This window comes from Sprattus sprattus (assembly GCF_963457725.1).
Source record: "Sprattus sprattus genome assembly, chromosome: 4".
Taxonomy (NCBI): domain Eukaryota; kingdom Metazoa; phylum Chordata; class Actinopteri; order Clupeiformes; family Clupeidae; genus Sprattus; species Sprattus sprattus.
Window position 1 is genome coordinate 19,060,918 of NC_137923.1, and position 61,682 is coordinate 19,122,599.

The window sequence follows — 61,682 nt, forward strand, 5'->3', positions numbered from 1 at the left end:
AGGACTACAGGCTCCATGCACACAGGTGCTTAGCTGTGTTTTTTTTTGCATGGGGTATGTATGGTGTGTACGTGTCCCTCATTCATGTGCATAGTCATGCGGTACGCCCAGGGTTTACTATAGGTGAGCATGTGTCACTCGTACGTGTGTATAGTCATGCAGTATGCCCAGGGTTCACTATTGGCCAGTGAGCCACAGTAACTCTCAGAAAGACCCACCCGAAACTGTCTCTCTGTGGAATCCTGCCATTCAGGCTGTTCACCTTCCCCTCGCTGGCACTGGGGTCAGCATGTTCGGTAACATTTTGTTGTGCTTGAATGTTTGTGAGGTTTTTTTAGTTGGTGTGTGTGTGTGTGTGAGTGTGTTTGTGTGTGTGTGTGTGTGTGTGTGTGTGTGTGTGTGTGTGTGTGTGTGTGTGTGTGTGTGTTTGTGTCATCCGGTGAGGGACTTTTGATGAGACCACGATAAGGACCTTCACCACTAAGGGGACAGGAATTCCTGCAAGATCATGGGACTTCTTCTACTGTGAAAAAAATGTTGTCATCAATTATACAATAGGACAGCTGCAATTTCCCTTGATCTGTCTGTTGTCAGTTCAGTGCATTTATTTTAAGGTTCAGTGAGTATTTGTGTCACAGAATTGTCACAAAGCCCATGTCTGGTGAATCAGTCTTGATTAGGCTCCTGTAAACCAAAAGTGAATGTGTTGAGGGTGGCCTATCTCTGTCCTACAACAGCAACAATCGTATAGCAACACACATGGTGACAGACATGTAGACATCCTTTATAGAAGCAGAACATACAGTGACTGCTGCCTCACAGTGATCTTTCCAGTTCAGGGTCTGGATAAACCTGTCGCTTGTTAAGAAAAAAGGGACACAGGGTTCTTTGTGTTTTGAATGAAAAAAAAAACGATCCGGTATTTTTCTTCTTTTCATGTCTCAGTGATTTCAAGGAGGATGAGAGTTCTGAGTTCTGAGAAAGTTGCATGCAGTGGCGTAACAGTGGGGAGGGGGGGCCGCATCACTTGGCAGGGGCCCTGGGACATACCAGACAGTACAGGGTTGAGGGTTTTTGAGATGTAGGCAATCAAGGTTTTTCAACAGGACCATATTTCCAAGCTACGCCCATGCAGGCTGCATGGTTTGTGAAGCAGATGGTGCAGACAGTTTTGAAGGGGGAGGTGACCTCTCTCTCCCGGCTCCATTGGTTGAGTGTGAAAGGTGTAAAATGTGAAAACACAAGCAAGAGGAGTAGGATTGGGCGAGAAGGAAGGTTGACATATCCCCAATATGCAGCACATTCGTGATGGTCTTAAACACATCAGTCCAAGCTTGACTGAGTGCCATTGCCATTTGGTGTGTGTGTATGTGTGGGAAGAGAGATCCTTCAAGTCATCCTTGATACTGTATGTGTTTTGATATTCTTTTTTATTTTGATTGTTTGTTTAGTTCTTTTAGATCAGTATGGATTGACCAGTAACCTCTGACAAGGGTCATGTGATTCGGGAGGCAAAGCAGGCCATCGCTTTGGGCCTGAGCTGGAAGGGGCTCTTGAGGAGCCTCCCAGCAGCTTGAGTTCCTAAAAAACCCTGACAATAGTTCAGCTGAAGAAAACACACACAGATAGTATTATACTTGTATTACGTTCTCTGTGAAACTTGTGATGGAGTGATCTGGTGATGCCAGCTACCTAGAGCTCCAGCCTTAAGGGGTTCTGTTGTTACAATCATCCCCATTACATCTCAGCAGTGTTACAATGTCATACACTTGGAGAGTGTGCCTCTGGCTCTATGTGCATTGTGTGCCTGTATGCTGTGTGACAGCACCAAACACAACACATGGTGTGTGAGCTTGATATTTATACAGGAGGCCAGTGTCTTAAAATACACCCGTTAAGGTCACTCCCTGCTTACCTGTTGTCATCAGATTTATGAGTCTGTGTTCTCAAACACTGAACGAAGCATGCTTGCTTTGAATTAAAGTAGGAATAAGCAAGGATTTAAGCAATAATACTTTAGCTAGATATCTTTTACTCGAGTTTTTTTTATTATTGTTTCAAACCACAATGACCACTTTTCTTTAGTGTCATCTACTAGTCTATATTTGGGTCAGAACATCACGCGTTTGCGTCCTGCTGAAGTCGAATTAGCTATGGCAAGTCCTTGAAGTTGTGGTTCACATTCACGCGTGAGGGAACAACGCACGATTGTTGAGGCAGGACAATAAGTGACGCCCTGTTTCACGTTCTGCCAATAGAAAACGGGTATAGAGTGTAGTTCTTAGTTATAAACCCAGACCAACTCCAAAGAGGGGTAGGCTAGTTTGTTTATAACTGACAGAGGGTAAAACACCTGTTATCGCGGAATAATCTAACGGTTACATTCCGTTTCTCATTTCTGATACAAAGTAAACGTTTACGTCTGAATCTACTGTAATATGGGAAAAGAAAATCTGTGGCTTTTTGTGATTGGGATTTCTGTGATAAAGAGCTGCGAATCTTTAAATACGACAACCGAGTCAGTTTTCTCCAGTAAGTGATACACATTTTCCTATTTTGGAGCAATTCATTGGCAACATCCTAAATTGATAACATCCTAACTGAAATAATCGAACATTGTTGAAATTATTAATTAAAATGTAGTATATATAAAAATGCAATATGCATATTAAATTACGTGCTAGATTGGAGTTATTTTGACTGTTGTGCAAGACAGACAAATGAAAAGCTACACACTCTCACCCTATAGGCACTGAAACAGGTGCAAGTAGTTTAAGTTCACTTGTTTTGCCTTCTGCACGTACAGGCAACACCACTCTTTACACTGAAGAGTACAGTGATATCGAGACCAAGTTTTCACTGCGGACATCCGAATATCCAGACGAGGACCTCTGCTACATTATCCTCGGGCAGCAGGACACAATCTCCGAATGCGGATTCAACAGCAGCTCGCGAACCTTTGTGATCATCCACGGCTGGTCGGTGCGTATTGGTTTGACTTACCCCCCTCGCAGAGACCAGTCTCTTGAAGTAGGCTAGGCTACCTTGTGTAGGTTGAGCTCCCTGTACTCACTCCTATGCGTAATTGGTGCAGAAATAAATCGTAATGTATAATACATACTCATTTCCACTGACATGCCCGTATCTTCTGATAGGTGGCAGGGCTGTTTGAGAGCTGGGTCTACAAGTTGGTGACGGCACTTTTTGAGCGAGAGCCCGGTGCCAATATCATTGTGGTGGACTGGCTAGATCGGGCTAGCCAACACTACCCCATCTCTGCGGAAAACACAAGACTGGTGGGCAAGGATGTGGCCAAATTTATCAACTGGCTGGAGGTGAGAAAGGGGCCGAATTAAAATGTTGTAATACTGTAACATAATATATTTAGGAATTGTATGATAGTTAAAAGATATGGTAAGATTTTTGTTGTCAAAAAAATAAATTATTGTTCCTCAATAGTATTGTGCATTGTATTGCCCTGTTTTTTTCACATCGTATCTTTTATTGTTTGTTTACCTTTTCTGACCCTGTAAAGTGTAAACAAACCCAACGAATATTCGGACTGACCTTAATACAAATAGGGCTATCTAAACTGACTGACTTTAATACGAACAGGGCTATCTAAACTGATGCTCATGCTCTTCAGCCTTGACTCACATCACACTAAACAGTGATGTAAACCTGTGTCGATTTGTTCTTGTGAGTTCTTGTCTTTTGGATCAATGTGGCCTTTTTTTGTGAAGGACCTGGAGTATCCCCTGGACAAACTTCACCTGCTTGGCTATAGCTTGGGAGCACATGTGGCAGGAGTAGCTGGAAACCTCATCAACCACAATGTCAACCGAATTACAGGTCTGTGCATTCTCTCTTTAGCCGTCTCCTCACTCGCCTGCCCGTCTCCTCGCTCGCCTGCACCATTCTTTGATATGCACTGGAAGACATTCTTTTCTGTTTAGTCTCTGTCGTTGACGCTCATTTCAGACTGAGAATTCAGAGTTATGGTGCCTTTTTATAGCACTTTTCTTTGTCTCTAGTCTTGACCTTAGTGTGGTTCAGTCCTTGTGTGCCATTATTTTTCAGTCCAGTTTAATCTGTATCCATGCCTTTCAGTTAGCTGCTCCTTATGGACAAGTGGCTGTGTAAACTTTAGTTTATTTTTCATTCCATGATTGTGTAGAGTGCTCTGTCTTTTTTTCTTTCTTTCTCTTCTCTTTCTCACTTTCATTACAGGAAAGGAGAAAAGAATGAAAAAAGTATACACCATGACCATAATGATTCATGCATGCTGTGTGTGTTCATGATTGAGTTTGTGTCTGTCTTTAAGTAAGTGACTGAGTGAGTGGGTTTGTTTGTGTGCATTTTTTGTGCATAGACACACAGGGTCACCCATTGTCAATCACTGGCTGACAGGAAGAAACACACACGACAACACGCTTGCTCCTAAACAGCACGACTTGTATTGTCTTATCAAATGAGGCAACTTATCTCTATCTTTCTCTGTTGTTATCTTTAGGCCTTGACCCAGCGGGTCCCCGCTTTGAGCATGCAGAGGAAATTAAGCGTCTGTCTTCAGACGATGCCAACTTTGTGGATGTCTTGCACACCAATACCAGAGGCACGCCGGACCTGAGCATTGGGATCCAGAAGCCTGTGGGACATGTTGACATCTACCCCAATGGCGGCACCTTTCAGCCTGGCTGCAGTCTGAAGAATACTATGAAGATGATTGCCACCTATGGCATAAACAGTACGTTGAAAGATGTATTTTATATATTTAACATCTATATAATATATATATATTTATAATATAATTATTATTAATGCATAAACATCTTCCTTTTTACACTTATTCATTTGTAATCTGGTCAGATTATTCCTACTTTTAAGATGCTCACAGGACAGGTGTATATCTTTAATAGATGTACGTATGTCCTATACATGTTAATTCATATATATTTTTTTTAACCATACTTTACCATACTCTACTTTCTGTTCTTCCAGAAGTAAAAGCTAATCACCTGTTCATAGCTAAGACTTGGCTCTGTCTTTCCCCATTCCTCCTCATAGATATGGACCAGCTTGTGAAGTGCTCTCATGAGAGATCCATTCATCTGTTCATCGACTCCCTGGTGAACCTGCAGCACCAAAGCTTGGCGTACCGCTGCAGCTCCAAGGAGGCTTTCTACAAGGGCCTGTGCCTGAGCTGCCGCAAGAACCGCTGCAACAAGCTGGGTTACGGCATCAACAAGATACGCACCACCAGAAGTGTCAAGATGTACCTCAAGACCAGAGAGATGATGCCTTACAAAGGTATGTATGCACTTGAACTGCAGTGGGCTTAATAGTTTAGCCCAAAAAAGAAAATGTCATTAATATCTAGTCATCTTAATGTTGTACAATGGAATGTAATGTACAATCCTTAAGGGGTTGGTCAGATGAATGTCTAAATAAAGATAATGTATGGAATGATCTATCCCTTTATTCTCTTTGATTCAAGTGAGTGAAATAATTTCTTTCTGACAGTTTTCCACTACCAGGTGAAAGTCCATGTGTTCGGTCAGAAAAACTTCAGTGTTGTGGAGCAGCCAATGCTCGTGTCCCTATACGGAACCCACGAGGAAAAGGAGGAAATCCCCGTCACTGTGTATGTATAGTTGTGTAGCATTCACAGTTTTAGCTGAGGAAAACAATGTAACCACACAGTACTTCTCTGTACTTGGCATAATTGCTGTTATTGTGATAATACTATAGTTTCAATGTTCAACCCCTGCGGACGTAGCGGCAAATATGTCTATCCTGTGTGGATATGCTTCATTGTGGGTCTGATTATCCTCACTCTTTTCCAAGGCAAAACATGTCCACCAACACCACAATCTCTTTCCTCGTGGTCTCTGATGTGGACATCGGCGAGCTGCTGATGGTGAAACTGAAGTGGGAGAAAGACTCATACCTGTCTGGCTTCTTCAGCTCAAATGAGTTCAGGATTCGCAGACTGCGCATCAAATCTGGGGAAACTCAGTCCAAGTAAGCACCACTGAATGGTAGCCAGTTCTTTTTATTCAGTGACGGCTTTTTGCGATGCAACTTTCATTATGTAATGAAGAACTCCTCAAGTGCGATTGATATAGATGGGGATCTTTTAGATTTATTGTGTGTCATTTATAACTTTAATCCAGCCATTCTTTTCCAGGCTGATTTTCATCTCAAAAGAGGGGGAGCTTGCATTACTGACTCAGGGTGGAGAAGACGCCATCTTTGTGAAGTCTAAGGAGGACCAAGAGAGCCGGAGAGGGGCAAGGTGAGGGATGGAACCTTAGCAAACAAGAAAAGAAAAGAAAGAAGGACAAATATCGATTTGAAATAATACAATATCAAATCCAATGAAATCAATTGACAACAAAATAAAATCATTTCCATGTGGGAACTAAGTTTAGTGGTTCAACAGTGAAACACATTTCCTTCCATTTCCAGGCTCCACAGGCTAAAGATGCATGGCAGTTTCTTCAACCAGGCCACAGAGTGAACCAACAGCATGTGTGTGAAGATGAGCTGCACAAGGGTCGATAAAGCTTCCAGAAAACGTGCAGATTTTGCACCAAAATCAAAGTCTGGCTATTAACCAGACGTGGTTTTCGATGACAATGCTAAGTTGTGTTGATGAACAATATGCTTCTATGTATTTGCAGTGCACTGAGCACTTATCTAGCATGTCAGTATTTAATGTACTACAATGGAATGAAGTGATATGATTCGAAAAAAGAATGCATAGGTTGTTGAATGTATCCGTGATGAAGTATTGTTACATTGTTGTTTGATTTCAACTTTATGATGAGACTATAGATCAGGAGGTCAATAAAGTAACAGTGATGTGATATCACCTGTGAACTACCTCTGCATGTTTTTACCTGTTACAGTAGAAAACATTCCAGTTAGAAATACCAAATTCTTATTCTTTGTTCCCTCTTGGTATGAACAACCAAGTCTAAACTGGTCCTTACCCCATCTCTCTGGAGATGTAAATACACACCCCTTTCAGGGCAATCCCCTTTTTTTAACATATGTTGTTTCCTTGCACATGGTAGGTTTGTAATATAATTATATGACATATTTTTTTTTTCTTGGTGTACATTTTGATTCGTTAGATACTGCATGGGATTATTTTTGGAGCCATAAAGTTATTTTATATTGCACTGATCTTTCAAACTATCATCTTCAGGTGCCTATACCCTAGGCTTGGTAATGATTTTGTATATAGATCATGTCAAAATCCACAATTAAATCTATTAAATGAAAAAGCGATGAAATGGTTCTGATAATTCTTTATAATCTTCAGCCATTACACCATCACCAAGGTCAGCACTGGCATGTTAGAGTTTGATGCATCAAATAAGTACAGTAGAGACCACATTATTATTTGCTAAACAATATTTGTAATGATTTATATAGTTTTAATAAAGTTTCAGTGTTAGTTTTAGTTTTGAGGTATTATGTGGAAAGCATTGATTTATAGAATCTGAAAAAGGTTGAATGGAAGAATGCCTGACATAAAATATGATTGGATCATTTTTTAGTAGGCCAGTGTCACTCAAGTCAAACAGAACGGGGACAAAATGGCAACATGGTATAGCGACCACAGTGCAAATTGAGGGGGGAAACCGGGTTTTTGTTTTGCATTGTTCATTATTATTTTACGATATAAAAGGCATCTTTTTTGTTAACTATTGTTTCTAATTTTTTTGTCTCAGTTACTATAATAACCCTGATTTCAATGCAAAGGTCAGTGTTAGAGTTGGAAGAAAAGACTACATCCTCATTTGCTAAATTATTTTGCTGTATAGGTGACTAACACTGATAAAACAAAATGTGCTTTTAGTGACAAATGTAGAACACACTCAAGTGCAAGCAAAGTCCTCCAAGTCATTTTGATAGCTGTCATATCTTTTAACCTGTTGACCATTGATTTGTTTATGATCTGGCGTGATTAGTGTAACTCCATGACCAAAGAATGATGTTTATAACTGTACGTTTAAACACAGTGGACTGTAACTGTATTTGATATCATGTTAACATGATAAAAGTGGCATTGAATGGCATTATTTTGCGTCATGCTTAGCTGAGTTAAGCAGAAATGACACTGGCTGCTATAACACAGATAGGTTTTTAGGTGATTTCACCTGAGTTGAAGAGGTGTTTGCATAAAGCCAGAACTCTGTGTCAAAGCAAATGAATCAGTAGATGCTTTCACTGGTGAGCTTTCCAGTACAGCCTGGATGATTAAAATGGCATCTGTCCATCTTAAGGTATACAGATGTGGACGTTTACACTGTGTGTGTGTGTGTGTGTGTGTGTGTGTGTGTGTGTGTGTGTGTGTGTGTGTGTGTGTGTGTGTGTGTGTGTGTGTGTGTGTGTGTGCATGCCATAGCACCTCTATTTGAGGCCGATTCCATTACTGACACATCCCATGATTGTCTACACAGCTGGATAACATCACCTGAAGTTCCATGTGAGCTTCTTGGCTATTCTCCAGAAGATGTGCTTTAGAATATGTTTGCGATTGAGGGGCCATTCGTTTCAAATTTGCTGTCCGTACACACAGTTACCTGTACATTCCGATATACAGATCACTGACGTAGTTGGGCATCACTCATGCATTCCATTAATGCTAAACAAATGTTAAAAGAACACATACTGTCACCAGATTTCGGAGTTGCAGAGGACGTGCTGGAAATGCTCAATTTGATATGCTCCCAGGAAAAAAACAAAAACATAAAAACAGACAGAACAAAATCGAAATGTTTCGCATAGTGCGTAATATGACCACCACATAAAGTGAGAGAATGAACACAAATTAAGGAAACTAGAAAATAATCAAAAATATATAAAAGAAAGACAGAATAATATATATTTATGTATACAGTACATGTAATTTAACCCTATTAAGACTGACATCCAATGTTCGCCCAGAAATTCTATTTTTTAAGGTTGAGGTGTCTTGATGCCTTTATGGCTCCACAAAAATAAATGTTCTAGGAACAAAAATAAATACTGTTTGTTGCATTTGGAACGTGTTGGAATATTGTATAAAATAATATAATATTGTAAAAAAAAAAAAATAAGAGCTAACCTACATTAAATATTCAAACAGCTAACCAACATTAAATATTCAAACATGTTCCAAATAACCTAAATATTCAAACATGTTCCAAATGCAACAAACAGTATTTATTTTTGTTCCTTTAGCAGGTTCTGCTAACAATTTGTAATTGTGTAACAATTGCTGGAAAGTTGCTCTCTGATGCAGGCAAAGTGTTTCTGCAAGTAATTTCTATAATGTCAGTGATTGATTTGTCACAATGGCAGAAGATCCTTTTACTGAAAAGACAGATTGAGAGCCTTGCTAAGCCATATACTAAGAACAATTGAACAGAAGCCTGAGCAGTTATTACAGATTAACAAAAATAACTTTAGTGTACTGAGCAAGAGCAGAACACTTATGCAATATGGAATGCAATTTAGTAAGGACACTCTAAGCACGTACTAAATGAGTGGCACACATTCAGTGAAGGCACGATAAGTGAATTTGGAAAATTGTTAAATGACCAACTTCTCAGGTATTTCTCAACTCAACTTCTCATTAACTGACAGTTTCAGACAGCTAGTCAAATGGCAAACGCTGCTTTTGTTCAAAAGGACATTTAAGGATGTTTCTGGGTGCATATTAATGACCCTACAACTGTATGAAGTTTCATGATGTAGGTCTGTTTTGACAAGCTTAATATCCAGGGACGGTTGATTGCAGGTAAAGATTAGATCAGTGTTTTTAAATTCGTGACCTTGGTTATCTCACCACCTAAGTACCATCTGATGTTCAGCAAGTTTAACCACCTCTTCTATTTACTATTTTGAGACCTTGTGAAAGGCAAAATAGAAAAGTGGGCAAATCACTACCACTACAAAAACAATTGTTATAACAATAACAGACGCTTTCCATGCATCCATGACAGGACTGCTGTGTCAAGTGTAAACAAGGGAGTCGTTTGTGCCACTCACCTGTGACGTGCCAGTGGGCAGACACACAGTCAGACTACTGCAGTGGTGCAGGCAGAGGCTGCGGCTGCTCTTCAGGGTAAACACGGCAAAATGGGTCAAAGGGCTCAGACGCCTCTGCAGCCTCGTAAATCACCCATGCCTCTGCTTCCCATCTGTCCCATACACACACATGCACACGCACACACACCGGCACACACACACACACACACACACACACACACACACACACACATACATACAGTATATACACACACACGGCATGTGTGCATTCACAAGCACACACAGACACAGTGATTTGCCCGGGCATCTGTGCAGTTCTCTGGTGGCCGCAAAGCTTGGAACACGCAGAACAAATGGGGCTTTTGTGGAAGGGCCCCTACAAATATTCTGATCTGAGTGAGCTGACTTTGAAGTCTCTCATGTGATGAACGGAGTCTTTCACAGCCATGTGCACACAGGCAATAGTAAAAGTGACCTCTCAGCAACAGTTATTTCACCCCTTTATGTAATGCATAGTTGTGAATAGCTGAGTATGTGTGTGTCTCTGTGTGTGTGGTTGTGTTTGTGGAGAAGAGGTCATAGATTGAACTGGTAAACATTGGCAAAGCTAGACAATGAACCTATTTGCACATTATGGACCATCACTATAAACTTAATTTATAAATCATATTGAAAAAAAAATAACTCTCTATACCACTAATTATTTAGAATTTTTAATGTAAGAATATTGTGCAAAACACTACTGTTAATCAAAGGGGAGAGGACACTCTACATGCAAAAAAAACGTCCTTGCAGATGCAGTAGTATTTTCAAGACATCACCTTGATCAGGGGAAACGTGTCTAGTCCTTCAATGTCAAGTGTGCACATGCCTGGCCAGGGGCCACCGAGGCTTGTCGCTGTCCGCATTACCAAAACAGGTTATGCATGAGCAGGTGCCCCTCTCAGGCCCACGTGGCCATGGTGCTGAGAACCTGATACAGAGCTGCTGAGGAACCTGCTAGAATATAGCAACAAGCCTGCTAGGGGAACGCATGAGGATACATGTGGGAAGATGCACTTGATAAACTGATAATGATTAACGGGGACTTCAGTTAGGCAATCGTTGAAAAGTCAGGAACAAGGTTTTATTCTTTACAATAATGCAGATCAAGTTAGAGAGAAAGGTTTATCATGCGCATCCACCAGCTTCTCTGATTAGAATTGTTAGGGAGCAACAAGATACATGGAATGTTACGTAATTAAATGCCCCCCAAGAAAATGTATTGTAATCCGTAAAAATATGGGGGAAAAAATGTAAATTACAATTACTATTTAAAATGTTGGTGATTACAAAGCAGTTAAAAAAGGTTAGTGTAAGAAGGTCTCACTGTGACGCACAAGATGAGTTTGACCCTGCCTTGTTTTGTGCCTTGTAATTGTTTTTGGTTCTATATACGTACTTAGTGTCGTGATTAGCCTTTGGGCCTAGTTTGGGGCCTGGCTTGTGCCCCGGGTGTGCCGGGATTGGGCCTTTGTTCATTGTGTGGACGCATGTGTTGGGGTTGATAGAGGCCACCTGTACATAAATAAATATATATTTTTATATACAAAAGCCACCATCACCTGTGCCGTGTTTTCCCCCACATCTTCACCAAGTCCAGTCGCCACCTCCCGGAATAACTTGGGGTGACCACCTCGGTCCCTCACTGTTGGATTGGTAAAAAGCTTTAAAGCTTGAATGTATAACATAACATTGATTCTGTTGCTTTGCATCTTTTTGCTGTACAGATAGGCACCATTCATTTGCGCTCAAATTTAAAACATTGTTTTTGATTGGTTGTCTTGTTTGAATTTGCACCACCTCTCATCTGCCTGTCAAAAGTATCAAATGGAATACATTTTTAAATGGGTAACTAGTAATCTGTAACCTGTTACATTTCAAAAGTAACCTTACCAACCCTGCTGATCAGACCAGAGAAAGTCTGGGTTTAAGCATCCTATTTGACAGGAGGAGGGTCTGTATCACTGGGCCCAACTTCTGTGGACCACACTGAGTCAGAACGATCAGGCTACCGTAATCAATGCTATCCTGGCTAGCTTCATTAATGCTATCTTAGTGAGTAAGAACAGCTTAACACTAATTGTCACTCTAAGAAATATCAGAACTACTATAAGTATAAAATCTCACTGCATGTATGTGTGGATCAGTTTTAGATACAAAAACGACCTTAACTGTCTCCTGTCTGTCCTGTCCTCCGCCAGTGCTTTGGTCCCGTCTTGGCACATCTGTCGCCAGGTGTTACGGTTAGCAGCCAAGTCCTCCAGGCCCCCAGGTCTGATTTTGCACTTCTTTAGCGCTGTTTTTAGTTTGTCTTTGTAGTGCTTCTTCTGCCCTCCAGCAGAGCGTTGGCCTTGGAGCTGGCCATACAGCACTCTGTGAGGCAGCCGATTGAGGGGCATTCTTATAACATGCCCCAGCCATCGTAGCTGACAGTGGGTGATGGTGGTCTCAATGCTCTTACAGCCTGCTCTCCTGAGGATCTCAGTGTGTGGCATTCGGCCATGCCAAGTGATTCCTAGGATGCGCTGGAGACAGTGGATGTGAAAGTGCTCCAGAGACTTTACATGTAAGTGACCCCGGCTTCACAACTGTAGAGGAGGGTGGTGTTGAACACAGCTTGATAGACAGAGAATTTTGTGAGGAGATATAAGTTCTTGTTTTGAGTCTCCCAAAGGCAGCTGATGCTTGTTGGATTCTGTTCTGGACCTTCTGTTCTGGACTGGCGATGTTGTTGTCCTCAGAGAGGTTACACCCTAGGTATTTAAATGATGGTATTACAGAGAGATGCTTATAAGCGATGGTGAAGATGGGTCGTGTGGATGGGATGTTGGTGCTCAACTGGCAGACTACCTCTGTTTTGGTGGTGTTGATGGTCAGCACCATCCTGCTGTAAGCCTTCACAGTTGCATCAAAGAAAGCCTGGAGGTCTTGTAGGGTGTGAGCCACAAGAGCGCAGTCATCTGCATACTGCAGCTCCAACATCCTCACTCAGTGCAGCTTGGAAGTTGCTTGCAGCCTCCTGATGTTGAAGAGGTTGCCATCTAGCCTATAGACTACTGCCACCCCGCTGTTGTCCTCAATTTCCTTGTGGAGAAGCTGGGTGACGCATAGGAGGAAGATGTTAAAGAGCACTGGTGCTAGTACACACCCCTACCTGACCCCTGTGCACACAGGGAAGAAGGCAGACTCTTGTCCCCATATTGTCACCCTAGTATTCATACTGACATGAAACTGTCGGAGGATGTTGACAAACTTGGTAGGCATCCAAACCTGAGCAGGGTGTCCCACAGCAGGTCTCTCTGCACAGTGTGGAAGGCTTTGGAGAGGTCAACAAAAGCCATAAACATAAACCTGCACTTTTCTGGAGTTGCTGTGAAGACCATGTGAACTGAGCTCCTGTTCTTTCTAAAGCCACACTGTGATTCTGGGAGCAATAACTCTGTGATGTTGTTGATAAGCCTCTGCAGCATCACCTTGGCCAGGACCTTACCAGCAACAGCAAGGAGTGATATTCCCCTGTGGTTGCCACAGATGGTCTTGTCACCTTTGTTCTTGTATATGGTGACAATATTGGCATCTCTCCTTTGCTGTGGGATGTTCTCATCAGCCCAGACCTTATTTATGTATTGATGTCGTGCTCTTGTACAGAGGTAACCATCCTGTTCAAACAGTTCTGCAGGGATATTGTCAATGCCAGGAGACGTGTTGTTCTTTAGGAAGCGGACGGCTGACAGAACCTCCAGGAAGGTCGGGGGTTGGTTGACACACACACACACACACGCACACACACACACACTCACACACACACACACACACACACACACACACACACACACACACACACACACACACACACACACACACACACACACACACACACACACACACACACACACACACACACACACACACACACACACACACACACACACACACACACATACACGCACACTGCCAGCTTCGGATGACCTGAAAATCTTTTACCCAAACACCTCCAAATAAGCAAACTTTAATGTGTAAGGATCTGAATTTAATTAAGGAGACTATACCAGATAAAAGCACTGAACAGGGGAAATAATTTATTTACTAAAATCACTCTGTCCAAGACTTGGAGATTTGGACAAGATTTGGACTAGGACACTCTGTGGGTGATATGTTGTGCTTGATACTGGTTGTGTTACACAAGGCAAGCCTATTGTAGTGTGGGACCTCATGTCACTTGCTGTTGAAGGACACTGTACTACCCATGTGAGGACACGGTTCATTTGGAAATTCCACCCACCATTTGTCCCCAGTCCTTACATCACAGACAGATCGGGTGTCACAAGCCCATGACTGCTTTACACCCCTAACTAGTTCTTCCTTCATGACTCCAGTGGCATGGCAACACGTCACATATGGTTTCCCCTCATTAATCTGAACACAGTCCAGTCTCTGGAGTCTGATCCGAGAAAGATAACTGACACCTTGCTACATGGATTTATACAAGTAAAGTGCAACAAGGTTGAAGGTTAGTGGCCTTTGTCAACCCATAACACTGGGAAAAGAAAAAGCATTCTCGATCATCAGGGACGTGGAATTTTATTTATACTCAAAGGAACAGTTTACATACAGGGCATGGCAATTTCGCCTAAAATGTACAAAGAATTTAAGTGAAGAGCACTGTTCATCCACTCACAACAGCACACATCAAAGGCACATGTCAAAAATGTTGCTCAGTAATATGACATTAATATACATGGAATAAACACCTCTGTGCCTTTCAGTTATGCAAAGAATAACCCACAGCTGAGCTGAGTCCTTGCGCTGTCTTCCATTCTTGTTTATACTACACATTATGTTACATGCTGTAAAGCTAATTTTATTGTATCAAAGACGGAGATGGTAGGCATCTAATGATCTAATATATCTAAAGGTCTCTTCAGGTTAAGTAAAGAAAACTGTGAGTAAAGTTAGTGTTCCAGCAGGTGTTCTCTTTGATCGCCCACATTTCTATTGATTTCTCTCCCTTCTGCTGACCCCCCCTCAGTTTCTCTGCGAAGGAAGTGAAGAGCTGAAGGCACATTGCCAGGCACAGGCAGGGAGCATTTACTCAGTCACGCAATGTTCTAGTAAACAGGCCATGTCCCAAGAACTGGACCAGAGTGGAGATTCCAAAGAAGATGTGACAGATTTGGCAGATGCCAGTGTTACAGTGAGCAGAGGGCAGCTCCATGCAGTGCAGAGCTGGGCATGGGAGAGGGGGGCATTCATTACTGCCCCCAGTCTGCAGAGCAGATATTGCCCCATTGTGCTCCTGTACCTCAATAGGGGTCGTTCTACCAATGTGGGACACTGTAGGGAAGGGGTGTCAAACTCAAATACATAGAGGGCCAAAATGTAAAACTGGGTTCAAGTCGAGGGCTGGACAAGTTTCACATAGGCCTATTAAATATGGGTCAAGCAGCCTAAAGCTTAGGCCTATAAACACAAAGATCAAATTTCAAAATAAATAAACATCTGCCTTTGATAAGGGCACGCGATGTCGCAAACCTTTATCATGCAGTTCTTGACAAATTCTCCCTCGGTAAAGGATAGGGCTGCTTAAGCGATCTCCACTACTACAATAAAGTTGGTCTTTACAGTATTAAATTATATTCTTTCATTATAGCCACATTGGCTCCGCATACAAGACAAACAGGTATGCCCTTTACATAGGTTAACATTTATTCTGCCTCACCACCTCTCTTAAAAACCCCTGTTTTCAAAGTCCACTTCTCGTTTGGCCATTTTTTGGAGGAAGAGAGACAGGCTGCAAGCTAAACTTTGACTTCAGATGATGAGGCTGCAGACAGTGGGGAAAGGGCTTGTGCTTGCGGGCCTAAATGGAGGTAGGCTACCAACGCGATGGCAGTGCATTGTGCGACTTTAAGTATTTGCGGTGCGTGGCCGCGGCAGGCCAGCTCTGATAGACATTAGATATTATCTGGCGGGGCAAATACAATTACACCGCAACTGACCCACGGGCCTTGAGTTTGACACATGTGCTGTAGGGTAATGGTCTCCATTGTTGTTGCCATTGCTCTTAGAGTTGATTTTAAGGGAAACATTAACATTACTAAAGTTATGATAGTGAACTTGTTCACGCCTCCCACCTCGCGTCTGAGAAGTTACACAAGCATGAAGGAGATGTCTGCTGATGGATACTTGTCTGTGGGATGTTTTCACCACTGTGCCTATGTGTGTTTACACATTTCTGCTCAGTCAACTGAGATAAATGACCCATTTGCTTGGCATGTGAGGCGCTGGCAGGCATAGAGATTAAGCATTGATAGCCTTTTTGTTTAAGTTGAGGAACTTCAAAAATGTCATCCACCACTGATTCAACCGATATTCTTTTCTTCGCCAGCTGCTTGAATACTAGGCTAGCATGTTGAAAGAACCTGTTTTGCATGTGATTTATTCATTGTGACTTCACTGCCATCTGAATGAAGCCATACAAGTTATGAAAAACAATTAGTGAGGGTCGTTTGCAGTGTCATTGTCAAAATTATATTGCATGCATTTAAATCCCATTTAAACAAAGCTGTTGTCTCTACTGCAAAATCCAACCTGAGAGCAAGGGCTGTCTCCTCTTTCCTTTGTCTAATTGTCTAGGGCTGTAAGCCCACATCCCACATGGTACTGTGTATTTACACACTGTCTGTGGGAATGTACTGTTATTGCACATATCATAGATACGTATCACATAGTCCATGGTTTGATATCGTCTTCAGTCTTTCAGTTTAAAGGCGTGCGTGTTCTTTACAGTTATAGATGAGAGGTGTCAGCATTATACTGACTATAATGTGTAAACACAATATTGATCAACTTAATTGTTTACACATTGAAGTAGAATTGATCCTATAGATTTCTCTGTAGAAACCCTGTGATCTTTAAATATTAATTTACCTTCTTAAATTGGTACATTTGTGTACATGATGAACGTAAAGGAAAGAACAAACATGTATAAGAGAAAGAAACAAAGAAAAATGTATAAGAATGACTGCAAAACTTTATAAGCAGGATAATTTTGTCTCCCATACTAGTAATACCAAGTTTAATTTCACAACCAAGTGCCAGTACAGCTAATCTTTTTTTTTTTCCCCAAGTAACTGTCTGGCCAACTGTCTTGCAAATTCAAGGTCTAGACAGCTCAGAGGATGTAGAAATTATATGTTGTCAGTAATGTGTCCTCATATGATCCGTTGTTCACAAATTCAGCTTTATAAAATACATTTTGAGTCATTCTACCCCACACAACCAAATTGAACTGTACTACAGTAATGAGAAAACGACTTTCACTAAGATTCAGCTGATATTTTTGTAGTATTTCCTGTACTTCTGCATTCATTTTTTACCATAATATTTAAAATATAGTATATACATATTTGTTTAGTTGTTTAATTGTTTCACAACAGGTTCATACATGTTTTATCTGCCGATAAATAGAAACTGTACACAAAATCCCACCACCATGTTTGATTAATCTCTTCTTCTCTTTATTAATTTTGTTCTATTGATTCAACTTCAATCTGGCAAATGTTTACATAAATAAGATAGAGAAAGAGTCCCCCCTCCCAAAAAAAAGCAAAATAAAACAAAAACAAAACACAAAATGAATCTGAGAACTAAAAACAAATCCAGACACTGTGGATAATATGGCCTATGGTCTTTATCATGTATTTATGATTTCCTTGTCATATGGGTTGAGTTTGTTTTCTGTTTTGGAAAAAGTTGCCCTGCTATTGTCAGTAAAATATATTGGTCCTCAAAATGAACCCTTAAGAGGTAAGGCAGATAGCTTATGGTGGTATCTCAAGCACAGGACGTAGCCTAGATCCTCTATCAGCAAACGACATGCAGGGACAGGGCTATGGAGGTAAAATGACAAATCAGAAGTTTTGTGTTCTGATGTCACATGTCAAACATCTGCTTTTTAGCTGTCATGACCATACAGGGTGTCCACATGCACTTGATCTGACATTGATTTCCCATACCAATAGACACACCACTAAAGCGCATAGAGACAATTGTATTGTTATGGCGCTTTATAAATAAAGTTGAATTAAAATTGAATTAAATGGCAATCATAGACGTTTAAGTAACGTGTCAAATTGACTTGTGCGCCTGACAGGTAGGCTACCTTATAATAACCACAATGAAATATGCAACAAGAGATTTCTTATGGCCTACTGTGAAGTGCATGTTTGCAAGGCAGAAGTGTTTGAGGACATCTTGTGGTTGGAGCAAAAACTACACCTTGTAGCCAAGAGTTTCCTCTGTTGCTGTCTTCATACTAGAGTTAAACTGCACCATTTGTCAAATTCCCACATCAGTATCTAGAGCTCGAGATGTCAACTTAAATGCTGTACTCCTCAGGCCCTATTAAATGTCCTTACGGTGAAACGATTGACTGCAGGATGCAGGTACAGTCTAATGGTAGATCTAGACCAGTCAGGTCATCATAATCAGCCAGTTTAGTCTATACTCGACTATAAACATGACGCAGAAGTGGCTCACTCTGTTGCCCTCTGTAGAAGGCCAGACAACTCATCAATGGGCTGATACCAATTCAAAACTTTTTGTCGTATACATGCACTTTTTACTCCAAAACGATGGAAGGCAGTATTGAGGCATTTGGTTGATAATACCTGCGAATGTCAGCCGAAGAAAACCGGTTACATTGAATCTCTTTCCTCATTGAGGGAAAACGAGATTTTCGGGGTTAAAATATTTGAGAAACACTTCGATGTTCCCATTTAGCGATATATTTGGTATATAAAGCAGGATATTATTAAACAAGGCTATTATAATCGCTTCGTCAAGAAGCGATCGAAGAACCCCAAGATGTCGGCAAGTGCCGTATACGTGTTAGATCTTAAAGGCAAGGTAAGATAACGGAACGTTGTCAAGAAGCTACTGGTACATATCGCTAGCTAACTAGCTAACACAAACAAGTGGAATGGATAGATATAGCTAGGTAGCTATCCGTGTTTTCTTCGTTTATGTTCTGGGCAGTCAGTAACAACACTGATGTGTATGACTTGCATAGTGTACTATTTTCTAGACTATTACAATGTTGCCTTTATCGGGTTAGACATGCAGGTGTTGCTATTCTGATTGCACTTACCTGTCATTTATACACCAGAGCTATTTTGATGCTGTGTTAGTTAACTTAAAGATACGCCCATCTACGTGCATTACAAATGCTATAATAGCACATATGGGATAGCTGACGTTGACGTAAACTAGCATGCTAGGTAGGTATCGGTTTAGGGTTGTGTTGACACTGCCAACGTAGCTATTCCGCTTACGGTACTGTGTAATTACTGACTATCACCTCCACTGCTTATATCCAGGCAGGTGGTATTCACCTAGGTCAAGTTAACTGGGCAGCAATATGTCTTTGTATTTATCAATAATTAATAAATATAATGGAAGTGAGTGGATTTTGTTATGTGTCAATATCACTAGAACGGCATGTAACGTCAGTTACTCAGCTACTAGCCAGATAGCTAGTTAGTTAGATAGCTAGCTAGATCATGCTGAATTAATTGGTGCACACCCGACAGAAAGACCAGGCATTTGCCGTAACCGTTACAAAAATACAAGTTCGACTTTTTTGATTATATTTAGGGCGTTGAGTCTTTTTCAGAGGAGATCATTCTTATAACAGGTAATCAGGGATGCGTTTCTCAAAAGCATCGTCAAACAACTATCGATATCGTAGTTAAGTAATAGAGAGACCTTAATGGTTACAACAGTCAGTGCGGACACATGTGTCCAGTTTCCGATTTCAGTCCGATTTAAATCGAAGATCCGATTCATGTGTCTCCCCAAATCTAGATTTCCTGTGTCCGACTTGAGTCCGACTGGACTCCGATGTAAACCCCTGGATACACGATCTGATTGGCTAGGAATCGAACTAGGCACGCATGTGTCTTTAGAATCTAGATTCCAATTGGACAACAACAACTTTTGCACGTGCTTGAGATCCTGCCCACAGACATATACATGCATCATATATGTCTACGATATGATAATCGCTGCTAGATGCTCAGTTCTTGTGCTCCCTCTCATTCACGTTGAAATACTGAAACTTTGAAACTGGAACGCAACTGTTTTGGACAGAAAGCGCTAATTCAGTGAACAGATATTTTCATATCACTTTTCCACCAGTCGTTAGTCATGTAATCCATTCATATCGATGTGAATCAATCAACACTAATACTACTTTAACTGTGGTGTGTTTTTGTTTAATTTCACAACGTATTTACTGTATAATCAACGGTAGCAGATGTAAACATTCCGCATTTGATTTGAACTGACGCGGCCAAGATCTGGATTTGTCGCTGCCATGTGCTTTAAGATAACGCAGTTAACCCCCCATGGAGACCCCATGGAGAGAATCGGATCTGATCGGAGTACTGCCATCATGTGCACGCACTGAATGGTAGCTCAACGACATTTGTGGGAAACGCAGTATTGGCCTGTTTTGGCACACCTAATGCTCAGATGCTGCATGGGCATTTGTTATTCCTTGTGTGTGTGGTAAGAAAGCAGGTCAGGATGCAATGTTGTTGTTGTTTTTTGTGGTTGAGTGTAAATGCAATGTACTCTAGGCGTGAGATACATTCATCTGTATATGGGGCCAAAAGTACTGGCCAAACGACAGATTGTAGCTTTCAGCAAGTATAAGAGTTACTAACATGGCATGTAAATTCGGTTCCACAACTGGAACAGTGCACATACATAATGCAGTATTCTAAGATCCATAAGGTAGTTATCATCATTGACTCCTTAGGCTTAGGGGACAAATAGTAGCCTACTTCAACTTTCATAACCCATGTGCATTTCTCTCATATTAATTGTCAAGCAGTGCACTGGTAACTGGCATAAGTATTTTTGGAGTGAACAAAGATTGTATAGGTGGCCTGAAGAACCAGATGCATTTATATATTGTCAGTATTGGGTACATTGCCACTGTGGCCAGACAACGCCATGCCTTTTGGTTACTTTTACACAAACTGATAGCAAGTGTAAATGGGGTCACTGGGTTTAATTAGGGGGGAGGGAGACGCTAAATCATCTCTGCATGGCATGCAGAATCAGAAGAGTTCACCAACAATCTGGTTTTAGGGTATGATGGGAAATGCTGTTTAGACACATTTCTTTACTGTCAGTTCAGTCTTTTACCATAGTATCAGGTTTATCCCGAGAGCAATACATGTCTTTCACAGTACCATAAAACAGTGCCTTAAAGCGCCTGCTTTAGTGAGACTGTCATCACTATGCTTCATAAAAAAATAGAAAGAGGAGTAATCTGGTTTTGTCACATGGTAGTGGTATTGCATATGTTCCTAATGATGCATGGTTTTGACGCTGTTCAACAGGGGGGGATTGGGGGTTGTGTTTTGGGGAAGTTTGTTTCAAGCTGAGTTTGTTTCAGCCTTGGTCAACTATCCTTAGTTTGGAATTTCACCAATGTCCACAGTTACAGGATTTGCAGGATTTTTTGCATTTTTCTTTTTAAAGATTCTTGCTGTCTTGACGAGGAAAAATGGGTCAAGGTTAGGGCCTTGTTGTGACGGGACATTGTGTAGGTGTCCAATATTAAGGTTCAGTTTAAATCAGAAATACAGCGCATAATCCTCTATCTCTATGATGTTCTCTACAGCTTCTGCCTGTCTATCTCTACAGCTTCTATCTGTCCTTGTATGCCTACTACTACTATAAACATGCCGAATACAGCACTCATCCGTTATTTTGATGTCTTAAGAACATGAACTTCCCTATCATCATTCCAAGCCATCTCACAACTTTTTTGAGCACAAACATGGCTGTTTTTCCTCTAACTAATGCCAGTTTAGTGTCTTCGAGGTCGAAAAAGAGACACAAAAGCAGATATAGGCTATTTCTTAGCCCGTTTTTTAATAGGCAAGTCAGACATCTTCAGTAAATAAACTGACTGATATTTAATGGCCTGACAAATTAGCAGCAGTAGTTGCAGCTACATACCAAGTGTCAATTGCCAGCCCCCATAGCCACTCCAATAATAATCATATGGTATTCTTTCCTCTATATGAAGTAAAACCAAGTAATTTCATGTGGCCAGTACATGTCATAGTTCTACACTTGTTTGAGAAACTATCTTTTAACATTGTGCTTAACTACTGTACAGGAGTGAAGTTAATGTATGAAAAAAATTCTGAGGCTGGAGGCTACATAGGTTTGTGTGGAGACTAAGCTGTTAAGCTGTACATTCTTGGTTTGGGATTTTGGTTCCTATGACTGCAGGCACAGAGCTGTGACAGAGGTATAACCTTTGGTTTCATGTGTGGGAAACTCTTATGGAAGATTTAGATTAGTACTCCGTTGTTCTTAAACATATTAATTGAAAAGATGTTGAAACGAGCCTACATCTGATTTTTTTCTGTTACTTTTGTGACTGCATGACCTTTGAGTGGCTGTTTTGCACTTTTGTGTAGCAAGAATGTGATAAAGGGCCACTATGAAACTCTTTTCTTGGCTGGGAAATACATTTTTGTCAAAGTAAGCTTCCATATGACTTTAGGGGGGAAATATGTCTTCACATTGTCATATTTGACTTTGTTGAGGGTCTAAAGTCGGGGAGTGGGGAATAAAGAGTGTTAAAAAGGCTAGCAGTTACTATAGAACAGATGCCTGCTTTCACCTTTTTTGATTTTTAATAAGGTCTGTGCTTCCCAGCTGCATGGTCAAGATTTTGATGATGAAAAATGTATTCCACCTAGAATAAACCATTCTCTTTATCATTAGGCCTTGAGGGTTTACTCTTCTGCCTTTTATCCACATGTTTATGTGACAAAAAGTCAGTAGGTGCTACAAGTTAGCTTTTTTGTGTCATATGAGTGAAGTACTGAAGATCTAGGCTTTTGTCTGTAGATAGTAGGTTAAGAGTTGAGAGGAAGGTAGAAGAAGTGTTTTGTGTCTCACAGCGCTAAAGCAACAGCCTTGTTCCTGTGTGTAGGTGCTGATCTGCCGTAACTACCGCGGTGATGTGGACATGTCTGAGATCGAGCACTTCATGACCCTGCTGATGGATAAGGAGGAGGAGGGCACGCTGTCACCCATCCTGGCCCACGGAGCAGTGCGCTTCATGTGGATCAAGCACAACAATCTCTACCGTATCCTTCCCATACGGCTGGTGCTCTACTACTACTACACACACACACACACACACACACACACACACACACACACACACACACACACACATTAAAGCCATTACTTCAATGTTTTATTCAACCTCATAATACATTATGTTTCTCTAATCCTCATTCACACACAAACACACAAACAAACACACAAACACACAAACACAACACACACACACACACACACACACACACACACACACACACACACACACACACAGACACACAATATAGATGTACATATACATACGTACATACATGCAGATACACACATACAGAATAACCTACGCACGCACACACACACACACACACACACACACACACACACACACACACACACACACACACACACACACACACACACACACACACACACACACACACACACACACTCACTGAGGACACTGATGTATGGCCCTGTACCCTGTGATTCAATGGTCATGTGTTTTTTCCCTCCTTGTTTTCCTTTGAGAAGCTTCCATACCACCGAACCCCCCTCACACATCCACTCAATAACCGGGTTCAAATTAACTGTGTGACTGTGCAGGTCCTGATTAATTGAAAGACTATCTTTGTCCAGAGTTATAGTTTCCTTGTTCCTAAAGACTTTTTTCCTTGACCAATATATCACCAGTTGTTGCTACATCAAAGAAAAATGCGTGTGTTTCGCTGGTCTTCTCCTTCCTCTACAAGATTGTGCAGGTATGCAAATCATCTAAAGGTTTTCTCATACCAGCTAAATCATCAGTTAATGTTTTGGTGACAGTTGTTCGAACAATGTATTGTTGGACTATGCATAACCCAGTGATTCACAAAGTGCGGTGCAACTACAGGTCAAATTGTGAATAGCAGAACTCTTGCAGCATAGTAGCCTATAACTAAACTATTTGGTGATGAGTTTATAGCCTAATTTATACTGATAACATATGATATTTTTTTTGTTAAAACTTAAATTGGAGGTAATATGTGAATGACTCAATCTTTGGGGACCACAGGCATAACACATCCTGTCTCATTAATAACTTTGGCTCAGTCTCGTTCTGCCTATACCACCAGGAATACCTCTCCTTGTCCTGTGCTTTCAGACATTTGGCCTCATCATTAGAAGTATGTGGAATGTTTTTGTGTTCTCACTACTTCTGCTATTGTGTCATGTTCAGGTGTTCTCGGAGTACTTTAAGGAGCTGGAGGAGGAGAGCATCAGGGACAACTTTGTCATCATCTACGAGCTGCTGGACGAGCTAATGGACTTTGGCTACCCACAGACCACAGACAGCAAGATCCTGCAGGAGTAAGTGGCAGTGACCATGGCACATTCAGACTTCATACCACTGAGATATTTATAATGAGCTCTGCTACTGTAGCTACATAGCAGGAGCAACAGAGTCGGTTCAGTCTTGTGCACCAATGGCCAGAGCAGAAAGAGGAAATAAATGAGAACGAGACTCAGCGCTGTAAGAATAAGTGAATACTGATTGGCGAAAGATTAAAAAAAATGTAATCCAACAGATAAGAGCAAATAGCCATTATAGTCTAGGATAAGGATACATATACAGTGCCACTTGAAAGTATGTGAACCCCTTGAGCACTTAAGAGTTTTCTGTTGTTTTACCATGATTTTTCATTTTTTTCCATCACCAATTTCCCATAGATGAAATGTCAGGTTTATGTTTATCATTTGCATGTACTTGTTTAGAGGGAATTGTTTGAGTAGCCAAAAAACTACATGAAACATGGAATTAGTGTATTTTCAAAAGTAAGTGAACCCCCAGCTGCATGGGTAAAGTCAAGCAGGTAACAAATTCGGTGAAACATATTTGGGTGCTTAATTAGTCAATTAAGCAAACCAATCAACTGAGACATCCTTATGAAAAGGGTTGGCAACACAGATTAAAAGAGAGAGGAAACCAACCAAACTACTGTAGTGCCAAGGTGTACCCACACAGACCAACAATGCCAAGAGGAAACGAGGTATCTGAGAACATCAGGAAGAAGGTACTGACACCCCCTCAGTCTGGGGAAAGCTATAAGACCCTCTCCAAAAGATTCTAGCTCCATCCATCCACTGTAAGAGAAATAATTTACATGCGTCTACAATCAGACGAAAATGGAATAGACATAACATTCATGATAGGGGTTGCTAGAAGGAAGCCTCTGCTCTCAAGAAAGAACAAAACTGCCCGTTTCAACTTTGCCAGAGAGTACTTGGATAAACCAAAGGCCTTCTGGAAGTCCCTTCTTTTGACAGATGAGTCCGGGATAAAATTATTTGATCACGATCAAAACCAACAATTTTCGTCTGATTGTAGACCCATGTACATTTACACCTAGATGCTGCCAGAGAGATCCGAAACTCTGTAGAGGTGGTGTGTGGGTTGACTTTTACCTGATTTATTCTTCTTCTGGTGCTTCTTGGTGATGGTCTTGATGGGCGTCCACCTCTAGGCAGAGATGCGGTCATGTTGAATGCCCTCCATTTGTAAATGATTTGTCGTGGATGGATGGATGGAGGTGGAATCTTTTGGAGATGGTCTTATAGCTTTCCCAAGACTGATGGGCTGTCAGTACCTTCTTCCTGATGTTCTCGGATATCTCGTTTCCTCTCGGCATTGTTGATCTATGTGGGTACACCTTGGCACTACAGTAGTTTGGTTGGTTCCTCTCTCTATTCATTTTAAGTTGCCCTACCTGTCTCAGTTGATTGGTTGGCTTAATTGACTAATTAAGCACCCAAATATGTTTCACCGAATCTGTTACCTGCTTGACTCAAGTGCTCAAGGCGTTCACATACTTTCAAGTGGCACTGTATAGGGGGGAAATATAAAATATTCTTTAAAGCAGGTACATGCTCAGAGATTAACTACATGTTGTTGTGTTGCACATGAGCCAACAGGGAACATTGACTCACAGCGGTATTTTATGTTTGAAGCTGTTTGTGTACTGCCCTATTGTAGCTTCAGTGGTGTGAGGCATCCTGGCTTACTTCCTCTTGCTCCAAACATTGCCCTTCCAGTGAAGAGAAGTCAGTTGCAAGGGTAGTTTCTCTGATTGCCAACTTTCTACAGTTAGTCATGGTGTCAGCTGGAGGCCTGTCATTGTCAATGTGTCTGGTCAGCAGTCTCAACTTCTTTTGGTCACGACTCTTTTTTTGGTTTCTCACTGTCTGTGGGTATATGTGTGTGTCTGTGTTCATCGGTCTAACTGTTTGTGTGAATCTGTGTGTGTGTGTGTGTGTGTGTGTGTGTGTGTGTGTGTGTGTGTGTGTATTTATGTGTATTTGTGTGTGTATATGTGTTCAGATACATTACTCAGGAGGGGCACAAGCTGGACACGGGGGCTCCCCGCCCCCCGGCGACCGTTACCAACGCTGTCTCCTGGAGGTCAGAGGGCATCAAGTACAGGAAGAACGAGGTGTTCCTGGACGTCATCGAGTCGGTGAACCTACTGGTAGGAAGGCTGTTTTTAGAAAGCCTGCTTTTCTTGGATGGCATCTTTCCTGTTTCTCAGACTGGTTCTGTGTGTGTTTGAGTCTCTCTAAGTGTATGTGTGTGTCTGCGTGTGCTTGTGAGTGAGTGGAAACAACAATCATTTTGGGAGTAAATTCCATGGACTTTGCTGACTGCTGTTAATATTAGCCGTTTCTATGTATAGCTCAGTGGCTGTTTGTCTTAACAATGGCTTGATTCATAAGAGACTCTAACAAGTGGGTGTTCAGATGTAAATATTGAATGTGATGCAACTCTGCAGTATGCCCTGCTCTTATTTTAAGCAACTTAAGTGCTACTTAAAGGTCATTGGAGATTGGAATTATTTGAGGCTGTTTTTCCTGGACCAGGACATGAGTTATTTTTGTGCTCCTTGAAGCTCCCTTTCAAAGTCAGAAACCGTGTGTCTGTAAACAGCATTCATGAATCAGTATGCTCAGGCATCGACTGTGCCACAATTGAACAGTTCTGTGACAGTGTTTTATATGGCGGTAAAGACCGTAACCATAAGGCTAAAGTAGCGGGCAGTGAGCTGGCTGTTTTCTTTCCACAGGTGAGCGCCAATGGCAACGTGCTACGCAGCGAGATCGTGGGCTCCATCAAAATGCGCGTGTTCCTGTCCGGCATGCCTGAGCTGCGTCTGGGGCTGAATGACAAGGTTCTCTTTGAGAACACTGGCCGTGAGTTCTCCCCTATTCACCTCCACATTAGCAGAGATGATCGAGATAGCGGAAGGCATACGGCCTCACGTTCAGGGCAATTGCACAAGCCATTTAGATAAGTGGAATGAAATGTGGACATTAATCATCTTGTGCATATAAAAATGACTGGGGTGTTCCTTTACTGCTGTGTAGACATTATGATGTTATAAAGAGTTCTTTTGCAGCACATAACTGTATAGTGTTATGCCATGGCTTCACCTTAAGACTGACCTCAGCCACTGCCTGAAGGGAGCACACGTGGCATAACTAAAATGTCTAACTCAAGGACGGTTTATCACTTCAGTGTCTCTTTCTTGGCAGTGTTTTAATGCAGCGATACTGAAGGTTGAGGTCTGTCTGTCTTTCTGTTGGAAAGACCTCTTTTTTTAAGGAGAATGTACCAACTGAAACACTTGAACAAACGTGTGGCTTCACAAAAAAGTCACTGTGACGATGCTTGGCAAAGTAGTAATTCAGAAGTATTGGTGGTTGAATCAGAATCAGAACCAACTTTATTGGCCAAATATGTCAACTAATACAAGAAATGTAACTCCTGTTGTTTGTGGCTCTCAAGCAAGGACAATATACAGATAAAAACGAAGGTTTGGGCTATGTGTCTGATTCAGTGGCATATAGGAGTGATCTGGTACTGCTGGTTGTGAGGTCGGTGTGTATGTCTGTGTGGCCCAGGTGGTAAGAGTAAATCTGTGGAGCTGGAGGATGTGAAGTTTCACCAGTGTGTCCGTCTGTCTCGCTTTGAGAACGACCGAACCATCTCCTTCATCCCTCCTGACGGCGAGTTCGAGCTCATGTCGTACCGGCTCAACACGCACGTGAGTGTTGATATCTGTCTTCAGTGCCTTCGTTCTATGTTGTGTGTGCATGTATGTGCATTACGTGGTAGTGTTGTATCAGTTGGAGTTGAAATTGTGTTCTCACCATCATTAAGTTAACAGTGGAATGGACACCTGTAATGAGAGACAATCACCAACAGGTGGCGATCGAGCTATAGGCCCCTCAGATCTGTGTTGCAGTTCACCACGTATGATGATGGTACAAGTGTTGGTCTTTTTTTGTTGGTAAAGCAGGTAAAGCCCCTGATCTGGATCGAGTCCGTGATTGAAAAACACTCTCACAGCAGAATCGAGTACATGATCAAGGTACAACCTCAGCAGTTCATCCTAGCTCAGCTGACACTCTGCCGTGTTCATTTTTGTGTCTTCAATAACATGCCCACAGCTATTCATAAAGCTTCCATTGTGGTCCTTTTATCATTGCTATCTTAAATTGCATGTCCACAACTGTTTCTTGTTATTAAATGCCAAGCTCACACCCATTCAGAACAGTGGATTTCTTAAATAAGTTCTTCAAGGATGTTGTGTTTTTAACATGATCTCAAGCTTTATTTTTCTCTGTCTTCTCCCAGGCTAAAAGCCAGTTTAAGAGGCGCTCGACCGCCAACAACGTTGAGATCCACATTCCTGTGCCCACTGATGCCGACTCGCCCAAGTTCAAGACCACCGTGGGCAGTGTGAAGTGGGTGCCCGAGGCAAGCGAGATTGTCTGGTCCATCAAGTCCTTCCCTGTGAGTAGAGTGCAGCTAAGACTTAATTGTTGTGTCTTTCTCTGGACATGAGGGTAGGCCCTTAACATGGATCAGAGTCATTAGTCAGAACTTATGTGTTCATTATGTGTGTGTGTGTGTGTGTGTGTGTCAGGGAGGGAAGGAGTACCTGATGCGGGCTCACTTTGGCCTGCCCAGCGTGGAGGCTGAGGATAAGGAGGGGAAGCCGCCCATCAGTGTGAAGTTTGAGATCCCCTACTTCACCACCTCTGGCATCCAGGTCAGTCACTCACTGCACCCCTTCACCTCTCAACCACACTTTGAGATGCAGTAGGACCTACGTCCAGACCTTAACCAACTCTGAAATATTCTGTAAAAGGGCAGTTTTCTCAGGATGAAACTTGTCCATTCTGTGGTAAATAAATAATTAAATAAAGTAGGTTTTAAACCCCTAACTTTGACCGTGCCAAACCACAGTGCTCGTCAGTTAATCTACTGAGGCTTACTTTTTGACTCCTATTGTATAACACGACGGACTTTCAGTCATTGTTTCCCGTCTAAAACAGTAGGTGGCGCCATTGCTTCTGCCAGAGTGATTGATCTGCTCATGTTGTCAGGTGCTCTGCAGAGCGAAACCTTTACACAGCTGTAGAATCTGTGGGGATAGTACTTCAATGTATCCTGAGTTTCAAATTACACTGAGTGTGCAGTTTTCAACAGTGTGTCCTTAAGATGTTGAAGTCCACTCAAAAATCCAAGGGTACAGAGTTTAAATTGACATGGTTTTTTGACCAAAGCGGATGTTTTCCGTTCTACTTGTCAAGATTTCTCAAGCTGAGGACGTTGGGCTTAAGGCTATATGTTGAGAGCTCCCTGAAGATATAATTCAGCCACATGTGGGGTCTTCCAGTGTGCGGTCCTGCTTGGTGCCTGTGTGATGGATCAACTGTAAAGGCATGTATGCAATTCAGTTTTGTGTCCCCCGGCACCTCGTATTAGGGGCCAGATATAATGTGTAAATATGTGTAAATAGATATGTGTGTTTTGGATATAACTGGGAATGTGTAAAGACCCCCTTGACCCACATCTGGCAGAGAGCAGGTGGTTGGGTGAGCGAGTGAGAGAGAAGAGAGGAGAGCAAGCCCAGGCTCAGGCAACTGACTCCTGCTTTATGCTGTGAGGCAGGAATCAAGCCTGACGTTCTCACCTCCACCTCACACAAGCGCACACACACACACACACACACATGCTCTGTTAAACTGAGGTAGAGTTGATGGGCATTACACACACTGTTGGCAGGTTCTTAACTGAAGTCAGGCAGACCCCAGGTCAGTGTGAGTTTTGTTTGTAGATTTCCTCTACTGGCTTGTGAATGCTGCAGGCACGCACGGAATCCATGAGTCTTCGTTGGGACATTCACATAAAGCGAGAAGGGCTCATAGTTTCTGATTGGTGTGTGTGGGAAAGCCAGCAGAACATGTATCAGTGATGACAGATTACTGACTCTTTTTGTTGATCCTCCAGACCTTGTGACTTTTAAGACAAACACAAAACGGCGTGTGTGTGTGTCTGTGCGTACGTGTGTGTAGGTGTGTGCCAGTGTTTCTGTCAGTGTGTATGCATGCTGGTGTGTCTGTGTGGGTATTTCTGTCAGTCAGCAAGAGCGTGTGTGTGTGTGTGTGTGTGTGTGTGTGTGTGTGTGTGTGTGTGTGTGTGTGTGTGTGTGTGTGCATGCACGTGTGTATGCACGCACACCCTGTCTCCTAGCTGTAATCACTCAGATGCTAATGCTCACAAACCCAGAGTTTGCTCTCACCAGCCTGTCAAATGTGAGATTGGGAATTCAAATTTGAGCACAACTCACACACAAAAGATTTGTCATGCATGTCAAACTCTGACATGCAAAACTTTACTACAACTATTCAGACAATAATATATTTTGACTTGCACTGTTTATTGAATAGCACTAAAGATACAACTTAAGATCCAGGATTTAGTTGGCCTGACTCGTATATGGCGTGTCAGATGTCACCAGTCTAGTGGAACATGAACACAGCAGACGGAGTATATGGAGATCCAGTATGTGACCAGGGTCCACTCTCTGCGTTCCTGTTGAACTCAGCATTTGTTTTTTTTTAATGGTAATTAGTCTGAAGTGATCTTATTTTCTCTTCGCTTTAAGGAGAGAATGAGCTAGGGAGGGGCGCAGAATTTCCTCCTTTGTGGAGTAATAAGTTGTATTAAAACTGCCCACACGGAAATCAAGGGCAGAAAACCACTGTTTTAATCCAATCTGCCTGTAAATGGGGAGGACTTTTGGCAGGGTTATGAAAAAGTCAGTCCTTTTTTAATCGAATGAAGACACTGATTTACCCATTTAGGAATTGATTTCCTCTTCTTCACCCCCGCCCCCTCTACACTTTCATAATGTTTCTTTGCCTTTTTCTTTCTCTCTCTTTCTTTTTCTTTCTTTCATTTTTCCACACTTTCCGGTTCAGTGGTAAACTGTCGTGTTCTGAAACATTGTAGCAGGTAGTGTAGATGAGGATGTTCGATTTTTGTTAATTTAGTTTATTTACTCGTTTCTTTGCTGTGCTTGTGTGTTTATTTTCCACTGCTTGCCCGTTTCATTCCATCCACCTTCCACCACTGGAAAGGCAGGTGCACTGAGCGCAAGTCTTCCAACCACACTGAGCCTTTTTTGGCGGTCACCAGTGAGGTTTAAGAAGAAAACAAAAAATGAATAAAAATAAGACGTCCGTAACTTTCCGTAATTTTTCACCATGTCATTACTGGCGCAGCGCAGCTTAGCGGGAGATCGTGAGGCCTGAGCTGGGGTTCACCAAGGTCAGCTCCGCTGTCGCCGCGGCGACTGGCAGACGTTTTCACACACACCAGCAGAGCCTCAGAGCAAAGAGCCCAAGAACCCGGAGCAAAACCGCCAAGACTCTTTTTGATAATCTTCCACCCCCCAATGTGTGTGTGTGGACGGGCTGTCTGTGCCGACGGGTTTGATGCTCCCAAGGCAGACATTCAGACAAACACACACTAACAGAAACACGCATGTAGACACCCAGACGTACACACACACACACACACACACACACACACACACACACACACACACACACACACACACACAGAGAGACAGAAGCACACATGCAGACACACAGAAGTACACACACACACACACACTTACACATATACACATATACACACACACACTCACTCATATATTGTGCTCTGGCTGGCTGCCCCTGGCGCACTGATCCAAAGTCGCAATGTTAATTCTGCCAGCTCTAATTGGGAATGCCCCATGGCAGGAGGCAGGAGGCAGTCCCATGCTGGCCCCAGATCAGGTGCTTACAAGGCAGTCTGGCGCAGCCGACCACAATTTCTGATGGAGCACTGTACTTTGGACCTGCGGCTACTCTCCAGACGACCAGAAATGTTTGTAGCGCTTAATAGTTTGTTTTTGGTTTGGTTTAGGGTTTTATTTGTCTCTGCCATGATGGATGGAGCCCATTATTTTGTTCTTTGTGTTAGAATGGTTACTGAAACTGAAGTCAAACTAATTCAAATGTGAACAAAATTAGATGTGGATTGGTACGGTTAATCATGCAATACCACAGCCCCATGTATATGTGGTACTACAGCCACAGGACCAACTGCAGGCCCAGGCCTTTCTCTACCAGGTACTTGGATTATATCTGTTAAGTGAGGCCGAGCTTGTGTTAATGTCTCGCTGTTAAGTGAGGCCGAGCTTGTGTTAATGTCTCGCTGTTAAGTGAGACAGAGCTTGTGTTAATGTCTCGCTGTTAAGTGAGCTCGAGCTTGTGTTAATGTCTCGCTGTCTGACTCCCTGGAGTTCACCAGGCCTTGGACCAGGGCATGCTCACCACAGCAGTAATGAGAGGGTGTTCAGCACCGACCATCGGAACGCTTGTACGGCCCTACAGTTCACTAGACACTACTGCTTCTGAGGGAACTGCAAGAAAAGCAGCACATATATTACACTTATCGTGCCAGAGGGAGAGAAAGAGAATTTGAAAGAGAAAGAAAGAGAGAGAGAGCGGGCCATTGCACATACAAACTATAAAATGCCATAAAAAGACCAACAGCCCTCCAAACTCAACACAAACTCTTCACTTAATCCCAGCCCATAATTCCTGGCTGTGTTGTTTGGATCTGTCAGAGCCAGGAGTATGGAAGCTGTCTACAGTTAGTTTTAGACTCCTGACTGTCTGTCTGTCTGCCTGCCTGGTGGCCTCTGTCAGGCTAGACGCCACTCGATCATCAGTCTCTTGGCAAGATAGCTTTGCGTTAAGCGAGTGTATGTGTGTTTGTGTGTGTGGAAAGTAGTGTTCTGCCATACCTTAATTGTAAATACCAGTTTTCACTGGGAATCATTTTTAACCTGCATAAAAGTGACCTCTGCTTGGCTGCCATTTTGTTGTGAACGGGCTATTTTCACTTTTTGAGACAGGAGTGGTTCTCTTACCATGAAAAAAATCTCTCCTCCTAAAATGTCTCAAGTGGTGCCATCCATGTAGCCTAGAGAGCTTTTAAAGATAAACTGGCATACTAATTAAGTCTCACTAGCAAACACAGTTTTGAAAATAAAGCTCAATATGTTATGTATGCAGTTACTGGCAAGAGCATTGGTGCCGTGTTTGGCATTAAGTTCATGTCAGCGCTCTTGCTTAATCATCTCCAGGGACATGGGAGACTTGGTGTTTTTGGGAATGTGGTGGAGGCACTTTTCATGAGCCTGTGAAGAAGCTCCACTTTCTTGTTGTTGTTTTAAATGACACTATCAATCAATTAAGTGATGCAATGTGGCCGTTGGGGGCACGAGGATGACACATAGTCACCGACAGGGCAGAAGGTGCCAGTTCCTCAATCTTTGTGCCTATCTTAACCACTTCTTCATCTGCAGCTGCTCTCTGTAAAGAACACTTTAACTTTCCCAGGCTCCGATACTCTCGCTCCTCTTTACCCAGTTCCTGCTTGCTGCTGTAATGTTGTAGTTTGAGGCACGTGCTTGCCCGTAACCTCAAGGTTTTTTTACACACCAATACACTCACGCAAATTTGCATATCAAAGTGTGCTGGTGCGTGTAGCCTTTATTTAATGTACAGGCACTTAAATAGAAACTTTTTCTCATACACAAACCTGTGTGACCTTGACAACTGTGCTATGGGCGTGGGAAGTTTATTTAAAGAGTCACAAATGTGGTTGGAGAGATGGTTTGACTTGAGCAGGACCTCTTGCCTTACAATGGCCCCAAACAGTCAGTGGCAGCTTGCATCTTAATTTAGGCCCACAATTTGTATGTGTTGTACAGTATACCAACGTCAGGCCACTGCTTGGTTTTGGATGACTGTCTGTGTGTTGAAAAGTCTAGCATTGAAATGGGGTGTGGAATGTCGATCATGTTGCGGTGGTTATTGGCACACTGACTTGTTTTTTCATGACTCAGCTCTGGTGTTCTATTACAAAGTTAATCAAATAATCTGTTTGTTTTGTTTGTTTGTCTGCCTTTTTCTTCTTGCAGGTGCGTTATCTGAAGATCATCGAGAAGAGTGGCTACCAGGCCTTGCCATGGGTGCGGTACATCACCCAGAATGGGGGTAAGAACAGACATTTGCCAAGTCGGATTCTTTTTGCACATTCAAGACGGCGATAGCTGACCGTAGAGGTATACAGGTCGGATGATTAAAGTAACGTGGACGAGAGAGCAGGTACATGAATAGAAAATTAAGAAGACAAAAAAAATATTAAGAACAAAAAATACATATAAAACTATAGAAAGAGAGAAAATAAATTAATGAAAAATACAATAAAACAGTTTGCACTTTCCATGACTCATGATAAACTAAGGAATTGAAATGTGCACTAAGCCTTGATTTAAAAGTGTGTTGGGGGGAGGGGAGTAGTACAAACTTTAAGGGGAAGATTGTTCTACAACCTGGGACTGATTGGGTGGGTTTTGGAACAGCTTTACAGGAAGAAATGGAACAGACTGCTTGAAAATAGATCAAAACTAAGGTGTCGGACAGTTATGTTTCTAATTGAATTGAATTGCTGCCCAAACAAACACAGACTGGTTCAAGCCATGATGCTCGGATAGCTTTGAGTGTAGAAAAAGCTGTTTGGCAAAGATTCCAATTCTACGCATTCTATGCAGGTTGTGTGCTGATGTTAATGAATACAGATCACTTTGAATTAGGCAGACAGTGTTAGCAATTAGTTGGAGTATTTGGGGAATATTATATGGAGTGTATTGACACCTGGGGGTGAACCAATATTATTTTCTGTGGTAGTATCAAGTTCACTATCCGCGTTGACGTTGATCGGTGGTGCGCTCTGACTCGGTCGATGGCCATAAAAGCTTAGAAAGCTAAGTTGCACAATCACCAGGGGGCCAGTCTATTATAACTTTGAAAAAGTGATACCATTTGATAATACGCAAGTATTTCCAGTTAAAGATCTGGAGGTGTTACACTTACTGTGCATGCTGTGGGCTGGCCCTGCAGCCATAGAGGTTCCTTGGGAAGGTGACAGACAGGTTACGAGATTAACAACAGGGTAGTTAGCAATCACAATTTACATCAACCAAACACCTGATCGAAAGCACTTTCAAGCATTTAAGCAATGACTTATTGCAAAACCCAGTCGATGCCAGAATTTGCAATCCTACAGCAGTACAAACTCTTGATGTTGAAATTTGAAATGGTGGGATGTTTCCTGTGAGGCTGCACTGTTGCTGAAGTGAAAGCGGACATGGTAAACCGTCTGAGGAAATCTCTGTTCATCAAAAGGTTCTCTCGATGTACTGTTGTTGAAGAGCCGTGAGCTCCTACACTGGAGCCTCTACAGTGCTGGTGAAGGTGCTGGGGCAACAGTTGTAGTTGTAGTAGTGAAATCCCCTGGTGGCTTTCCGCAGTTCACCTGAAATGCCCAGATCTGATCTGTGGAGTGGGTGCGGAGTTGATTAACGCGTTGCGCTCTTGTGAAACGTCATTTGCCAAGGGTACGACTCAGTTGCCCAGTCAAGATTTAACTTTACTTTGGGGCATAAAAACCGTTCATCAGTGACATACCACTCCTCAAACACACGGGAACCATCACTGTAGTCCTCTGCTGTAACAGCAGAACTACAATCACTCCAGTGTGTGAAATATTCTTATAAAAACTGAATCAGGAAAGCCAGTGTCAATGCACTGCTTGTCACCTGAAGTGACCATTAATAAAAGTGGAGGGAAATGACAAGTTCTGTATGCCTCAGCCTGTTTGTCTGATTGGCCCTTTGTCTCCCTATTTAATTCTCTGAACCCGCACTAATCTCATTTGGTCTCGACTAGTAATATTAATCTGCTCCTTCCGGTGCGGTGTGTTGTGTAATCCCTGGCTGTGCCTGCTTTTCCAGAGTCCGCATCCTCTCCTGCAGTTCCCACTTTGTCTCGCTCCCACTGTCCAGGGTGGAGCCGCCCGGCTGTCACAATTAGATTCTTTGCTTCTGCTTCTTCTTCTTTTTCTTTGTCTTTTTTCCCCCCCAATTTCCTCTCGTTGGGCCTTTTAATTAAACAAGTCCATTTCCGTCTTTTCCTGCTTGCAGATTACCAGCTCAGGACCCAGTAAAGGGAGCAATGTGGATCATTGTCACTTATCCATCATCAAGAGACCTCAACGGAGAGAAAGAGGGGGAGAAAGACGCCAGTCCCAGTTTGTGACGGACCATCAGTGTCTTTACTGTGTCTGTGTGTGTCGGCGCGTGTGTGTGTGTGTGTGTGAGAGAGAGACCAAGAGAGAGAGAGAGAGAGATCATGTTCATTTCTGAATCGATGCAAAACAAGAGGTTTACTTTTAAAAAACAAACAAACAAAACAAATCCCTGCTAAAAAGTCCACTAGCAGGCCAGTGATGCTAGTACAGTAGGTGGGTGGTGAGAGGAGATGGGTAATGAACTATACAAACTATTTGACGGTTAAAGAAGGAAGATGTAGCTTGCCCAAAAAACTCTGTTACGTTATATTAGTCACAAACATGACACAGACTTTTTAGACTAGATGTTAGCAGCACAGTAAGCGCCATATAGTGAGGTCAACAAGTCATTTCCACAATTACACTCAGTTGTCATCAGTTCCATAGAAAGGTCAATTGTAGAATATATTTTTTAATAATCTGTTTTTTTTTTTCAACCATATTCCATGTGTTAGTCATTGTTTCAGTATTATTGTTTTATGTTTTATTTAATTAAAAAACAAATCTTTGGTGTGAGTATTTTTTTTTTCTTCTCCATATCCAATTCAGTATTGGTCTGCATTGAAGATGAATGTTCAAACCAGTTTTGCTGTTTTAGCCTTCATTTTACAGCAAGGCTAAGAGCCGGCACGACTGTCTATACTTATAATACAGTTTATCCAATGTCTGTTCTTGGTGCCATGTCAAAGCAGGTTATCGCTTTGCTTAAGATAGCTCTTTTTCTCCTGTCAGTAGACCTGCATGTAATGTTTGTTGCCATTCCTGTGTTTAACCATGGAGAACGTTTTCTGAAACTAACCTTAGTAAAGCCAAACAAATAAGGTTCAATGTGTTGCCATTATGTAATGTCCCTTTTTAAAGCTGCCCGTAAATGACATTTTGGGGACGATGCTGTCAGTAAAATTCCTATCAGCTTCTCCCACATCTCTCACAGTTGACCTGTTGGTTGTCTTTGGAAATCATAAAGTACCTCTTTTCAAAACAGTTTGTCTCCGTTGTGTTGACTTTGTTCATAACTGTACGTATGCTGTTGCTAAAGCACTTGAGTTGTAGAGATGCTAACCAGACAGTGCTTGGTATATTTTTCCTCTGGCTGTGTGACTTGTAACTTACTGCTGTTTGGCGCTGGTTCTGTGGATCTCAGTGATTCTGATGGCTGCAGTGTTTATAAGTGCTGGCCAGTCAAACAGGAAGTCTGTAGGACAGCTTTTTCCTGATGGTGAACAACCTTTTTTACCCCTGACTCCCAATGAAATGTCCCCTTATTTAATCTAGCCATTTTATGTGGCTGTGTTAATACTGCTTAAACGGGGGAGGTTCACACAATGTAGCCTCAATGCACCTGCAGCAGGTCTGGGCATTAACCCTGCGCTCTGCTACATAGAAGGCTTTCAAACCACTCCACGTCAAACATGATTCAAAGTTGACATTTCCAGGAGATTTATGAGTTAAAACAGTGATTGGTGCTCTACCAGTCTCTCTTTTTTATTATTATTATTTTAAACGCTCCACAATAGTGTTGTGTGAGCCGTCGGACCTCTGATGTCACCTGCCTGTTAAATACTGTCCTGGCTAAAGCAGAAGGAATGTGCGGGAGGAAGTGACTCAAGCATCGGACCAATGCTACGCCATCTCACCCCAGCGGCCTCCGTCCGGCCTTTTCGGACGGGTATGTAAGGCTGCGCATAGAGCAGTCATTGTTCCCACGCCGCCAGACTCTTAACTGGGGTGAGGTCATAGCTTTCTCTTTAGGCCTGTGAGCCACTCGCTCACCACACAGTTTCCTGGAGCCTCTCGGAGCAGCGGGCAGTGAGAAGAGGCCTTAGGAGATTATATCTTTTGCTGTTGTTTTTTTTTTTTTACTTTTTCTTACCTTTATGTTGGCTTTGGGCACCCAGAAGAGCAGACCTTTCGCCCTGAAAAAGATAATCGGTGAAATTGTGTGTTATCTGTGTTACTGCCCATGCAGAAGTAATTTCATGTACTGGGTCAAAGGTATTTTGATTGACAGGTTTCAATGTCTTTATTCAGAGGAATTGTTATCATGATTGGCCAAACTCTCAGATTAAGGTCCTGATTAGGTTTTGGAGAATTTAGTATGTTTAAGGTCATGTCAAGTAAAACAATTCTTGACTGGTTTGGTTTTTGTATGATAGAAACTGCCACTAGTATTTGGCCAAACTTAAAGTTGCCTGTATAATTTCATGATTATAAATTCATGTAGCCTCTTGTGGCACCCATTTTGAAGTAAAACACATTAGCCTAATCTTACCTATTGGCATTTTCCGAACATTTCCTATGGGTTTTGTTTTGGTGCCTTCTATTTGTGAAACATGAACAACACCCCTGCTTACCTGCAACTTGATTCCCTGCCAGACACTGCGTGGACGGAAGTAAAGGTGCGTCAAAGCAAACCTGGCTATTACTCGCGTAAACGTGTGGTCTATGACAAGGAAATATTTCTCGTGTCCCATTCATAATACAGAGGGCAATTATATGTGGTAAAATGTTCTCATTGAATACGCACAGAGAAAAGTGTTCTGTGCTTCTCTTGGTATTGGGCTTTTTACCGGTAACTTTCCTTGGCAACTCTCTTGGTGTATGCGCACGTTAAACTTTTGAGCGACTGAATTTAAATAATCCTGTAATCGCTAATGGCAGTGGGTAGCACCTGCAATTCCCTTTCGACAAATTCCATATTTTACAGTTCTGAGAAGGTCAGATTTACTTTATCCGGCCAACTACACGAGATTGGAAAAAATGTTATTGATTAGCAAATTCGTGCGACATTGTATGATACTGATTGCTGTCAGGATATCCCGGCGGAAGTTGTATATGCAAAAAAAAGTCATGACATAGGATAGTCTGCTATCTTTAAACGCATATGCTGGCACGCAAAGTTGTTAAACATCTGACACATATTCGCATGAGTGCTCTCTGACCCACCGCGTAGCATTCCAAAGGGTCGCAAAGAGGTGCGCCAGAGAGGGAATCTCCGTGTTTGTTTCAACATCGGAACTCCAGTGCCTAGCAACATAAGTAGTCCCGGGGAAGCCCTCTCTGGTTATTGCACTTCAGGCAGACTATGATCCCCTGCGTGACGTCAATGGACGTTACCCTTACCTGTCGTGCAAGCCCTGTGATTAAGAGTACAAAAGAATGTTCTCGTAAAGAATCATTTATTTCGAATGAAACGGGACACCTGTTTGGGCGCATTCTTGGTCAACTGTTTCATCTCAAACCTGTTGCTAAGGTAGAAGAATTATGGTAACTTGATATGTTGCCCATTGAATGAAACCAGCTCTCAATAGGCCTACAGTGCATTGCAAACATAACATTACATTAACATTTACATTACTTATTTGACCCAAAGCCACTTACAGGTGAGGAAAAACACTCAAGAGTCCACAAAGGAGGAGACCTTGAAGTAAGCAGGCTGCTAAAACAAGCTGCCACTCGCGGCATCGCCACAACGTATACAGTTAGTTGATGTTGTTGCTGTTATGAAGTGACGCAGCTGGGTTAATGAGGGTTCAGGCTGAGGTTTTGATTTCTTTACTGACACATTAACACAAGTTTAAAATAATATAGATTTACAACATAGGCTATTTTTTGTGAAAGGCATTTGTGACCAATTTCTGTCATTTTATAAGGATAGTTAAAGTTATCATATTTTAGGCCTATGTCTGTAATCTGTAGTTTAGCCCTGTATCTGTGTGCTGTAATGTCAGGAGTTCAGGTTAGGCCTGATATGCAAATATATTTAGATCAACTCTGAAGTACTTCACTGCTAAAAATGTACCTGCAATGTGAAAAAGCTTTATCTTAGTCATATCTAGTGAGATGGGCATGAAACCATGACTCTAATACATGCAATCTGTGTAAACTGATCATGCTGTGTAGCTGTGTTCAGCAGGTTGGCCACTGTGACCTTTTCAGCTTCACCTAGGTACTAAAAATGCTTTCAGTGCTATCTGGCCTTGCCTATGGGCCTGCTTTCCTAACCGCTTTCCCAACTATTATCCCCGATAAGCAAAACACTAAATCTGTGAATCTTCGACCTGTGCCAGCCGAGCCAGCAGCAGGCAGCAGGTCAAGCAGCACAGTTGTTTTGATTGAGTGTTGCCATGGAAGCAGGACTCCTGGGGAGAGATCAAAGGCAGGGCCGCTGTAGAGGGAGCTCTGACGTGAGTGATATTAGGGGAGACGTTACAGGCTGTCATTGGTTACGTAACACACCTCAGCAGCATTTCTTGCCCATGTTAAACATTCCAAGATCAACCTCTAACATCCATTTGGGAGACAAGATCTGAGTCTCACAGGTAAGTTATGTGTGTGGTTCCTTCAGGCTGGTCTTGTGAATGATATTACCTGACTATTCTGACATAGTTATCCACCCACACTTCAAGCCACTCCTCTAGAGCACGCTGTACAGTTGATATGGAAAAAGCCCTCTAATGGTTCTTGCGCAAGTCACAACTACATACTCTACGACACGTTTGAAATGTTGCCATGGTGACCAGAAAACATCTGTCTCTCCTGGCTGGAGCATACATACTTGGTCTGTCTCACATTTCTCTGTGTTTTGCCTGAAACTCCACAAGCTAGTTTTGGTCAGTGATTTTCGAGTTTTGTTTTGTGTTTTTTTGTTTTGTTCTTTCTGTTTTGAGTGTGATAGGCAATCTGAATCATCTCAAGTTGGCTTCCTGGTCATACTCAGACAAGACCAAGTCTATCAGGTGATTTAGTGTTCCACAGGTGCTATTATGGTGCAGTCAACAATACTAGTCAAATACACTTTTTTTTTCAAATTCAGCTCACAGTCCTCTAGCTGTCCTGTATTTAAAAAAACGTGTCTCCTGGCTGTAAATGGCAAACAATATAGGCTTGGACTAAGCTTTAAACAATTAAAACGCTTTGCTGTAGGAGCCATGGGATTAAGGAGTGTCATTTGATAGGCTGTTAAGCTGAAATACCAACAACTATTCACCATGATTGCGGACTCTTCCTTTAAGAGCTATTAATATTATTATTATTATTATTATTAATAATAATAATAATAATAATAGTTGTAGTAGACATCTGTTGAATAGACAGACAGGGAAAATGTCTATTAGGTGAATTATTTATTTTGTAGATGCTTAACCAACTTCATGCTTATCCTAACACAGCACACAACCGCACTAAGTCAATGGTTCCACTGAACTTTAACGCAGCCTTTGATGCCTTTTTGGCTCTCAGGGATGAGAACTTCCATGGGAAACTCGCTTTAGGCGTTGTAAATCTTCCCAGCGTGACATTGTATTACAGAACTCCATTGCGCTAAAGCCATTCATTCAAATATGATCAAAGACACATCTGTGCAGCAACACAACCGAAGCCGTATTCTCAATGGTGCAGTTGTACACCTGTAGCCATCGTGCTTTTTTTATTGAAACACTGAGAAGCACAAACGGTGCCATAGCCCACCATTGCCAAACAGACTTTCCCCTGCTCCGAGCATTTATATTATTTTTGACAGTGAGGCCTTTCCTTTTCACTGGAAACTGTGAGAATTAAACAGCTGCAGGACACATAGTCACTTGTCAAAACCCCTAATTCGTTCAGATGGCCCACAAAAGCACTTTTGGTTTTACTCTTTTGCTACTAAAAACATTTGGGTTTTGACTCTTTTAGGGATATATGATCATTCTTGGATGGCACTCGGCATAGTTTCTGCTCTACCCCAATGCCGTTTTGTTTTTCTTTTTTTTCTCCCGAGCCCAGTGATATTTTAGCACATGTGCTAAGCAACAGCGAAAACAAAAATGCGGCAGATGGATTCTTTCTGAAACCACTTTTGTGAATTACTGATCACGTAAAAACCCGCTGTGGCTCGAAGATTGCAAACATCAGTGTTGGGAGACTGCATGCAAACCATCCCTCTAAATAGGACCATCTATTTCTGTAGGACTCCAGCTAACATGTGTTTGACATCAGTGTCACTCATTCACTTGTGGCTGTGGCCCCTCACTCACTCTCTCTCCCTCACTCTCTCTCATATACACACACACTCACACTCACTCACGCTCTCTCTCTCTCTCTCTCTCTCTCTCTCTCTCTCTCTCTCTCTCTCTCTCTCTCTCACATACACACACACACACACACACACACACTCACTCACACTCTCTATATTTTCTCACACACACACACACATACTCACTCACACTCTCTCTCTATTACATAGACACACTCACGCTCTCTCTCTCTCTCAAACACACACACTCACACTCTCTCCTCTCTCTCTCCAGCCCTCTCAATGGCAGCAAGGTGAAGAGGGACTGAACAGAAACCTGTTACCCCACTCACACACAGCAGATTCCCTTATGTCATATACTACTACTACTACTACAGATTCTGCTACTTGTACTGAATATAGTATATAGTGCTTACAGGTAACTGAAAATTCAGCCATTAAAAAAGGCAACATTAGCTATTTTGTTCAGCATAAATTTCAATAGTAAATTGCAATAGGACTCATTTAATCAGTTTTAAAAATGGATGGAGTGATGCAACCATATGAATCAGTTTGACTCCCTGGACTGTAATATTTAAAAAAAGATGAACCATTTAAACATTTAAAAAATACTGCTGTAGTAGACGTTTATAACAACTGCGTTAAAATGTCTGCCAGATTCCGCAGGTGCCATACTGTGTGGGGGCATTGATGTCTAACATGACTCACCCCTCTTTTATTCCTGGTCAGTATAGAATGACTGTGTGTTGGTATCACGTTCGCTGTTCCTGCTTTGTTTCATTGCATTACGTAAGTGCTTTTTTGTTCAGACCTGCATCTGAGATTTGAGAATGTCCAGAACAAAAAGTATGGTGTCAGATATTCTTCTCAACTTGATGTTCATACTAGAGGGTCTGATTTAGTTGGACAAAATGTGCTGTTGTCGTATTTTTTTTTTATCAACGCTGTGGAAGGTGTGTTACCCCTCCAATGTAGTGCCAAGTTCTGTCTCAGTAGCGAAAACAGGATTTAATTATACATGTTTGCTTCTTATTAACATCTTTCAAATAATTCCACAAGTAGTCCGTTAATTTTTCAGTACGGAAATCAGTAGTTATACATTGCTACACAACACCTGATGCTCTAAAGTTCTATTTTAATGAATAACTATTTATTTTCTCAGTTTAGCATCTGCATAGCCCAGCTGAATAGTCAGTTTCCTCCCAAGTTCAGACCCCATGGAAGCATTCATCTCCAACAGTGTTTGCTACCTTCAGTAAGTGTGCATTATTGGCAGGTGCCGTGTACAGTGTCCATTGTAGAACACGTCTGCTAGTGCTTTGGTCGCCTCTTGTCCTTCTGGAGACGACTGTCCAACCGCAGAACAGAGCAGAACAGAGGAAGGGAAGGGAAGACTGTGGGGACATGTGTCCACCAGAAATCCACCACACTTTTTTCTCTACGTGACCACTTACCACCAGAGCCAGCTAAAAATACAGCCTTGACATACACACAGACACGTAAATGCAAGCCATGTGAACACACACACATATACACACACACACACGAAACTCACGCAAGCCCACACACTCGACAGCAAACACGTGTGTAGTACCACAGGCTTCTGGTTTTCAACCAAGGAGAGTAGGGAAAGGGCGCGGCACACGACGACCCCCGTTCTCTAAGTGTTGTTATGATAGCACACAAAGAAGCTAGCAATCTACAGATAATTTCCCTTTAAACACGATAATTACACTCAGGAGATGGTTAGACATATAGCCTGGGGGAGAGTTGGGGGAGCATGTGTGTGTGTGATGTATGTGGGGTTGGTTGGGGGAGGGGGGTAGTGGTATTTTTCTGGTCGAAGAAAACTCAAGGGTAAAAGTTAAAATAGAAGTATATATCCCACATGAAGATATCTGTAAATGGTCACCACAAAGAGGCTATTTATGGTCTCGGGGTCTGGGCAGGATGTTTAAAAGGAGATATTTAATGATGTAGAGTTCACAGCAGTACTCACTGCATTTATTGAGAATGTATCCCCGTTAATGCGAAGCCCAGTGAAGTCTCCATGCCAGCCAGATATGAAGTGCTATGTTACAGCATAGGGGTTCATCCCTAGGTCTCTCTCTGTGGTTTCCCCAGTGTTATTTGCCCCTTGGATGGCTTTCAGGGGGATGCGTGCCCAGGGTAAGAGACATTGTGAAATACTCTCTCAAACTGTTTTATTGCAGAAAGAGCGAAATCCAGAAATTCTACATGTGATTTATGCACATGAGTTATGGTACCGGTTTATAAAGGAATGACTTTGTCTCATTGAGAACCCCAGCCATCTGGGTTGAAGTCCTACCTGAGAGAAAACACAAACACATGCTCCCCTCACCAGGTTAATTTATCTTTGTCAGACAATGCCAGTTTCAAAATGGGAGTCTCGAAAGTAGTAAAGGTATTGCACTATAAAGCCAGTTTGACAATATAATGAGAGTTAAGCCATACAGAGGAACGGAAAATGGTAATGCCTGTACAGAACTGATGTAATGGGCTACAGCACTGCCCATCTGGCATTAAATGGAGTTGACCTGGCACTACATGAAATCATATGGTTTAACTGACATTATCGAACTGGCCCTGCATGGCTAAACTGGCATCAGTTGGCTAAAATGGCATTGTATTGCTAAAATAACATCATGGTTTAACTGGTATTGTATGTGGTGTGCATTCCCAGTAAATTCAGTAATATTATCAATAAACCCAAAGCCACTTTGATAAGTGTTTGGAAATGACTTACTGTGTTGCACTAATTTGTGCAATGAGAGGTTTCTTTTGTTTCTTAGTTTTTTAAGCCAGACCTTATTTTACACTAGAACTAAAGTTAATGATGTCACCTGCAAAACCTCATCTTTCAAGTGAAATGCAACAGAGTTCGGTGTAGACCTCTTCTCTTCCTTTCAACCTTCCCTTCTCAGACCAGAATCCTCCTACATACCCCCTCCTTCCCTTGTCCCTGCAGGTTTTAAATTCTAGACAGGAGATTTATCGACTTCAGAAGAAACATCCATCAAACAAGGTTTGTCAGGATCACTCCAACTCTGTGAACTTTTCCGCACGGGTCAAAGTGCCCTCCTCCTCCCACTTCGGCGGCTTTGTCACAAATACAGGTGTCCAGGTGACACGGTGACCCCTTCCTCTCAGGTCAGCTCTGAGCAAGTAAGCAGAGAGCTCTTCCAGCTGTCAGCCGTCTCTTCATCAAAAGGGACGTCAAACCAGAGTTACCATGCAGGAACCAATCGAGGTGACAGCGCTTCAGGGGGATTGAGAGCCACAAAACTGCCCTCCATTATCAAAGACCTGTCCTAAACTGCCACATGACAGGAAGGAAGCCATTGAACGAGGTGGAACTTGAACTGGTTCCGTCGGCCAGGGCGATTAAGCATTAAGCAAGGCCAGGTGTATCAGTCATCACTCCCATGGCGGGCACCACTCCTGCTGACTATGGGACAAAGCTCTGGTGCTGACGTTGGAGGGCACTTCCTCTTGTTCCCTTGGCGCCTATTGTTCTCCAGCACACCTCTGTGATGGCGGTAGGCTGTGCCAAGTGCGTAGTCACTCCCACACACATGCATCAGCAATAATTAGTGCACACACAGTGACTGATACATAGTAGTAATTTTCCTGAACAGGTATTAGGTTGAATGTGTGCCAGAGACTCTCATCATTCTGTAAAACATGCTGTCATATAATCCAGTGGACGGATATTGCCTAACAAAGTTTGTCTGATCTGAAGTATTCAGTGCCAAAGACTGCCTCGGCTCTGCAGGCCAACATTACCCAACACTGTAGATGCTGTGGCACAAGCGTTCAGCTGGAAAGACATGGCAATATATGTTTGTTGGGCCGAGTAAATTAATCCTGCTGTGTGTGTGTGTGTGGGGGGGGTGTGTGGAGGGGGAGGGTGAGTGAGGGAGATCTTACTTAGGAACAACAAGAGGCCGTAACATCCCCCCCAAGGCTCCCTCTCACCTCCTTTGATCCTGAAGAGGAGATTGTGTTACTTGAGCACACTTCACACACACACTTCACACACACACACACACCCACACACACACACACACACACACACACACACACACACACACACACACACACACACACACACACACACACACACACACACACACACACACACACACACACACACAGCATTAACACTTGGGGGAGGGATATCTCTCAAATCCCTATCTCATTCACTTCAAACACCTGAAATCACCCCGCTTGGATTGAAAATAAAAGGGGCAGCCCCCCCCCGACTGCCCCTGTCCATCAAATGCCTGAAGACAGATTCTTGGTCCTGCTCAGCCCAGGATCCCCGTCGACTCATTCATCTCATCCAGAGGAGTGGTGGTGTTTGTGGCAGCAGCAGGCACCTGTTCCTCGTGCCTCTTGCACGGCGTCATCCTGGCAGGGCAATTTGTGGGGAAGACGAGGCAAAAGACCCAGCCGCTCGGCATTAGCTCTTTAGCTGTTTGCCAGATGCTGCCGTCCTGCCGGGGCCAAACCAAGGCCTGCTGATCTTAATGTTGACCTCTTTGGGCACGACACAGAACACACACTGCCCCTATTAAGCCCTCACCACAGTTCACCAGGCCAAAAATATCAAAGCCATTTAGGCCTGATTTTTTCATGAAGTCATACTCGCACACTTTTTGGGCCAGAGGCAAATTTAGCTTTTCCAGAGAAGCCTTTCTCGGGCCAAAAGGAGGTCTTATTCGGCAGAGGTTTAAGTTTAGAATCTTCAGTGGCAGAAAACCTTAAAGCACTGCTGCATGCTGTTTCAAGAGCTGAGGCAATTAGTGTGGCGAAGTCGTGCAAACAGAGTGCACGACACTAAGTTAACCACTTAGTGTCAGACGGAATTACAACACGACCCGACATGTCCACTGTTTGAAGTCTTCGAAGCTTGAAATCTCCATTCAGCTAGATGCACATAAACCCCTATCAGCCTCATGTTGTTGAAAGAGTTAATGTTTTGAATGAAGGCAAACCCTAGAAAAAGAAATGCCGCCTGTCAGGTCGTAACAGGCTCGTAGCAGTAGTATTGGGGCACTGCTGAAGCTCTTTGTTGTCAGTGCTCTGTGCTCCCAGATGTTTTCACAGTAGTAGTCAGTGTCTACTGTGCTGCAGCGATCTGCTCTGGGCCTGTTTGTTTTCTTAAGAAGAGAAGTGAATTATGACAAACACAACATCTCCTGGGCCTGAGCTCTCGACACCATCGCCAAGGCTCATCATGGGATTGTTTTTCCTCAAAGCACGATCCACTCAGAACTGTGGCCACTAGTGCACCAGGGCTGAGGAGGCCACAGCACAGCCAGGCTTGGAGACGGGCAGCTGGACCTCTGTAATTTGGCCTGACTGGACCGTGAACCCTGCACACAATAGCGTGCTTTTGAATGTGATTCCAATCATTCGTTGCTTGCCTGCGATATACAGAACATCGCACACTCAGCATTTCATCATTTTTTTTTTTTGTAAATAAATAGCAAAAGGGGGCTTCGTTTTTCTGTGTTTTTTCCCCGCCTCTCCAGGCTTGTGGCAATGTCCTTCTGTGTTTTATAAGATAAAAAAAATAATAACAACTGAAGCAACATTCCAGAAGGGCTGTAATTTTCTTCCGGCGGGCAAAACTTGTCCATTATGGTCTGGGTCAGGGAGCACATCCGAGCCCGTCATCAGGACCGCACGGCGCAGCCACATAAAAGGCACTGGTCGCGACCGGCAGGAGGGGGGGAGACCAGGCCCCGGCTAGCCGAGCAAACAGCCAATCAGCTGAAACGGAGGCCTGCGCTTCTGTACGTTTGCCCCCTAAGCAGGCCGCAGGGGCTAAATAAAACTCATATTCTTCCAATGAAATTATAGCATGCCTGCCTGCTACCCACCTCTCCCTACAATTAGCATCAGGCAGACATTGATGGGTCTCCTAAACAATGGTGTCATGAAGCCACATGGAGAAAAGAGCTCTCCATAGATGGTTAACATACGAAGACAGAAAATCAGAGTTGCTGAGAAGCAGATGGCCCTCAATCTCGATCTTTCTGATTTCACTCTTTATTGATAAACTGAGTACCAATTACTTGATATGAAACTTTAAATACCTCTTGAAACGGCTCATGCCTTCATTTTACATGCTCAGAACACTGCTACTGGTACTGGTTGTGTAAGATATCTGCACTGGGTGATAACGTATTCATACAGCGGATGATGTGTTGAATGTAACTCATGAATATAAATGGTATGTAAGGAGGATAGGTATTAATCCTAACTCGAATAACAAGTCTAATAATAACAAGCCTGAATTCATGAGTTGGGCTGAGTCTGGGTTGGGCCGGGTAGGCGAAAACAGTTAGTGGGAATTCGTCTTTGTTGATTCTAAATACGATCATGGAATTTTGCCAGCAGCATCCCTGTGTGTGTGTGTGTGTGTGTGTGTGTGTGAGAGAAAGAGAGAGAGAGAGAGAGAGAGAGAGAGAGAGAGAGATTGTGTGTGATTTTGGGTGCTGACATCCCAGGCCTGATAACTCCCTGTTCAGAGGCGAGCAGTGCTGAGTGGCACAGCCTGCTCCGACTGACAAACCGCTGACAGACTGAGAGAGCACGCATACCTGGGGCTCCCACACAGTGCACCCGCATGTGGGAACACCTCGCAGAGGTGAGGAAAATTTGAAAGAACGTGGGCTGAAATGTAATCAATGGGGCGATGACTCACCTGGGCTGGGCAGGGCTGGCTGGGATCCCTGCGCTTGTTTAGGCCTTATTTTGGTGCAGCGTTATCAACCGCAGACATCACTATGGTGAAACTGGTTTGTATTGTTACACAGATAGTCTGTCAGGCCCAATGCATAGAGCTTTTTTGTAACTATTAAGTAATCTGCAATTACGTATAATTACAGTGAGTGCCAGAGCATGGCCTGTCCTGAACTGAGATGGGTAAATAGGGAGGGTGTATATGCCTTAGCAATGGGCTAATAATTACGTTTGACAGATTTTTCATGTGCGTACGTGGTACATTTACAGTCTTAAAAGTCGTCAGTTTGGGCTGTAGGCTATAGAATCCTTTAGAATTTGTGAATGTAGTTAGGCCTACAGACTATGTGCAAGTACAGTTTACAAGTAGTGAATCGGGTTCAAAGTTGTTTAGAACGCCCGTAAAAGTGCTGTGCATAGTGAACCTACATATTATGTGCATGGTATATTCACTCTGCCAGATGATCATTCTTTCTTCTGTCAGTAATAACAAAAGTAGTGTCCACCATGATCTCTAAATTGTGTTAGAGCAACTTATGTCAGAAACGAATGAAGAACTTTTTAGCTGAAGTCTAGCTGAATCAACACACAGAGGACAAGCAGAAGAAGAAGAAACCCATGAAAAGTAGTCTATTCCCTCGACACTTCCTGTGCTGACCCGGTTTCAAACATTTGATCTTTTGAATGTTTATGGCTCTGGGGAGTTTGGGCACCATGGCGATGAATGTCTGATTATCTTCAAATTCCAGGCCGTCAGCTTGCCCACTTCAAGGACCGCATGACTTTGGTGAAAGGGGCCCAAACCTCATGTTGCTACCTGGAGCCCAAACACTGGACCACTATGCCGGACAGTGAGACCCAGTGTGTGTGCGTGTGTGTGTGCTGCTCCATCTGGTCAGAGATGGTATCATTGTCACACCGCGAGCGCACATGAATTAGTGGCCGGGGCTATTGCAAGGCCACATTAGAGAGATTCCATGGTGTGCGAGTGTGCGTGTGTGTTTACTCACGGGGACAAACGTGGCTATTGAGTATGGTGCACTATGGAGTGAATGAGCTCATTCTACGCACACCTCACTTTACACACACACTCACACACACAGACATGCACACGCGCTCACATTCCAATGCCACCTTCATTACACGTCAAACAGTTCACCGTTTCCATTAAATAACTCCCTAATAGAGGCATATTTCACCCCTGGCTTGTCTGAGGTGAAAATGGCATCTCTTAAACCAGTGTGTGCAGCAAAACATGAGCACTTATGACAACATTAACCATAATGTCCAGTTCAGTTTGAACTGAGATGTGTACAGAGATCTGACAAGCTTCACTTGTTAATGGGGTTAGGCATGGAAGATGGAGATTGTCAACATTAATAAGGAGCGTATCTTATCTATCAGCAGATAGCTACCTTCAATGACCAAGAGAACTCCAGGGCAAACTCAACTAAATCAAAGATGTATTAAGAACAGCTCATGTGCCCTGTGTGCGTGTGTGTGAGTGAAAGAGAGAGAGAGTGTGTGTGTGTCTGTGTCTGAGAGAGAAAGTGTGTGTGTGTGTGTGTGTGTGTGTAAACCCATTGTACATCTGGTGTTTGGAGAGGCCATGAGGTGGAGAGGATGAGTAACCTTTACCCAAAAAGTGCTCAATCTCCTGACGTCTAAAAATAAACGCTGTGCACTGTGTGTTTGCTCTCCCCTTTTAAATCAGGACCCAAGAGTCTGAGGAAAAACACTGGGCCACTCCACGCTGCCGACGTCACCCCGTCACACACCGTCACACCGTCACTGTGTCAACCCCTGAGAATGAGAGCTTTGTGTTTAACACCAGGGGTGGGCAATGGGACGGAGAGCTACTCGCTTGCAAGGTGGGGGGGGAGTGACAACATCACTAGACCAAAACCCAGCCTAACCTGCCACTTAGGGCTGACCTAATGAGAGCCTGCATTTAACCATTCACTTCCTGTGTGGAGATAGCTGCCCTGCAAAACCTTCCATTGGAGGATCTATCTTGCTGAGATACCAGATTCTTCAAAGCCATTCTGTCTGTGTGTCTCTACATACACTTCCACAAACATACATACACATTCAAAGACATACCCATATACAGTCACACACCATATACACAATGTATAATATACATTGACACACATACAGACATACCCATATACAGACACACACCATATACACAATGTATAATATTGTCATTGACACACATACATACACATTTACAGACATACCAATATACATACACACACACACAATATACACAATAAACAATATATATACATTGACACACATACATACACATTTACAGACATACCCATATACATACACACACAATATACGAAATATATTATACATATACATTGACACACTTACATACACATAAACATACACATATGCACACATAGGGCCATAGACATTCACACACACACCTAAACACAAATAAACAAAAAAGTCTTCAAAAAAGGTCCTCTTAAATTGATCAGTTACAGGCAGATGCTTAGGATAGATGATACATAATTCTATGTTTCATATCTGGTCTGTACATAATAACGGCCCCTTTCTACATCTCTCTCTCTCACATGTCAACATTTTCCCATGCGCGAACAGGAGCGCAGCCCCCTTGAATGTATTTGTGCCATATATTTTACATAGCTGTCAGACAGAAATTACAAATGACCTGCAAACTTTCCCCCCATGTGGCTACATTTATTTTTACACTCTTGAATTTGTGCGGCTGTCTGCACAATAACAGGCAAAGCCTTGGGAAGGCCATCGTCTTTTAATTATATAATACCATCTCTCTCTCTCAAGCCCTCCCCCTTTCCGCAAACCCCTTCCTTTCACAAACACTCACACACATGCACACACAGACACACACATCCACACAGAGGGAAAAAAACAGCATCATATTACACTACTCATATCCTTGTCCTCAACCGTGTAATTATACAATCTGCTGAAAACCTTTATTTTTAGAGTTAGTAAATGTTTGACTTGTTGCACGCTCAGTGGTAATACGGAGCTTAATTATGTGCAGAGGGGGCTCTCGGCAGCTGTCCACTTTAACTGACACTCTCAATTTAGAAAGCAGACCTCTTAAAAGTTTGTTTATGTGTGTGTCCAATTTGTTTGTTTGTATTTGAGTCAGTGTGTGGTTGTGTGTATGTTTGTGTAGATGTAAATCAGTTTTAACCAATCTTCTTTGCACTACATCCAGTGTCCCAATGGAGTGTTATTGTAAATCAGTGTGGGAAGGGCCTCATGTAATCTATACCCAGGCACTGTATGGCTACTGCTGTTGTTCAAATAGGTCTATAATGAAAGCTACTGTAAGCGATGTTAGCAGTTCTTACTAACAACATCCAGACTTAGCCACTGTGGGAATCCATGCTGTACCATCACTGTGTCATGCACGTACAATCTAATTTGATGCCAGGGATGCCTGTCTTGAAAGTGTCCTGATTGGCTAATGCAGCTGCATCACGTTGATCATTTAAGTTGTTAATTACAGACCTCAGGAGATCTTACTGGAGTCCCAGAGATATTTCCCTAAGGACATCTATGCTCATTTATCTATGATATAATGTAAAGTAGATTGAGTTTTCCAAAAGTTTACACCCACTTTAAGTGATATTTCAACATAGTACAGTGATTCTTGAGACCTGGGACAAAACAGGTCCGTGACATAAATCACATTTTTTTTATCTTAAAATGTACGTAATATATTTTAAAAGCCTCACCAAACTCATCAACAGGACAAGGGTAGCACAACAAAGTGTGTTTTGTTGTTGTCTAACATTTTGTTTTTATTCTAAATGATATGATATGTGACCAGTACCTACAAAAACCCATGTCCGAAAGCAGGTCACATCACACTGCAATGCTTTTAAAAGTCTGAAAAGTGATATAAAAACTTTATCTATATCATATGTAAATAACATAGTATTTATTTCACAAACATTAAAAAAACATTTTGAATGTACTTTCTGGTCAGTTGAACATGTGTCCAGAGTTTTCGTCAACACCATCAGACTGTTTTAAATTGGGAAAAAAATCAGGAATAATTTAGGGCAGCTTTAACTCAAAGGACCCCTTTCCTTCCTCCTTGGTCTTCCTGGTGACATGAGAAAATTTGAGCTCTGGTAAGTTTTTAATAATACTTTGTTTTTCATATCTATTTACTAATATGCACACGTCACAACCATAGCGTATCAACTCCAAAATGGCTAAAGAGTCAACATTAGAGTAAAATGTTCTGCAATCTAGTGTTTATTTATATAGATTGGCTGGACCATGATCAACAGATGATAAACAAGATGGCTCCTGTGAGAATCTTGTGTGATATAAGGAGAAATGTACTTTTTTTGTCAACACCATCAGACGTCAACACCATCAAAACACCATCAAACACCATCAAAATTTGTGTCTGATGGTGTTGACTTTCTCTGATGGTGTTGACTAAGGCCATTTTAGTGTCCATTTTAACACTTTTAATGCTGTTTATGCCAAAAATATCACTTCCTATGCATTTTTATTGCTATTTCAGTTTCATGTGTCGAATTAAATCTAGTTTACATATAGAGTGTCAACTCCTTCAGATATATTTTTTATAGTTTTTTTTAAAGAAAATGGTATCTGTTTCATTCCTTGAAGGATATTTGTTCAAAGACTAACACATTTCCAATGTAGATGTGTATTTTTAATGCTTAAAAATGTCTCTGTTAAATCTGAAGGTTAAAGACAAATGTAATTCGTGATATGATTTCAATTCTACTCATTAAACATTGACTTCTTTGGCTCTAAACTTTTGTTTTTAATGATTTAAAGACCTGTGTACATTATAAGGGGAACTGGGAAAACGAATGAGTAAAAATATTTCTGATAAGATCATTTAAAATAATTTCCATAAGTATATTTATGTTTATGATGGTGTTGACAAAAATCAAGTGCTGACCAAGCAAACATTCAATTAACATAAAAAATCTACAACTGGGAGGTTGAACCAAAACATGTTTGGATAGACAAAACTTCATTTGACATAAATGTAATCATATATTTTGGAAGTTATCCCTTATCTCAAGAATCACTGAGTAACAATACCATATAACATAGGCCTACCTGAAATAGGGAGTCAAAGTCAAAATGGTGCACTGAGGAAATGGCCTTGGAAATAGAAAATGCATGGAGAAACTGCTTACACACATTTTATGAAACTACATCATATTTTTCCAAATCTATACACACAATTCATAAAACTGCACACACAAATTGCAAAACACCTCAGATGCTGTATGATGAATTTCAATAGAGTAAACATTTCAGTATTTTTTTTTCCAGGTTTCCGAAACAGTCAGCATTACTCATAGACAGTGCACCTTTTGCATTTTCAGTAACGGTAACAGATCAACATTACAATCAATGTGCTCCTGTGGAACTGGTGTGTCTTGCATTCTGAAGGGCAATGTCTTAAGAAGTGTTTAAGGTCTCATCTTTGTGCCTTAGAAAGCAAACTATGTGTTATGTTTTGCAAATTTGCAGATCTGATGTGCGATTTTGCGCTTTGAGTGACAGGTTTCAGAAATTGTGTGTAAGCAGTTTAAAAAAAACCTGTAATTTGTTTTAATGTCTAAACCAGGCAAGACGTGTGTTAGAGTGGCCACCTTCCTCTCATCACCTGCTGTGTACAGAAAAACATAAACAGCATTTCAGTACATTCTCTTTTGATGGTGAAGTAAAAACCAATACAACATAATATTTTGCAACATCATTAATCTATGACCAATCCTAATCCTTAGACTGTTGACAAACACAGGCTGTTGCAGAGACTCTTTCCTCATCTCAATCTCTTTCTCTCTCCCTCCATCTCTCTGTCAGTCTTTCAGTGTGCTGCCTCTCCACCCTGGAGTCGAGCCGAGGAATTAAGGGCCTACCAGGGATCCTGCTTTAACTTGCTGCGTATGTGTGTAAGTGTGCATGTGTGAATATGTGTGTCTGTGTATGTGCAAGAGTGTGTGTGTGTATGTGTGTGTGTGTGTGTGTGTGTGTGTGTGTGTGTGTGTGTGTGTGTGTGTGTGTGTGTGTGTGTGTGTGTGTGTGTGTGTGTGTGTGTGTGTGTGTGTGTGAGAGAGAGAGAGAGAGAGCAAGAGAGCAAGAGAGAGAGAGTGTGTGTGTGTTTGTGTCACATGTAGTTGGGTGGGAGCTGCAGCTGTTTAAAAGCTCTCCTCCGCTTCTCATTGTCAGAGATATGATTCTGAGTCATGTTTACTGTTCTACACTAAAGCAATTAGCACATGTTTGCACTAGGAAGTTCACGTGTCTGAGTGGCTGAGGTGGGGTGTGTTTTTCTCTCTCTCTACTTTTTCTGCATCAGATGAGCCCTTGGGAAGATTGGACTGTATTCTATGTTATCATAGTTTCAGATCACAGTATGAGAATATTTTTATGTTCTACAGCTCTGTGAAAAACAGGACTAACATCTTCACACAAAGTCCACTGAGGGCTATCTGGTGCTGAAGGACAGATTCCTCAGTTATCTCATGTTATGTATCTTGATCCTGCAGATTCTGTAGCAGTAATCTTTAAGTTTGCAGTAATTGCACGCTACTGTAGTACAATAACAATGCTTAGCATTTCTAAGCAGCAGCCTTATTCCCCTGACTAAACCATAATTTCCCTCTACAGTACACAGTCAACAGGTGTGTGTGTGTGTGTGTGCGTGTGCGTGTGCGTGTGCGTGTGCGTGTGCGTGTGCGTGTGCGTGTGCGTGTGTGCGTGTGCGTGTGCGCGTGTGTGCGTGTGTGCGTGTGTGGGTTTGTGTGTGATTGTGGTTGAATGGTCACATATTCAAGAACATTCTACCATTGAATTTCCACACACCTCCCACTTGCTTGATACACACGCACATTTTCTACTCAAGCTTCCTTAGTTGCATGAGCAGTCCTGGTTTGCTGCTTATTTTGTGACATGTAGTCATGAAAGAGTAATGCGACTTAAAGCGATCGCACATGTCCAGTGGGGACACCTTCCTCTGCCAGGGTTTTGGTGCTGTCCACAGACTCAGACCCTCTTACATTTATAAGCAATAAAAAGGAATGTCTGAGAAGGTAAACATGTAATTAGCCTTTCTGAGGGAGAATGTGTGAGTATGTGTGGGTATGAGTGTGTGTGTGTGTGTGTGTGTGTGTGTGTGTGAGTTTTCTGTGAACTGACACAGCTGTCCCATCTCTGTGAACCCCATCCGCAGTCACAGCCACAGATTGAAAGCACATTCTTTCATCTACATGAGTGAGTGTAAGTGTGGAAGTATGGGTGTGTGAGTATGAGTGTGTTTGCCTCCATCTCCGTGTTTGCATGCATACAAATGTGTTGAGAATGTAAGTGTGTGCTGTGATAGTTTAGTTTTAGTTTTAAATATTGATTAGTTTTTTAATTGATGTGTAACTGTGTGTGTGTGTGTGTGTGTGTGTTTGTGTGTGTGTGTGTGTGTGTGTGTGTGTGTGTGTGTGTGTGTGTGTGTGTGTGTGTGTGTGTGTGTCTGGGTGCTGGGTGTGTGTGTGTGTGTGTGTGTGTGTGTGTGTGTGTGTGTGTGTGTGTGTGTGTATGAGAAAGAGTGTCTATCTACACACATTCAGTGGGAAATTGAGAAGTGGTCCACGCCTTCTCTGTGGTTAAGGTGATTCACTCATTTCGGCAAAGCCAAAAATTCTGCAGCCTGGCACTGAACGCTCCCTACACATAGTGTTAGAATACAGCAACACACAAACTCATGCATGTCAAAAGTCAAAGTCAAACTAGCTTTATTGTCAATTTCTTCACGTCAAGACATACAAAGGAATTGATAGGAAGTTTCCCAGTCTCACACAGTGAAACATATAAAGTGCACAGGCACAACAGATAAGATAAGACATTTCCTAATACCAAGTAAACATACAAATTCACGTACAGCAGCATACATGTCTGTAAAGTGAGGTTATGGTAGTGCAAAAAGGCAATTTGGTAATGGCAGCAAAAAACATCCTGTAAAACAGTAAAGTGGTTATGGTAAACGTAATAAAAAATGTAAACGTAAAATAAGTGATAAAGGTGCAAAGGAGACAGTTTGTTTTAGAGTCCTGAGTGATTTAGTCCATGTTGACACATGGGCTGACAGACAAACAGAAATACACACGTGCACACACACACATGTGGAAAACACACTCACTCGCAGTATGAAACAACACTGCAGCACTAAAATCAGTGCAGCAACAGGTCTGATGTACAGAGAAAATGAATAAGTGAGTGGGGAATTCTCTCTCTCTCTCTCTCTGTGTATGTGTGTGTGTGTCTCACAGTGTGTGTGCATGTGTGAGAGGGCGCCTTAGCTTCTAACCACAAAATGAGAGAGAGACAGGCAAATGGGCTGCCAAACATCAACACCATTGGTTGCATGTGTGTGTTTGTGTGTGTGTGTGTGTGTGTGTGTGTGTGTGTGTGTGTGCGCGTGTGTGTGGTATGTGTGAAAGATGTGTGCAAGATGGTTATGATGGATCGCTCCAGTTTGTTTCAGGTGACCTAGCTGGAGTGTGAAAGGGGAAGGGTGGTCCACTAGAGCCTTTTGTAAAGACACAAGTAATCTCTTCCTCATTTTTGCTCAAAACAGGATGCCAGGGAAGAGTCCACAGAGAGGAGAGCGAGAGGAGAGAGGCCAAGAAAAGATGGAAGGAGAGAGAGAGACAGAGTGAGAGAGAGTTTAAGAGAGAGTGTGAGTGAGAGAAAGAGAGAACTACTTGTACATTTCTTGGAGATATGTCGAGGGGTCAGGGTGAGGGAGGATTCTAGTCAGGATTTGACATTTATGTGACAAAGTTAAGCCAAGTAGGCTGATTAATGGTGTGAATTCTGGCCAGAATAGGTGAAATGAAGAACTCTGTCTCAAAGCAGAATTCCACAGAATCCATCAACAACAACCGCATTAGGAAATGAAACCGCTTAAGTTATCCAGAGTATAATTTTCCCAGTTCGCATCCTTTCCAATTCTCGCTTGCATTTTCTTGTCAGTGTCATAAATTATACAGTCTGCCATTTGCCCCTTAGAGCTACAGACTCTTCCAATAATGTCCCAGTGAGAGGCTGATTGAGAACCCCCCCCCCCCCCCTCACCTCCCCAAATGTGACAGATCTAGCAGATTTGTAACATTTCTAAATGTGAAAAATATTTGTTTTTGCCACACATTACATTAGCATTTTAAGACACAAGCACATCTGACACATGTTTACTGAACTTTTCCGATTAAAATCAGTCCAGTCACTGTATGATTAAACTGTGACTAGCCGGCTGTGTCTAACTCTTTATGACCCTGTTAAAACAGGTGATGAGAGAGTCAGTCCCATTAAGCGTAATGGTGTGTGTGTGTGTGTGTGTGTGTGTGTGTGTGTGTGTGTGCGTGTGCCTGTGTCTGGGTGTGTATGGTTATGTGTGTCTAAGTATGTGCGTGCATGTGTGTGTGTGTGCTGAGGGGGGTGGGTGTTGAGGGTTCTGCTTTAGTGAGATGTTATCAGACTTCAGAGGCTCTTTGGTTACAGCACTGTGCTTTTGTGTAAAACGAAAGAGGCAATTTACTCTTACACTAAAGACCATGGAGGTCTTTTATAGACCTGGAGAGAGTGAGGAGGTGCCTACTTCAGCCCTGGATGAACCAAATTGACCGCTTACATCTTTAAAAAAAATTGTCCCATAGACAACATCACTTCAATCTCTTCCAGCACCATTTATACAAAAGTCAATTAGGTAACATAAAACTGGTGACAACAGCACTAATAAATAGGGTGTCGTCTATGCGGATGGATGTACATTGCAGTTAGTGCAATGACCAGCGGAGAAGACCATTTAAACCGTTATAGGACAGAATTTCTACTCCAAAAACCCTGTCCTGGAACCAATGAAATCTCACAGAGAACTGCTGAAGTGCTACTACTTCTATTCCGGCCTATAACCCACAAGCATGGGCTGTTGCATAGGTCTAACATATGCAGTAATTAAAAAAATGACAATGTCATGCATTTGAAAGGAAATATTTAAATACAGCACACAACAATAATAACATAAATAGGTGTGATGTTGTTTAGCTTCCACATACAAATATTTAATGAATTAAGGAAGTGTAACTGGAACTATATTGTCAACATGCAGGCATGAAGAGGCTTGTGCCCTACACTAAACTTGCACATGAGCTGTCCTATCAGAAGCACAGAATACCAACATCTAACATTTGGGACAGAAAAAGAGCAATGTAATGAAGGATTACCCAATTCAATTTGTTTTATAATTGCTTTATTTAATCAAAAATAGGCCTACCTGATGCTAACTGGCTGAAGATAACGTTGCCTTGACGATGCTGTTCAGACCACAGCGCCAATACCTGGTGGGACAATACTGATCATGTCAGACATTGCAACAGATAGCAAACAATGAAGCTATGGCAACACTGTGGTAGGCTGAAGTTTGTGAAGTCCCCTAAATATTATTGTTGAGATGAGCTCACTCAGGAATCCAACTAACAAATGTTTTGTTTTAAAGCAGTTACGTGATTCGATACCAGAAACTTGGGAAAGGTTCAAGAGAAAGTCTGAAGATCCAAGCATAGATTTCCAAACAGGTAAAAAAAAGACACACAGACACACACACAGACACACACACACACACACACACACACACATCCCAAATACCATAAATAATGCAGATTCAAGTCTCATTTTCTCATCTCAAACAACTAAATTTCAGTTTGCAATGTTCTCATTTTTACAATGCATTTGACTGGGTGACTGAGATGACTGAGGCACTGACAGGCGCAAGACAGCGAGGCAGCTTTGAAATAAAACACCAAACCTGTGTGCTGGTGCCGTCTTAGCCCTAAGGAAGCCTGGAGAAGCAGCAATCAGCATGTTAAGCTGCATGGATTATCTCCCCCAAATCTCTGGGGTCACTCTGCAACACTGAATTATTAGCTGTCAAGGAGGATAGTCTTGGCAGTTAAGAAGGTTTTATGTTTGAATTTTTTTTTTCCTTTGACAGCAATGTTTGCATTTCCCCTTTCTTTCTCTCTCTCTAACCCACACACACACCCACACAGACACACACCCACACACCCACACAGACACACACACACACCTACACAAACACACACACACATCCACTTACACACATGCACGTACACGCAAACACACTGGAGTTTTAACCCCAGTCATGCACGACAAGTGCAGTCATTCCTTCATAGCATCTGTAAAGCAAAGCTCCAAAATCCAATAATTCCTTTTATACTGTAATATCAGTAACGTGACCCCTCACCACCCCATAAGGAAATATCTAAAGGAAACTCACTCCTATTTACAATGATTTATAACAATTAATCGTATATAATATACAATAGAAATAATTACTGGAATTTGTAACTTCAGTTCAAAATGTACTTCTTAGGTTAGTGCCTGTTATAAGTAAACATGGTATATACAGTACATAGTATATATTTATAGTAGATGTATGCAGTACATGTTCTCAACAATAACTCTTAGTTGGCATTGACATTCATGCATATAGGAGACGCATTGTCTACATTGTCTCGCATGACAGGTCATCTATGCCATAAACCTTAAAAAACATGAAGATTTGCTCTCTTTCTTTTTCTGCATGAATAGGTTATTACAGCATGTTGTCACATCCTGCTTCAGCCACTTTCAGGCTCCACCGTCACACACTCAACATCTAATGTGTCAGTGCGTGTCTGAATTCCGAGCTGAATGAAATCAGATATCATCTAGATATTTCTGTCACACGTGCAGACAGCAACGGTCCCCTGGCCTAGTCCTCCACCACAGCGCTAAACATGGCTGACAATGCCTGTGTGTCAGAGGAAAAATAAAACAACAGCAGCCCTCCGGCAGGAAATTGTGTAGGCTAATCTGTAGCAGGGTACCCTGAAGAGCGTGATCCCAGTTAGCAATCTCACCGTGGGACAAACGGTGACGGAACACTACACTGGGGCTGACATCATCGCTTTTGTAATCAAGCGTGCAACA

The 61,682-nt window shown here is 42.3% G+C and overlaps 2 protein-coding genes across 4 annotated transcripts; both read left to right on the forward strand.

Moving 5' to 3' along the window:
• The first annotated feature begins 2,342 nt into the window (after positions 1-2,342).
• On the forward strand, positions 2,343-7,356 carry LOC308364799 (lipoprotein lipase-like). The gene is made up of 10 exons (XM_080838042.1): positions 2,343-2,532; positions 2,807-2,982; positions 3,156-3,335; positions 3,744-3,852; positions 4,514-4,747; positions 5,068-5,310; positions 5,524-5,644; positions 5,848-6,024; positions 6,191-6,298; positions 6,472-7,356. Exons 1-10 carry the CDS (start codon positions 2,439-2,441, stop codon positions 6,521-6,523), a joined length of 1,494 nt encoding a protein of 497 aa, XP_080694168.1. The 5' UTR covers positions 2,343-2,438; the 3' UTR covers positions 6,524-7,356.
• Positions 7,357-18,792: 11,436 nt separating this feature from the next.
• On the forward strand, positions 18,793-37,810 carry LOC308363904 (AP-1 complex subunit mu-1). 3 transcript variants are annotated; one of them, XM_080836815.1, is made up of 12 exons: positions 18,793-19,002; positions 23,123-23,279; positions 23,944-24,011; positions 24,470-24,600; positions 26,609-26,756; positions 27,306-27,474; positions 28,186-28,328; positions 28,584-28,655; positions 28,922-29,080; positions 29,214-29,339; positions 34,617-34,692; positions 36,681-37,810. In XM_080836815.1, the coding sequence occupies exons 1-12, from the start codon at positions 18,961-18,963 to the stop codon at positions 36,701-36,703; spliced, it is 1,314 nt and encodes a 437-aa protein (XP_080692941.1). In that variant the 5' UTR covers positions 18,793-18,960; the 3' UTR covers positions 36,704-37,810. The 3 variants fall into 3 exon arrangements, with proteins under 3 accessions (XP_080692941.1, XP_080692939.1, XP_080692940.1); XM_080836813.1 differs by having other exon boundaries at positions 27,348-27,474; positions 28,581-28,655; XM_080836814.1 differs by having other exon boundaries at positions 27,348-27,474.
• Positions 37,811-61,682: the final 23,872 nt, after the last annotated feature.

Bases quoted from the DNA above. Each gene is read 5' to 3' on its own strand.
- LOC308363904 (XM_080836815.1), top strand. From the start codon at position 18,961: ATGTCGGCAAGTGCCGTATACGTGTTAGATCTTAAAGGCAAG. The intron at 24,601-26,608 runs GTAAGTGGCAGT...ATATGTGTTCAG, and splicing joins GACAGCAAGATCCTGCAGGA to ATACATTACTCAGGAGGGGC. The intron at 34,693-36,680 runs GTAAGAACAGAC...TCCTGCTTGCAG, and splicing joins GTACATCACCCAGAATGGGG to ATTACCAGCTCAGGACCCAG.
- LOC308364799 (XM_080838042.1), top strand. From the start codon at position 2,439: ATGGGAAAAGAAAATCTGTGGCTTTTTGTGATTGGGATTTCTGTGATA. The intron at 3,853-4,513 runs GTCTGTGCATTC...TGTTATCTTTAG, and splicing joins CAATGTCAACCGAATTACAG to GCCTTGACCCAGCGGGTCCC. The intron at 6,299-6,471 runs GTGAGGGATGGA...TTCCATTTCCAG, and splicing joins GAGAGCCGGAGAGGGGCAAG to GCTCCACAGGCTAAAGATGC.